The sequence below is a fragment of the Amphiprion ocellaris genome, chromosome 12 (genome assembly GCF_022539595.1).
Source record: "Amphiprion ocellaris isolate individual 3 ecotype Okinawa chromosome 12, ASM2253959v1, whole genome shotgun sequence".
Classification (NCBI taxonomy): domain Eukaryota; kingdom Metazoa; phylum Chordata; class Actinopteri; family Pomacentridae; genus Amphiprion; species Amphiprion ocellaris.
The window spans coordinates 26,562,529-26,634,617 of NC_072777.1; the positions used below are offsets into that span (position 1 = coordinate 26,562,529).

A 72,089-nucleotide genomic window follows, 5' to 3' on the forward strand; every position below is an offset into this window, starting at 1 on the left:
CATCCGGTTCGGTAGACAAACAAAGGTCCTAGAAATGTGGTCCTGAAACTGCAGCAGCCTCTGCTGAAGACACATGAAACTGGTTTAAATCATGGCTTTAGTTCGAGATGCCTTTAATTCTCCTCAACGCAACATATCTACATTGTCATTTTTGATCCCGGCATAAAGTTTGAACTGGTTAGAATGACGATGTAGAGCCTCAAACTGGAATTCTGCCTCATCCTAGTGTAATTTTAGATATTGTGAATTACAGTTCGGACTCAGTGCAGATAAATCTACAGGTAGAAGTGAACATTGAGGCCCAAAATTCGACTAAATTTCCACAACAAGGCGACATTTCCTTACCATTTTATCCACCACAGCAGACGCCATTACTTCTCAAATAATGACTACATTGTTTGAGATACCTGCAATTGTTATTCTGACTAAACTGAACTACAAATATCTCTAAATGCGGTTTTGACTGATCACAATAACATTACAGACATCTGGAATATATATTCAGACTAGTCACAATAGAATGGAAGTTTGTTAAGAAACAATAGTATATTTGCAAAGAAAACTGCACATCTTTTACTTGCAATAGCTTCTGACATAACTATAGAAGATATGGGTAAGAATTCCAGGTCAAGATATCCGACCAGCTCAAACTTAATTACAAATATCCAAAAAGAATAATGTAGAGATGTTGAATTAAGGAGAGTTAAAGGTAGCTTGAAGTATAACTAATCAGAATTAAACTGTAAATATCTGAAACTGGAATTAAAGCCATAATTCAGGTGCAGATATCTGAACTCACATTTTTAGGTATCTGCTGCAGTGTAAATATCTGAAATGTTCTTTTGAGCCAGGGAGAATTAAATTGCGGATATCTGCAGCACAGATCCAGTCTAGCTATTAAATGTTAAATCTGTTTGCCATGAGTACACTTCATGATATTGTATCTGTTTTTAAATTCTCCGGAAATCATTTCCAAATGCAAACAGACGGAGGAGATCCTTACGAGAGCACAGAGCCTCGTTGACCTACATGTCAACACGTTGTAGCAGCGGAGAGGCTGTAATTACCAGCCGGAGAGCGTTACAGTATCTGACGTCACACATCATCATATTCATTCAAGATCAAGTGCAGCAACAAGGAGGAAAGAGAGGACAAGAATATTTAAAAACACTAAATATACCTCCCCCGGCAGCCAATTCGTCCAATCACTGAGCCTGAAATGAGCTTTACCCTGCCTCAAAAGATTTATTTACATTTAAAAGCAGCAGGAGATGGAACAAAGTGCTGTATTGATAAAATGGTAAAACACAGCAATTCAAAACTAAAAAAAAAGTCAGTTGAAGTCAGAGTGTCAAGATCTACTTCAGTCTAATGCCAACAAAAAAAGGCCAGCCTTAAGCTGCCAAGACCATAGCATTTGATTGTTGTTTTTTTTTTACTTGATAATGGCCTAATTATGCTAATTATACAATTTTCCTAACATGCATCTCTCAGCAACTGAGCTAAACTGAAGGACAGAAACTAATATTTGGGCAGAATAAACACTTAAGATCATAAGTTGTCAGAAAGTAGCATTTTATGTGGAATGAACCTTTAATGCAATCAATATATGGAGAGAAAGTACTATTTGGGTGGAATAAACCTTTTAAACCCAAAGTACCTTCACAGGAAGTAGCATTTTATGTGGAATAAACCTTTAAATGCTATAAATACTTGGAGAGAAAGTACTATTTGGGTTGAATAAACCTTTAAAACCAAAAGCTGCTAAACAGAAACAGGTATTGTACATGCAAAAAACCTCAACAACTGTAAATACTTGGACAGAAAGTACTATTTGGGTGGAATAAACCTTTAAAACCATAAGCTGCTAAACAGAAACAGGTATTTTACGTACAAAAAACCTCAACAACTGTAAATACTTGGACAGAAAGTACTATTTGGGTGGAATAAACCTTTAAAACCATATGTTGCTTGACAGAACGAAGTATTTTATGTGCAACAAACCTTAATCACTATAAATACATGGACAGAAAGTAGTATTTGTGTGGAATAGACCTTTAAAAACAAAACCACTTTCACAGACACTGAAATACTGAAAATACCGCCTTCTGCAGCCAATTCGTCCAATCGCTGAGCCTGAAATGAGCCTTTCCCCGCCTCCATCGACTGTCAATCACACTCTGATCCATTCAAATGTTGTCATTTCTATTTAAAACAACTAATTCTCAGCTTTTTTCCCTTCCCCAAATCTCCCCTCCTCTCTCAGTTACACCCTCCCTTCAATTACTCAGCCACAGATGCTTACAATAACACAAAAAAAGTTTTGTAAATCCAATAATAATCCCATGTGGGCTTGTAAACGAGAAAAGCACTAGTCAACAATGTAAGGCTTTGTTTGTGCTCTCCTTCCTCTCCCACGCCGTCACACTGTATGTTTTCATGTGGATCCTGTAGGAATGTAAATACAGCAGCCGTCCCACCGCTCATATGAGCTTCAGCCCAACCAGCTGCTGATATGTTAAAGTTTTAAACATCTGCATTAGTTTCTGAGTCAAGATGAAGCTTTCAAGTGTCTTACAGGCTCCAGATGTCACCACAAAATCTGAGAAAGCTGCAAAGTGCTAATTTTAAGGACTGCAAAGGGTTATTTTTAATATTATGAGTGCTTGTGTGGGTGTGTGGTCAGAAAATAGTGCTGTAAGAAAAGTTATATCAAGTTTAAGGTCAAAAACGTCACCTACAGTCCTAATGACTGCATCTGAGTGAGTTTTATTGCGTGTATATTCAGCCGTCCTCAGGCTGTTTCATTTTATACTCATGAAGAAGAAAAGTTAATAGGTTTCTAATTGTAATCAGAGTAAGCTGCAGCAAGAGTGAAGGAGTTTAAGTATGTTGGGATCTTAGCCATGCTGTAAAAAATAAACAGTTTTTAACGGTAATTTTTTAAAATATTTATTGTTGTACAGATTTTCTCAATTTTCTTTAATTACTGATAATATTCTAAAAAGTATACATTACATAAAAAGTATACATTTTCACGGAAACCATACAGAAAATCAAGCAAAAACCATAAATAAGATCCACATTAAAAATCTCAGTTTTTATATATAGCGATTTATTTTTGACTGTAAAATCAAAGTTTTTATTGTATGTAATGCTGCAATTTTGACTAACTTAGTCCAATTTCAGGATTCTTGGAAAACGCTGTATTTGTTTGTTTTTTCTTTTATTTCCAAGACAAGACACAGCAACAGAGTTAGTTCCACATGTGCACAGCAAAAACAGCAGAGAAACACCGACAAGGATGATTTGGTTGCAATAAAAAATCAGTTGCATGAAAATATTTCAGCTGCAGAAAGAATGGCCATGAACTGGTTCTCAGTCTGCAGTGTCTTGTGACTTAAAAGAGGCAACACATTTGTTTGACCACTTAACTCAACAAAACAAAGCTCCACATGACAAGTGCAACAAACAGCTGGTGTTACACCGTATGGGAGTTTTTTTTTTTTTTTTTTTTACTCCGTCAAGGAGGTGGAGCCTCGGCAGAGTTATATGATAATCTGCGTTGGTTCGTCTGTTTGTCTGTCTGTCTGTCTGTCAGCAACATTACTCAAAAACGGAATAACGGATTTGGATGAAATTTTCCAGGAAGGTCAGAAATGACACAAGGACCAATTAGATATGATTAGATATTGGGAGTGATGCAGCTTATAGTCTGGATCCACAGATTTGTTAAAGATTTCTGTATCATTACAGCCACACTGTAACTATGACTACAAGTGAGGCAACTGACGATCACATGATTGAGATCCTACTACAAATCGACTGTTGCAGACTTATCTTGACTTATCTGTCGGAAATTATACAAGAAACAATTGATTAAATTCTGGGGGTGTTTCGAAGTCCCATCAATTCCCGCCTCCTGCTACACATTTAGGTCACGCGATTCGGTATCCGTACATAACGTACACATGCGTAACACACGCCTGCGCTGAGCACAAGGTCATTTTATTTGTGGGTACATCTGTATTAAATAGCCACATCCTATAGTGCCGTGATTTCTGCCACGACTTTTTTCAAGATTTCAGCTGTTGGAAATGATACGGCTGAGCAGCCTTGGCGGAGTACTGCGCTCTCTGAGTGCTTTTCTTGTTAGCAATGCAGACGCACCCTCTGACAAAATCATCTCAGCTGTTCTAGAATGATCGATTCTTTCCAAACTCAGCCATTCAAGTCACCTGTATTTTTTTCATATCATAATATATATATATAGATTGCAGAAAAACTAAATATGGCATCGTCAGTTTTTTCCATCTTTATCGTGTAGCCCGAGCTTAGATTATACCTCCCTGTGGTTGTGCCATGAACATGCTGTTGTACTAATACATGCATGGTAGCTTGTGTATCTATACATTGCGGGCATGCACACTATTGACATTGCAGTGTTTGGCCTTGCGGACGTACATTTTGCAGAAGGTCCTGTGTTGACTCTTGTAGACTTGGCAGAATAGTTAGATTTACATATTGTGGACCCAAGTGGACCCTCTAGGTTAAACACTGGGGATATGGCCCTTTCAGACAGCACAAAGTGTGGCTTTAGCGCACTGCTTGGATGGAGTTGTCAAAGCACAGATTTCTGAAGGCTTGCTGACTGGTGTATTGTGTGTGCACTTTGTAGCAGCAAACCATTGAAATTAACTGGTTTCGGAGTGCTTTTTGTGTGAAAGGAGTTTTACACTGAACGAAAAGGGCTCACAGAGGTACCATGAGGTAACATACAAGGGTATTTTAAAAAGTTCTCTATCTCACCAATGAATGTCACAGGAGAAAGATTGTTCTAGCACAACGTAGTCTCCTTTATCTTCACTGCTCTTGGTCTACCGATGTTCTAGCTTCACTAATGAAGGCCAAATCTCAAGCCTCCAGATTCTCTTCAACCACATGCACAACGTCTTCATCAATCTGAAAATGGCGGCCACACATTGAGTTTCAGTTTGGGAAACAGGGAGGTCAGGCAGGTTCATGGCTGATGCTGTGTGGACGGACGCATTGTCTTGGAACCACAGCAGCAGCAGCAGCAGCAGCAGCTCTAAGCGTTCCTCTAATTTTTTATTTGATTGTTTCAAATGTTTGAGCTTTCGTGGACAGTGATACAAGGCTGTATAGTATACTGTTATACCCCAAAATGGAAGTTAGGCTCCTTGAGTCTGGGTGAGGTTGAGAGCTTTAGGAAGTACCCTCGTATTGTCAGTGCTGGAAATATGAATGTTGTAGATTTTGTCATCTCTCCAAGTTCATGAGAGTCCAAGAAAACTCCATTGTGGACATCAGCTCAAAATTTGTGTCCGTGCAACAATGATGCTACAAGGGCAACAGCGTAGATGACAGATGGCACTTAGGGCTGGCCTGAATAGCAATTTCTGGACTCTGGATATTTGGCACGATTAATGATGAATATCCGAATATTCGGAGATCGTATTGTAACGTCTGACAGGAGGGGTGGGGGGACAAAGGGATGCTGAATAAATATTCGGATACCACCGCAATGACTGAATATTCGGATATTTGGATATTCGGGTCCAGCCGTACTGGCAGTAGTGTGTATGTGCAGAATATGTAGATATGAGCGACTGTGCATGTATGAAACTGACTCCTACAGGTAGAAGAGCAGCAACTACATGGTATCTGCAGCTGTCTGCGTGCATGTCTTCATTGGATTTTGATCAATGCTTTGACCAATGTTGAATTAAATTCATGCAACTCCCTCCTACACACACGAGCCAAGGTACCCTTCAAGAAGCATATGAAAAGTTCATATGTTCATGGTTTCTTCTTTGTTAATGCTCCATTACATGCTTTATATCTATGTCAGAGTGAATATTAAACTGAATGCACTCTGTCAGAGAATTCCGACATTTCCCCCCCAAACTGTTCAGTCCTACAAGCCATCTGAACAAATAAAGAGCTCCTTGTCTGTCTTTCACATTTTGAAGATTTTTGTTCCAAATATCTGCCCAAATGTCTGCATTCCATTCTCTCCACCTCTCCTCATGCAGCTGGTGGATTTCTACTGAACCATTTCCAGCATGTAAACACAGGAAATGACACACATGCCAACATCTGCAACGTTTTTGCTGCTGCCCTGCTCTCCCTGTTCTGCAGAGGACCTGGAAAAGTCGGGTGATAACCTCTGAACATCTGATGTTTATTTACAATGAAGGGAATCCAGACTTGCTTGTTGAAGGGGGACCAGACTTCCAAAGAAGCTATTTGTGCGGGAATGTTGCATCTCCTCAACTTTGAATATCACCAAAATGCTGCTTTTTGCTTGTTGTGTTTCCCCCCAAACATCCAGCTATTCCTCTTTATCATCAGCTGATGGCACCGCGCCTTGTTTCCTTCCATAAACACACGCATGCAAACACACAACTACACGCTTCCTAACGCAATCCATTCACTCCTGTGCTCTCTCTCCCTGCCTCTCTCTCTCTCTTCTGTTAAAGCTTCTCACATTCCCACAAGCGTAGAAGCGCTTTGGAAGAATTGGATGAAGCTGCTCGTCTCCACCTCACAGGACTAAAAACACTCATTTTAGCTGATTTGCTTATCATTAACAAGGTGTTAAAGGTATTTCCTAATCGGGCTTTTTATATTGTTCTGCTTTTTTTCAAGTTTTTGGACGCGGATTCCCGGATAACGAGAGTTTTACGCATTTCTCGGATCCAGCCAGGCAGCCACGCAGGAGGGACTTCTTCTCATCAGCTGCTTTCTCGCAATAAAACTAGGAATACGCTCTCTGCGGGGGGATTACAAGACGACTTTAAATAGGCACAGTGCGTTAAAAGGAATAATTAGTGGCCGCCTCCATTGTCTCCAGCGCGCACACGCTCCGTTCTCTCCATATGGCGTAAAACGCGCCGAATAAAGTCTCCAAAAGAGGCACTTTGGCAGCTTCAGGTTCCAGTTTGATCCGGACAAAGTGTACAAATGACAAACCCTCGTCTCCGTTGAGCAGCTCGGATGTTGGTTCCGACCCTGAACGGGAGCTGAACCGTCTCCTGTCAGCTTCATTTCCTCCTTCATGGCTTTTCTCTGGATGTAGAGCGGATCATGGCTCTTTTACTTTCCTCCAGGTCGCAGCATAATCTGTCTGCCTGATGGTGAAAACACTGCTTTTGTAAAGAAAAGGTAAGCACTCGGCTGTATTTGACCTCTCTGTCTTTTTATTTGCATGTATATTTAATGAGCTTTTGTTGAATATTTCATGGATAAGAAAGTTTAACATCACCCACAGGCTCCTGACACGATGATTAGTGGCTCCATTTGATATCTTTCTGCTGAAATCTTTAGTATTTTTTGTGTTTATCTAAGAGGTGATCCTGTGATCCCTCAGTGTGTCATCCTGCTGTTTCTATATTTTAATTGGCAAATAAGACATGGTGTCAGTATTTATGCCTTTAGAGGTCATTTTCAGTGTCCTTTTAGTCATAAACCCCCATACTCCACATTCTGTTTGATATTTTTTTCACATTTCTACAAAAACAAGTAAATGTACGCTTCCAGATTCCTTTCTATCTTTTTCTTCTCCTTCAATGGAAAATTTCTTTATCTGTGATTGTGTAACTACTTTCAATAGTGGAAGTGCTAGTTACAGTAGTTTCTTGTAAAATCCATCCTCAGGCAACAGTCGCACTGTCACATTTTAATTTTGAGGCAAGACAAATGCTTAGAAATAAACTCTGTGCGTAGCACACATGGAAAAAAACCTCTCCTGAACATTTACTGGACCTGCAGGTGTAAATGTGAAGCAGGAGGTTGTAGAAAATACTATAAAGGACAGTGGTGAAAAGTGAAACTAGAGATTTCTGTAACTGCACAACAGCTGCTAGCAGAGATACCAAAGAGTGTATTCCAGTATCCATACTTCCCGTAATGTATAGTATGCCCCTGTACTCAGCATATCAAATGCAGTATCCCAAATATACCAGTTTTTCCAACAGCGTCTGGTTGGATTTTGCAGCCAAAATGCTTCTCCGGTCATTCTGACCCACAATCCTCGGCTCAGCTACATCTCATGCAGCTATAAACAAGTTAGAACCACAAAGAGCACAAAGACAGACTGTATTTTAAACTACAGCCAGTAAAAGTTTATGTCCCTTTAGCACTTTGTGATGGCAGCAGCTGTTACATGTATTTAAAGTACAAAGAAAAAGTATATGGAAAGTAGCCAAGGTCAGCAATGCCTGCAATTTATTATCTATGTTGAATTAACCACTGGGAGTCAAGGCTGATGTTTTTGTTTTGTTACAGGAAATGGTCACTTGATAAGTGAATTAGGGAACTAATGTAATAAGAGTTAAGACCCAACAGAAAGTAAACATTGTTGTCTGCGTCATGGTTTCTGAAAGTTTCCATCCAACAACCCAAAAGTCGACATTTTAGGCTCCAAATAGTCCAGAATAGTGTAAACACTAATAGTAAACATACCAGAAGTTCTGTGTTTTAAAGATAAAATGAAGTAATGCGGCTGTAGCCCACATTTCTGGTCCATTACCAGTGTAGCGGATAAGTCAACATTTAGAGCCACTGAGGTGCTGCACATGGATCATCTTAATAATTGTAATTATTGAGTTCCATAAATCAGAGAGACTAAATTTGCTGTTGAACACTTTATCGATTTATTGCTTCAAACATGTTCCATAGTAAACAGCAAATAATTACCTACAGAAGCACAAGGAAATATTGCAGGAACTTGCTGTCTCAGTGGTCAAAAAAGTGTTTAACTTTCAAGCTTCAAAATCTCGGTCCATACTAATAAAGATATTGTCTTCCTCTGTTCAAAAAAAGAAAAATATAGATCTACATGGCCATTGTTTTACAAAATATCTGTACTTGTGCACAGGAGACTGCACAAACCACCTAAAATGACTGTTGTAAGCAAGTGGAGCCAGTTTACATCAATTAAATCAGTAATGCTGCTGCGTTTTTAAGTTCAGTTTAAAAAATGCTTAAATGTAGACGCAGGAGGCCATTTACAAAAACTAAAGTCAAGTTTTAAAAATTAGAGCTGATACAAAAATAACTTTTAGTCCAAGAGGGAAATCAAAAGCACAAAGAGCAGGCAAAAGTTAACCAAAAATCAAAAACGGAAAGTAAAGCACGAAGAAAAGCTCAAAAACTAAACAAACCAGGATCTTTATGAGGAACGCAGGCTGGTAAACACACCAACCGTCAACTACAGCATTCAATCAGGTGACAAGACACTAGTAAATAATATCAAGCAATATTAAACAAGAAATAAACTACAAGCAAAACAGAATTACCAAAAAGCAGACAAGAACTTTCTGTCACTTCATCACATCTGCAGACGTTTAACTACGATTGCTGAAGACACTGAAATACTGGAAACAGCAGAAGCAGAAGCTCTAGTTTCCTGGTGAAGTGTTGCAGCAAAGTCAAGTTAAGTGGAAAACTTGTAACTGCTAGTGCTAACCTGATCTCACAGGGTCAGACCATTCTCCTCAGCACTGTGTAGAATGGTCTGACTGCCCCTCATAGTCATTCTATAGGCAACGCAAAGAACAGGATTGTTTTGGTACAACATTTGCATGCAGGAAAGTGAAAACTGTAAAAACTAGCTTAGCAGCCTTCCAAACTTTAAGCAAAACTTTGAATTTTCAATGTGAAGTTGCTGCTTTGGGTTTGTTGTTGTTGTTGTTTCCATTAGGGGATAGTAATGCATAAATAGCGGAAGGGGAGGAGAACGCCTCTTGAAATGTTTGGACATGTTTGGCACATTTGTACTTAAAATCTACATCTGAGTGGTGCACTGTGAAGCAAGATTTATGCGTTTTCAGTGTCCTGAGGGAAGAACCCCATAACCTGCTTTGGAGGATTCATGAGCAATACAGATTCTTACCTGAGGAAAATAGCTTCATTTGCAATCCTGTTGAGCTGTACATTAGTAATCACACTGAATGAAGTCACGTAGTTACAGTAGACATGTTGCCTCAGGACCCTACATGTATTCAATTTGTGATGCAGAAAATGCATAAATATGTTTTTATGTTTGGCCCTAATATGCTGCCAAAAACCATTTTCCACTACTGGTACTGAATTAATTAGTCTTTTGGTATTTATCACAGAGAATACTCAATCAGTAACATTAAATTCCTTTTAAATTTCAAACCTAAATGTCAAATATAATGTTTAAATAAATAAAGTTTATGGTTTCAAAGGTCTAATGTGCAGCTGTCGTATTATTAATAAGCAGCTGCATTGAGAGATACTGAATGGGGAATTAAATATATTAACTTACATGATTGACAGTCTTTTATCAGCATTCCTCATTTGGTCTCAGTTGATACCATAATACATTTTTATATATGTTCATAGCTATTCACATGACGCATCAAGTGCCCTCTTTTATGGGAGCATGCACAGTGCCTGATGAAGAAAACCTGGTTAACAAAGAAAACTGCTAACCACTACTGATACATATTGATTGTTACAGTGACATCATGCCGCTATCTCACAGTGATACAGAAATCTTTAACAAATCCGTGGATCCAGACTATAAGCCGCATCACTGCCAAAATCTAATCAGGTGGTCCTTGTGTTATTTCTGACCTTCCCTGAAAATTTCATCCAAATCCATTAGTCCATTTTTCAGTAATGTTGCACACAGACAAACAGATGGACAACCGTACACCGATCGTCACATAACTCCACTGTTCCTTGACAGAGTAATAAAAGTCTAGCTATGTGAAACTACTACACTCCTCTGGTGTATCAGGTTCGTGCTGACCAAACCTTGCTATTGTTTCAGATACGGAGTCATAACACAAAGTTCACAAACCCTCAGTTTAACATGTCCACACAGATACAACAAAACTAAAGTTAAGAAGATATTTAACCCATTTACACTGATCGGCGTGAATTTGCTTCATACCACTTGCATTCAGACTACAGCCAAGACAGCATATCCATTCCCCTAATGCCGGTTTGTGCATATTCAAGAAGTACCTAGGAACCTTTGGCAAACACTGGTTTCTCGTAGGACAGGTCAGAATAGGATTTAGATTATTATATCGCTGTTATCATTATTATATACCTATTGTATGTGCTATAGACAAATTAACAATCTCCACTTAATTTAGCATCAGCTTGAAAGCAAGAACACAAATAATTAATATTTTTCTAGAATTCTAAATAACTCCAGGCGTCAAGGGTTTAAGTAGTTGAAATTCTGTTTGGGTGTAGATTAGAGGCCGAAACGTGCAGAAAATTTGCAGAATATGCAAATTACAATGCACAAGGCCTTAAACCCAGACGTGATGAATGTGAAAACGGCCTTCTAGTGTAAAAACTGCGAGGGTCAAACCTCCTAATGAAGGAACAGTTTGCAAGTGCAGAAGCTCTTCAACCAACAGATGCTCCGTCGCTGGTCTTATTGTGCCGAGTGAACAAAATGATGCTGAATTAGGAGTAACTCTCACCTTGAGGGCTGTTTGCAGGATGAGGGGAACCGACTGAGCCAAATGGATCATAATGAGACATCTTCAGCTGCCAAACATGTCGCCGAGAACCGATCTGTGAGCACTTTGAGCATCATTAGGAGGTTGGGCGACGTGTCGGCTAATCCTCCTTCACAGATATCACACTTAACAGCTGGATTATCCTATTGCGATGCCTCTCTGGTACCTCTGTCAGCCCGAAGATATCACAGACAGACTTGTTCGTGGAGGCTCCAGAACGGATCTGACAGTGGAAAAAAATTGCTGATGAAAACAAAATATTAGAATTTTATGATTGCTGTAGAATGTGGTTCCTGCAGAAGTCCCAGGAGTCCAGCTTTAGCAGCGCTGCAGGGCATGTGAGGTCAGCTCCTGCCTGAGGATCACTGTGGGGGACTGACTGATAATCAGGCAGAATGAGTAATTTAGCTGGAATCAACATGGGGCTTCCTCAAGAGCAAACACAAAAACACATGCACACGCACACACACACGCCTGGCACGAGCATCCCATGACTCAATTTAAAACTTTATTCAATTGATTCAGCGTGAAGGATGCGAGACGCTTTTTTTTCCTTTCTAAAAAAGCAGCATGTATCATCAAAATAATGAGGAAGGAGAAGATGCTGAGGGAGGTGCAGCATCTGACACCGCATCAGAAAATGTGCTACCGAAAGGTCAGCGGGAAAACACAAAGTGACATATTCTCCAGACAGATGAGTCACTCCTGACCGTGAGTCTGTAGGAGTGAAGCGCTGCACTAACACACATTTGTCATCTGTTTTTTTCCCCCTCCTCTGCTTGATCTTTTTTTTTCTTCTTCTGATACTCTATCTGGTCCCTTCAAAGAACATCAGATAAAACGGATGAAAAATGTTGTGAAGCAGCTCGACATTGGAAGACATGATGAGATGAAAGCGGGTTTCTTTCATGCACAATTGCTCAAGCTTCTGCTCAAAATCGACTGTACGTTTTGATACAAACTGACTCATTTGTTGGCGTTAAAAAAAACTCACTACATCTTTGTCATTTTTATTGCTAATAGACCTTTGTGACCTTGTGTAACTCCGAGCTCGCTTTCAATAAAAGCAAAGGTCAAAAGCTGCGTTAATCCTTATTCACACAGGACTAGAAATTCCTGGAGACCTTTAGTGACTTAGAATAATTGCAGAGGTCGTCTGTGGTCTTAATCCAGTGCAAATCTGACATGTAAGTTCAAATTCCTCTGCAAATTAGTCCTGTGCACATCAGAATCTCTGTATTTGGGGGCATTTTATTCAATTTTTTTTGCACATTTTATTGTTTTCCCTGCAATTTTCTTTTGCTTCTTTCATACCTGAGATTATTAATGAGAATTTGGAGCATGAAAACTCATTCACAGAAAGATCAAATTCATCAGATAAGCAAAATCTCAGTGGATGTTGAGATGGATGACATGGCACGAAACAGGAGTAATTATGTTTTCAGGTGTAATGTTTGTAAATATGAGTAAAACTTTATAAAGTGTGAAAGCGCTGGATGTGTGGTATCATTTTAAATCTTTAAAACTTGAATTTTTCTGAAAGCTACAAACTTAGCTTTCAGTATAATGTGAAAATGTTAGAAAAAGCCGAGCATGTCTGGTTCGATTCAGCCAAAATTGCACTCAAAATCTATTTTATGATATTGACCTTGTGCAGCCAGCCACTTTGTCTAATTTTTGTTTCGTGCTTTTTTCTTTTGTTTTTTAAATCTGCTCACTTTGGCCAGCTTTGGTAAGCCTTCTGTTCAGACTGCATGGCGGAGACCTTTTGATTTTAGTTTTCCGTTATGTAACAAGTCTTTCATTTGACAAAAGCAAGAAGTTCAGCAGAGTAACTCCTTTCATTCATTTAATCCTTATTGATTTTACCAAAGAAAATAAAATGAAAATCTTGGTCGACTGAAGTTGTGCCTCCTCGTGTTACATTTGAGCAGAATCAGACTCACTTCATCCTTCTGCCTTGAGTCTTTATTCCTCAAGTAGTTGTTGGCTTCAGGTTTAGTGCACAGACAGAGCATCAGTGTAGTCATTTGTCACATGTTCTGCAGGAGCTCGTAATTATTTTGCAAAATATCACATCTCTCTTCAACCGATGGGTTGCGGGGGGAAAAAATCAGCATGTTATTGTAGATGAACTAAATGTTCCTCAGAGTGACTCTACCTGCAGCCTAATTGGCCTAAATTATTTCTAGATCAACATTAAAAGCGTGCATTTGAAGCATATTAAACATTTAAACCTGGTTAACCTGAAAGGATAAGAAAAGACTCGGAGCAGCTGCGCATATTTATCTGATTTCTGAAAATATATCAACTGGTGATGCAGCACAGGAACTATTGAGTAATAAAACACAGAACAAAATACAGAATCACTTCTTTAACAATGTCAGTTTAGGACAGTTGATACTACTGTGTTTGCATCCGCAAGGGTGCACATGATGTAAATTTCGTCATCCAACCTGAATTTCAGCAATCCACGCCTTTACAATTCTTCATTAACAAAGTTGGAATAGTAGTAGTCATGGTCAGACTTTGTAGGAGCTTAGATTTGCACATGGTTTCCATCAGCAGAGCCCAAACACAGCAGGAAGTTCTAAAATCTCCAGATATCCTGTGCTATGTACGCTAACTGGGTTCAACGCACCTCAGGAATAATCGCATTAACACGGAGTTACAGGGTCATTCCAGAATTGGAGGACATTTGGGCTTCAATGTTTTATTTGTTGTTTACTAACCCTACTCTAATCGCAGTAACAGGGTTGCTAATCCATGCTAATGTTAGCTTTTCTCAGGAGTAGAAGCTAGTCATTTAGCTAGCTGTTACTGCTGACCAAGAGGACAAACTTATTGATGGATGAAAGTAAAAAGAATTAGTCTTATCCTGATTATATGCATAACAGGGTTGCATTAGATAGAGTGAGACATTCATACAATGTATGAAAATCTGAAAAATAGAAGAGAGGACATAGCTTTGCTCTACCCATTCTTTTGGAAAACTATTTGATGATGTCAATTCCAGCATATCATGCGATTCACTGGTTTCTTCTTCTTCTACCAGCTAAAAAGGTTATGCTAACAGGGTTGTTGTGGGACACACGTTCCATGCAAAATAATCGTTATTTAAAAAATTATGTTGATGAATTTTTTTCCCCCACAATTACAAGAGACTTGAATGAAAAAATAACATCAAACAAAGGAGATTTACATTTCATTCTGTTTTATTTGAGATTCAATTTGGTCATCAGTGGGGTGGGACAAGAGGAAAATGGAATTTTATGGGGAACTCTAGACTTATGTGGTATTAAAAGATATTTTTAAACATACCTTTCTCCTAGTTTTTTTTTAGATTTGGTCTCAGGACAAGTACACTTACATAGCAACTGCAGGTTTTAGTATTTTGTACATGGATTATTTGAAATTTAATGGGTGGGACGTAAAATGTCCTCCTCCTATTCTGGAATGACCCCACAGTCCAATCTGAAAGCAGCTGCTGTATCCTGTAAAACATGCAGTCACAGCTTTTTTTTTTTTTTTTTAAAATACACATCCTTATTTCTCTAGATATCCTGTGCTGTGTTCACCCACTATGCCCCGGCAAACATTAGGAATAATCACCGATGTTGTGCTACTGTGTAATCTGTAACCAGCTGCTGTTTTATGTGTTTTTGCATTCAATTTGAAGGGAAATGTAACCGTCCATGTCAAACAGACACATAAATCCTGAATTGGTCATTAGTTTGAAGTCGTCTTTGAGTAAAGTTTAGCAAAGTTGCAGTCTGTGTTAGGTTGAACCATTTCCAAGTTCTAAAAACTCGGGGATGTCCACAGATAGTTTGTTCCTTCTGCAGCCAAAAATAATAGATTAATCCTGGAAATCTGTTGTTGTAGAGCTATTTCCCTTATGAAAAAAACACCAGCAATGGTCCAAACAATGAGAGCATATCGACCAACCAATCAACCTCAACACAGCAGCCCCAGTAAGAATATTTGAGTTAGAACTTTGAAAGATTAATTCAATTCTTTTATTCAAACAAAATACAATAAATAAAACATCTAACAAAATGATTGATTGGGGTTTATTATCAAAAATCCCAAGAATGGTGTCCACAGGTGTTGCTGTGGTTATTATTTCTTGTCCTCATGTCGGGGATCTCTTGGTGGACGACGTTAACTTTTTGGTGCATTAGAGACTCTTGATGAAGCCGGAGGTGAAAAGAAAAAGCAGCAAACTGACACCGTGTGCGATGGGAACTGACCCACACTAAACAAATACCCTGCAAAACAAACAGCGGCTCATAAAGAATAAAGTAGCAGCTGGTTGAACAGCTGTGGGGTGTTTCTGTGCTGCTGAATCTGACCTCTGATCTTTGCAGAAAAGCAACCAGAGAATTCTACCTCAGGAAGTGTAAGAAGAAGTCGAAAAGAAACAGATCTGTTCCTGCTGCAGAGCTCATCGTGCATCAGTCACGTTGAAGCCTTGACACACATGTATTATCATCTCCAGTTTCCAAATTCCCCATCACAATCTGCCAGCTGACACAGAAAAAATACTAAATTATAAGATGTATTACAGTATACTGTTCTCTCTACTATACGTGATGAGCCAAAACTTTATGTAACATTGATTTATTCAGTGTGCAGGTTTAAAGATCTGAACAAATCTGACAAGAACCAAATTATGTCAAAGAACCTCCACAATGTGAGACAAACTACAAACCACAAACTGTGTACTGGAACAAGTTTATTATTTTTATCACCATGGTTTGAATATTTTAGTTGTTAAATCACTATCTGTGGTACATTGTGACACCTCTATACTGTACCGTACTATATTATATTATATTATATTATATTATATTATATTATACTATGCTATGCTATACTACACTATACGATACCACAGCACACTGTACTGTACTGTGCTATACTGCACTATACGATACTGTACTGTACCATACCATACTATACTATAGTGAACTGGAAAAACACTGCCATTTTTTCATCTCTTGAAGAAACAGAATCTTCCTACATAATCTGGTTGAAATTCATTTAAACTTTTAAGAGCTTGTGTCATGCATCATCATCTTGTATCAGTCATCATCAAAGTGTATGTAATGCAAGAGAGTCAATAAAAGCAATTGACATTTAAGGTGCAAAGCAAGAAAACATTCCACCTTAAAAAATGTTGAGCAGCACAGTGGAATAAATATATTTTTCTATGTAGCTAATGTTAACCAGTAAACATGGAAAGACAGCACACATCTGGCTTGACATTTAATTTTATATTAGACACCAGGTAATTTTACCACTAATGCTAATCAGGTATCTATTTGGGATTCTAAGTGCAGCTGGAAGGGAAGTCATTTCTTTAAAGTGGTTACAACCAGAAATACTAACAATGGATGAGTGGATTAACTTTATTTATGATGTCTGTCCAAATAAAACTAAAACTACTATTCGTCTACAACAAGACAAACTTTTTAAATAACTGGAGAGTTGGATTGTTTACATTCTAACTGCACTAGCATCATTTGTTTAATGTGAATTTCCTTTGTGCTCTGTTGGTGAGTTGATATCAGTATCAGGTTGTAGATAAGTTTGGTTTTCTACTTTGTTATCCTAGTTTATTTTAATAGTGCTTATATGCTTTTGTATTTATTTAAAGTGCATTTTCCAAAAATGTGATCATATGAGATGAAATACAGTGTGGCTCAGCTTGTGTTTGGGTGTTTATCCTAAAGATAAACCAGTTTTTGTCTCAGAATGGTGCAAGATCTGAAGCGCTCTGGGATGTTGTGTTTGGAAAAATCCTTTTTGAGTTTCTTAGACAGTCCAGCTACATATAGGATGATGTTCCGCCTGTTTTTCTTTTCTTCTCCGTTTGATGATTTGCTGACTTCAGGAGGGAACAGTTGCACAATTGCACTAAGTGCTTTCTGATATGTATTTCTTCATCATCTGCAGTAGCAGGGACTTTCTCAGCCCAGAGCTTTAAGGTTGGGTGGTGGGGGTCAGACATCAGGTTTTATTATCTCCATGGCATCATTTAATACCACTTAGCTAGATGCTATATCTAGTCATGTAATCAGCTATAGTTGATTAATGTATGCAGACTTGCCACCGTAGGAACAGTTGTTACATAACCTTCAGAACAGGCCATAGTGTATCCATGCATGCAAGCTCTGGTACTTAAACAAATAGTATTACATTTAATATATGAGAGGAAACTCTAATTTATTGGATGTAATTTGAAATTGCGGCTGTTCTACTGTTCTGTTAATTCACTTAAATGAAAGTAACGGTTAAACGTGATACTAAATCCTCTCGCTCACACTCTTTTTAACCAGCATGATTTGTAATGTTGCACCCGACAGTGGAAATAAAGCGCTTGACTTTGACCTGAGCGCTAAAAAGCTCTACAGCATCTTCATTTCAGTATTTCAAGCTGCGTGCAGTGTCAAGAACAGGTTGTAAACGGATCACATTGTTCCTCTTGACCCTGTGCAAAGTGGTTTTCCAGACAATAAAGCTGCCTTTTAATATTCTGAACCAAATGTAGCCTCAAAAACAAGGGACGCTTTTCACTATTTTCTGTTTGTTAAGGACAGTCCTGTTCGCATGACTCCCAGATCTGTGATGTTCTGGCAGGTGACCTTAACTCCAGCAGCAGGAGGGAGGAGGATGGTTTATCTGAGCCTCCATTAAATCCGGCTCAGGAAGAAAAACAAAAGAAGCTTTTGTCGACCTCATGTAACCTCAGAAGAGCAGTTTATGACAGAAACACAAACAAATGACCCGCAGTAACTATAATCAGAGACGTACACTGTCGAATGCCAGTTTTTCCCTCCCTGGTAAGCTCCAGTTTTATCCTGCAGCTCATTCCTCTCTCATTACATCCCTGCTTCCTTCTTTCTGCCTCCATCTGTGTCCACATTACATGACGTGCTGGGATGCAGTGCGCTGAAAGTGAGTCATTTGACACAAAACTTTTCTCAGCATGTTTCAAGATTCGAAAAGTAAAGTCTCTGGAGTTTGTTGCATCAAAGAACACCTCCTGTATTTTCTGTTTTTTCCCCCCTCCGGCTGCTTCTATTCCACCTGCCTGCTTCACTTTTCTCTGCATCTTGTAGCGCTTTAGCATACACAAGATGTAATTAACAGCCGAGTGCAAGAAAAAATCATCCCTGGAGTCTCCTTCTCACCATCCCCCTCTTCTTTCTCTCATATCATCCCACTTGCTGATTCCCTTCATGCCTCTTTTCTACTCAGCGTCCTTCCCCTTCTCAATCACACCTCTGTGAAAGTGACACTGCCACATGCTGTGACGACATAAATTCTTGTTTTTGCCCTTTAATCTCAATGTTACGCCAGGAAATGCCCCTTTTCCTCATAGGATACAGCCTTAATGATATACCTGTCATTCCTGTGCACACAGCTGGTGGTTGCTATAGTGACGTGTCGCCCTAGCAGCAGCGGATGTAGTTGCTATAGGGACAATGCATCACGTGCTGTCTCCTATAGATTACATGCTGTTATCATGCTCCTGCAGAAGAATTTCAGAGGAGGTGTTACAGCTCCGAGAGGCAGAATTATGCTTAAAATGACTCCACTTGAAATGTTGAGGAAGATTAAATTGCTTCAGTTCCTGTCTTGCCGTGAGCATGCACACATAAACATCAGTTTAGTCCTTCCTGAGGTGTTCACACGAGGGCCAATTCATTATTCATTAAACACTGATTTAGGAAAGTGCTGGTTAAAGCAGTGAAATGGAAAATGAGCAGTGCATTTTGCAGCATTTGTATGTTGTCTGATGATAGTTATGTGGTAGTTTTACACACCCAATAATGGAGCAGAAAACAAATGTGTCTTTGTCATCATCGTGGCTTTTCCTTGAGGTAAATGCTCAAGGTGTGTTTCTGAAAACATATTAGGTGAGAAATAAGTTGTGCAGTTTGCTGAATCTATCTTCATTTTAAGTTTCCTCAGAGGTTCTATGTTGTTCCCATTTTCTGCAAATTAATGAAAGTAACATTTCCAGAACACGTCTTTGAGTTGTTGGCTCAAAATAAGACAATAAGGGACCAAAAAGAGACAAAGAGCAACCATAAAAAAGCCACAAAGAAACTTACAAAACTACAAACATGACATTTGGCCACATATGACCACAAAAGATTAAAAATGACTACAAATAGACACGAAACAGCTGCAAAGCAACACAAAAAAGACAGAAAGGACTATAGAGAAAAACAATAATTACAGACACAAAACTGTCACAAAAGTCACAAAGAAACTCAAAAAACTACAAAAAAGGTTTAAAAATTTACTTCAAAAGACAAAAAGGACTACAGACACACACACACAAAAAAAAAAAAAATTTCTAAATGAATGTGTTACTGCCTCATTTCCCCAGAATGTGTGTCAAAATGAGACGATGAAAGACCAGGAAGAGACACAAAATGACCTGAGACACACAAAATGACTCCAGAAAAGCCGTAACAACCACAAAAAGGCCAAAACAACCCCTAAAACATCATTAGGACAACAAAGAGACACAACAGAACCACAAAGAGACACAAAACAGCTATAAAGAGACTTAGAAACTATCATAAAGACATAAAGGGACTATAAAGAGACACAAAATGACCACCAAGAATAAAAAAATGACTCCAAATAAAGACAAACCCACATGTCCCAAGAATGTACTTTGATTTTTACTTAAAATAATACCATAAAAGCCCACAAAGGACACAAAACAACCACAAACAGACACAAAACAGCTACAATGAGACTCAAGAAGGACAAAAAGGTCTACAGAGAACACAAAAAGGCCACAGACACCACGTGGCCACAAAGAGATGGGGAAAACTACAAAAACAACATAAAATTACCAATAAAAGACCAAAAAAGAACTAAAAAGAGACATAAAATAACCGCAAAGAAACAGGAAATGACTACAAATAGACAAAGCTACAGACACAAAAAACTACAAAGAAGTTTCACATGTTCTGTTCTAAAGAGGTTGTTTAAATTTTCACTAAAATCAGTTTCTGAAAACATCTGGTGAGAAATAAGCAAAGCAGCTGCTGAATTTCTCTTTAATTTAGATCGAAAACAGCTTGAAACTTTCCCAGGAGTTTCCAGAGTCGCATTTAGAAGCCCCTTATTTGCATAAAGTTGCTTAGACCTCAACTTTATGCAAAAGAGGAGTTGTTAAGGTGCAAACGCATCTACTGAAATAATTTGCTACTGGAACGCTAACAGAATTCAAGGCACAGCTGCTTGCATAGACAATGAATTGGAGGCGTTGAGGTGACTGAGTTTATACACGCCACAAGAAACACAGCAACACACAAAAGTTAGAAAAGCCACCCCAGGTCAATGTTAACTGTGACAAATATAGATAATATCAAGGTTCAAACTGTATATTCATATGCATACTAAGAGCCACAGTTTTATAATTATGAGTCTGCTGGGTTTCAAACAGAGATTAGGAAAAATAAACATTACCTGCAAGAAATTCATTCTGATTTTTAAGAGTGATGCACAAAGAAACTGCTTTTTCACCTGGTTGTATGCTGTTTCATCTAATGGAAAACATGAAGTCATGCTGAATTTTTATTTATCATTCATCATTTGGTTAGGAACTCAATGTGCATATTGCTCTTAAAGACTGACAGATAAGGAAAGTGGTCCAAGGTTGTTTCGCAAGGCTGAATTAATGTCTCAGTTGGTGAAGGTCGGTAGGTAATCTGGGTCGTCTTGGAGTTGATGGAGAGTTCATGTTTCTTCATGCACAGCACAGAAAGTAGTTATGGTTTAAGAGATGTAAAAGGAGCAGAAAGAGAAACAAAAGGACTGAAAATAGACACAAAAGGACTAAAAAGAGAATAGGAACCACAAAGAGTCACGAAATAGCTACAAAGAGACATAAAAATGACAAAGAGACAAAAACTACCACTAAGTGACACATAATAACCACAAAGACACAAAATGACCACAGAGATTAAAAAAAATAAACTTAAAAAAGACATTACTACAAAAAATCTGAAAAAGGGACACAAATTGTCACAAAATCACTGACACAAAAGCATAAAAAATGAAAGTGTCACATATCCCCAGAGTGTGTCTGCAAATGTTTACCTCACAATAAGACAATAAAAGGACAACAGGAGCCATAATACTACCACAGATGCACAAAATGACCAAAAAAGGGCAAAAAGACCACAAAGTGACGTAAAATGGCCACAGAAAGACTTAAAAAAAAAAAAAAATACGAGGCAAAAAATGACCACAAAAACACAAAAAAAAAAATTTCAAACAGACATTTCAAGGGAAAAAAATCTAGCTAAAGGTAGCCAAGATTTGAGAGATGCAAGTCAAAACTTAGCATGCAATCAGTTCCAATGTGCAGATTTGATATCATGTAGAGTTTTGATCTCGATTCCTACATATGAACTTTGCATTTTAGTTGATCAATGCAGAAATCCTTGTAGCACAGGTTTTATTTTTTCTGCTCCACTTGTTAAAAACACTCAGCTTGTTTTCCCTTTTAACACTGGCACTGAAAAGCTTTTCCCTTTCACTGTCGGGCCTTTTCTATCCTCCGTCACTCATCACCTCCACACAAAACCTGCACAAAACATGACTGCAAACAGACACAGAAACTACAAAATGAAAGTCTCACGTGTCCCCAGAAAGTGTCTTTAAATAAGACAATGAGGGGATGACAAAGACACAAAATGACTAAAGACACAAAAAGCAATCGCGAAAGGCTGAAAAGACCACAGAGTGACACAAATGCCCAAAAAGATATACAAAAGCACAACAAACAGGCAGGAAACAGCTACAGATACATACAAAACTACTACAAGAGAAAAAAAATAATTACGAAGAGACACAAAAGGACCACAGACACAAACCAGCTAACAAAGAAAATCACAACAACCACAATGACACAAAGTGGCCACAGTTTCAAAAAGCTACAAAAAAGGCACAAAACTATCACAAAGACAAAAAATGGACTAAAAAGAGACATAAATCTACCACAAAGAGACACAAAATCAAAAAAGACACAAAACAACAGCAAACAGACCCAGAAAAGCCACAAAGAGAAACACAACAACTACAAAGACACAGAAAAATTGAAAATTAAAGTCTCACGTGTCCCCAGAATGTGTCTTTTACCTCAAACTAAGATAATAAAGGACCACAAACAGACACAAAATGACCAGACACAAAAAATGATCACAAAAGGACCATATAGAAACACAAAGGACTACAAACCAATACAAAACATCTACGAAGAGACACAAAAACTACAAAAAGGACTGCAAAGAGACAGAAAACAACCACAAAGAGACACACTGTGACCACATAGATATAAACCAACTGACTCATGTTTTTATCTGTACTGTCATGATTCAGAGTTGCACCTTTCTTCTTCTTCTCTTCTTGTTGCCATCTAAATTCTCCTAAACGGAGGAAATCTCTCTTGAACACTGTGTGGGTTCCTGTTTGACGCACAAAAAGTAGAGAATGGAGCAGAGGGAGCTCAGAAAATTTGAGGAAAGTGGCTGCATGTGTTTGTCCTTGTGTGAGTCACCATCTGCGGTGAAGCACTTTTCCTGCAGCAGAATCACCAATAAAATGATTGACACGAAAAACACATTAACATGTGAGAAGGAGAACCGAGGGTGGAGGTGGAAAGAGAACGTCTGGCGTTTGAACTCTAAAAGCTTTTGTCTGATTCTGGGTCTTGAAGCTTCGAGATACCTAGAAGGAAACGGGAGGGAGAAGGAGCAGGAACGTGACCAAAGAGAATTAAATTAAAATTAGAGCCGATTAAAAATAGATGGACAGAGGCTGAGTGGGGAGGAGAGGAGGAAGACAAACAAAGAGGAAGAAGATGAGAAAGTAAGCTGAGGGTGGAGAGAAAAGGAAAAATTATTCAGGGTCACAAACAGAATGCATTAGCACACATTTAGAGGGAGGGTGGATGGGAGAGATTTACAGATAGAGCTTCCTAGAAGATAAGACAAGACGAGGATGTGGAAGCAAAAAAATAAATAAATGAAAGGGAGATGAATTAAAATAATAGACAGATGAAGGTCACAGCTCTGTTTTCATTCCCATGTTAAATCTGCTTGATCCTTTGTAAACACGGAGGAACTGAAAAATCTGAAAGCAAACTGGCAACCGGTGACTTTCCAAGAGATAACTAATGTCATTTAAATGTGTCTTTACATTTTTATCTCAAAGTGAGACGATGAAGGACCACAAGGAGACACAAAATGACCTGAGACAGACAAAATGACTACAAAAAAGCCATAACAACCACAAAAAGGCCAAAACAACCCCTAAAGTATCATTAGGACCATAAAGAGATACAAAAGAACCACAAAGATACACAAAACAGCTATAAAGAGACTTAGAAAACTACCAAAAAGACAAAGGGACTACAAAGGGACACAAAATAACCACCATGAACCAAAAATGACTACAAAAAAACACAAATCCACATGTCCCCAGAATGTTCTTTGATATTTTTTTAGCTAAAATAAGACCATAAAAGCCCACAAAGGACACAAAACAACCACAAATAGACACAAAACAGCTACAATGAGACTCTAGGACAAAAATAAAAGGACACAAAAACACCACAGACACCACGTGGCCACAAAACTACAAAAACAATATAAAATTGACAAACAATAAAAGACAAAAAAAGAACTAAAAAGAGACACAAAACTACACACAAAAAACTACAAAATAAAAGTTCCACATGTCCTATTCTCAACGGGCTGTTTCAGTGTCTGTAGCTCTAAATACAGTTGAAGCCAAAGCTCTAAGGACAAGGAAAACATCTGGCAAGACATAAGCAAAGCAGCTGCTGAATTTATCTTTACTTTAGATCGACAACAGCTTGAAACTTTCCCACGAGTTTCCAGAGTCGCATTTGGAAGCCCCTTATTTGCATAAAGTAGCTTAGACCTGAAGTTTATGTAAAAGAAAACTGGCAACCGGTGACTTTGCAAGAGATAACTACATCATGGAGCGTGTAATTTTGCATATTTTAAATCATTGCATGGAAAAAAAGTTTGTGGAAATAGCAAACTTTGCAAGACTTTATATGCACTCTTGTTCTTGACTTCACCCAAAGAGTTACTGAGCTTAATGGGAGATGAAAACAGCTTTTTTTGATCATGGTATGACGTCGCGAACATTTAGCTAGCCTTCATCTACGCACAGAACGAAACATGTCCAATACCAGCTGACATTCAAGAATTATTTCAATTTTCCCATCTGAAAACTCAGTTTTTGTCTTGTAGATGGATTCCATTTTGTTTCTGTCTTTTTTGTCAAGGTTTTTAGCAGATGGTAAAGGAAAAGTATCGTTTTCAGCTTCTTCTACTCTACTCTTTTCCAGCCATGTAGCCTACAGTGCCCTGTTCTGACTACACGATGCAGATTAGTTTATTCACTCTAAAGCAGCAGATGGAAACAAGCATATTTGCAAGCAATCTCCTTATGGCTTTGGCTCCTTATGCATCACCTATCATCAGTCCAGGGCCAGTCACCTGCAGGCAGGATGCTTGGTTAACCAATCACAGCCTGGCAATGGCACATCTCAAACTCACATTTCAGACCACACTGACCAGGGACACATTGTCTGCTTCAGGCTGGAAGAATATAGTATATAGTTATAGTTAGATCAGTTCCTCCTTTGCCACAACGATGTCCATTTCCCCATCACTGGTGAACAAATGAGGCCACAGTGAGGAAAACAAATGTTAAAAAAAAAAAAAAAAAAAAAAAACACATCTAAAAACTGCTGCTTGGAGTGCAGATAGCTCGAAAGCAACCACTTGTGGGAGTCTAGCTGATGATTACCAGAGCTGGGAAAAGTTCCGTTTACCCAGAATCGCTTCATATATGCAAATCTACTGGTGCTATCGCAGCTTTATAATATGAGTGAGAGCAAGAAATTATTGCAAAAAGGTATGAATTTCCACCTACCAGTCAAATTTCGTTTCAGCATGCAGCATTTTGCTCAAAGCTGAGGTTGTCTTTCCACTTTTAGTGATTCAGCAGCTCAGTCTTATTGCAGAGCAACTGACATAGAAGCTAAATAGCTTTTTCCAGAATCTGACCTACTGTACCAGAAGAGCGCTTCAAAGTTCCCTTCAAACTCACCTCCTAGTTTATAGCAGTATTAAATATATTCCCTTTAATCCTCTTAGAGCTGAACAGGACAATGCTAATGTTCATGTGAGCCACAGATTAACAGGCATTTAGACCCAAATGTACTCAGTTTGTTCTTTAAACACGCTTCTTTTAAAAACTATTAATAGACGTGAGCAGCTGGTGACACACTGTGATTCATATGAGTGTTGTGACAGAGTCATGGCGCTACATTTTCAAACATAAATAAGGACAGAAACAGCACCGCTCAAAATGCAAATGCAGGAAATACACAACATGATTTAAAATATGTTAAAGACTAAAATTCAAGAGAAGCCGTGTTTATCTGTCTGATCGTCCTGTTTCCTGCTGAGCTGCTTTATCAAACACAGTAAACAAACATCCCGCAGCAGTTGATGTATAACTGCAAACACTCCCGAACACTGACAACCAACAACAACAACATGAGCAAACACAGGAGACCGTCGCACCGACTGTGTGCTCACATCTGTAACTACAGCATCTCTAGAACTTTAAACAATGTGACACAGTTTCCCTGTTTTTAAAAAGACCAAACTGTCACCTGCAGCTCTGAGTGAGTCTCTGCTGTACATGAGGCGACACGGCGGCTTTAAATTCTACAAACTGAGCTGTGATCCTCGGAGCTGCTTCAAGCTGAATATTAAGTGTTTTTACGACTCATATAGTGTCTCAGAGAACCTGGGAGGAATATAAATGTGCATCCCTGCATGTATATTCTTATGTTGATATTGGGAGAACTGCAGTGATATATCAAATATTCAATGAAGTGTCAACTGTTAAGTTAATTGCAAACATTTTTTTCATAATTAATTAACTGGTTTGAGGTTTTTTTTTAATTAAAAAAGTCTAAAATTATCTGATTACAGCTCCTTAAATTTCAATATTTTCAATTTTTTCCTCCTCAGTGACAGTACGTCTTGTCATCTTGGGCTTTGGGAAACACTGACCTACAATTTTCACCATTTTTTGACATTTTAGAGACAAAACAATTAGTCTAGTAATGCAGAAAGTAATGAACAGCAGTGAAATATATAGTATATATAATAGAGGTTAAAACTGGAATAGCTGCATCACACAACACAAAACTGCAACATCCCTTGTTAATTTAGCCAAGGACCTCAGTTGAATGTCTGATCTCTTTCTTTTGTCTCATATTTTCTGTTTCCTCTTCAATATACACTCTCCAGTAATATTTAAAATACCCTAAACCTCGTTACCTCCTGCTGTGTGTGTGCAGGTGAAGCATGACTGCAGCAGCAGGTGTCCTAACAGGCTTGGCCAAGCTAAAGCGCCAAGACTCGGCCCGCTCTCAGCATCGACCCATATCAGCAGCATCGGGTCTGGGGAACGGCGGTGCTGATGGAGCACCGAGGTGATCAACAGTCACTTCATTAATTCAGTGCAATCATGTTGAATATTAAAACACATTACAGAGACTGAGAGACATGAGCAACACTTAACATACCATGTGCCTAGTTGTACCATCAATAAAGATCCAGAAACTCAATGACTGTTTTCTTTTCATTCAGAAAGCGGAAGCGGCGCACCGATGTCGTGGTGGTCAGAGGAAGACTCCGTCTGTACTCGGCCTCTGGGTTTTTCCTCCTCCTGGGACTGGTGATCTTGGCCATAGGGATTGGCATGGCAACGCTGGGTTACTGGCCTCACAGTAAAAGTGTTCCAACCGGAGGAGAACGTGGAGTTGAAACTGAGAAGGACGTGGCCAACATGAGTCACAGTGTACAAGGTGAAGATGGAACAAGGATGAGCTGCAGTCCAAACTAGACTAACCGAAGCTGTTATCAGTCCTGGTCAGCTGAAATTGCAATCAGTTAGCAGGTTAAGTGTAGATGGACTAAATGTTCCATGGTGCACGGAAGGCAGTTCACCTTCTAGCATTAATAGCGTAAATGAGTTACAGTATAGCAAAGAAAACAAAGGAAATGTAAGAAAAATATGTTTTGTCATGTATTAAATTTCCCTCAGGATTAATAAAGTATCTATCTATCTATCTATCTATCTATCTATCCATCTATCCATCTATCTATCTATCTATCTATTTATTTATTTATTTAAGCATATAATTGTCCAGAATTTATGCTGTAACAGTTTAAACAAGAAAAGCACTCAGAGAGCACAATACTCTGCCAAGGCTACTCAGTCATTTAACGGATAAGTCGCGATAAGTCCGCTTAGGGTTAGAGTTAGCATATTGAATCATTTGAATCTGTTTTTCTCATACTGAAGTGATACAAACAGACTGGGAGCAGCTGCCCACATTCATATGATTACTGAAAATATCTTATATCATGTATTTTTGTGGTGTGTTTGGGGTGATTTTGTATCATGTAGACCTATTAGCCTCTAAATCAACATAAGAAAACAGCATTTGCAGCATATTAAATATTTGAACCTGGTTATTTTCTACTGCAATGGTAAGGACAGATTGGAAGAGACCAGCTGCATATATTTATATGATTATTATATGAAAACATATCTACTGGTGATCCAGCACAAGAACTATTGTGTAATAAAACAGATACGTTAGCTGCTGTTTTTAGATGATCTGCATGTTGGTTGTTGAGCTGTGATACACAAATTGCTGTTTGCAAAGTTTAGACTTGACATTTTGTCCATCTGTTTTAACAAAACAGAGCCAAGTTGATAAATGTTACATAAGATTGACCCACCAGTCTCCTTTTAGGTTGGACCAGTGCAAAGTTGTGAGAATACAGGGATGTTCACGGGTAGTCTGTTGCTTCTGCTGCCAAAAATGACGGATTAGTCTTTGGAAAGCTGATGATGCAGTGAATTTAACACCTGAGAATGCCCAGCCAATGAGAATTTGGTTGCATGAGGGTATATCAACCAACCAGTCCATCTGGAGACTACAGACTGAAGAAGCAAGACTAAACGAAAAGTGAATATTGGACTTTTTATTGGTTCGGTGGCCAGAAACATGCCTCCCAATAAACGCTAATGTTGGCTAATGGTTTGATGTGTAGTTAAAAGGTGATTGTATGTTAATATTGGGTTTATAGCTTCTTTCATTGCTCCAAATGACTCTAAAATAATGATAAATGAAGGTCTAAATTCTTATGAAAGTAACACCAGCAATAATCTGACCAATAAGACTTTGGTTAAATGAAAGCATATCAACCGATCAATCGAAATTCCAGATTAGAAACTGGCTGCTACTGTTGATTATCTTCTCCTTGTTTTCTAATTCCAGATTCACCCTCCAAGCCGCCTGAGGGCGTCCTGATGCGTTTCCTCGATCAGCACCTTCACTCCGAGAGGATGAAGATGCTCGGGCCCTTCACCATGGGCATTGGGATTTTTATCTTCATCTGTGCTAATGCCATCCTTCACGAAAACAGAGACAGAGAAACGAAGGTAGGGCTGAATTTATCAGATCCAAACATCAAAGACCAACTGATTTTGTGGGTCACATAACTCTGGTTCCTGCAGAATCTGGTTCAAGGAAAGGAAAATTTCTAACAGATAACTCAATTCTAAAAGCCGGTGGAGTATGTAGCTAATATTCCTTCCCTGTTCCACATTCTTTTTTCTGTTCTTTCTTCTCTCTGTACACTGCAGTCATCCATATTTATCACCTCCACAGAACTATCATGCAGATCAGATTTCTCCCAACCTCCTTCCACCTTATCTCTGCAATTTTCCCCTGATCTCATTTCCTCTGCTCTTCTTATGGCCTCTCCTGCCCCTCCCTGATTCGATTGAACCTCTCCCCCTACAGCGCACCCTTTCTTCCAGGTGATTCATGTGTCGAACATGAAGTCCAAGGTCACAAGCATCCAAAAATTTCAAACTGCATAACTGCATAGTACAGTGTTATGGGGGGAAAAAAAAAACAAATATACAGTGTACAACTGAAGTGAATCTACCTGAAATGATGCTAAATTGCATCACTTTACACTGACTGCATTACTCCTAAATTGAACAGTATTTTCTTCTGTCAAATTAATAACTAACACTTTAGATTTACTTTATAAACAATAAAGGTGCACAATAGGCACTCAGTGCTAGAAAAGATTCAAAACTTTGACCTTCCTTGGCATGGAGATTTTCTGTAGATATATTCTGACGTTGCTTTTTGCTGAAAGGGTTGTGTTTTTCTACCTTTCTCTACTTTTCTTTTTACAATACCCCAAATATGTGCTATTAGATTCAAGTCAGGACCATCCAGGTCATAGTTTATACTTTCTTCTTTTGCAAAAAGTGTTATTTTGTGTTTTGGATGGTTCTCCTGCTGGAATATTCCTCTTCTTCAACCTTCTACAGACTGGCAGTCATCTTGTCCACTGGTATTTTAGTTTATTCACAGACATTGATGGTGCATCTATAAATGTCATCAACACCTTTTGCACTCATGCAGCCTCATATCATCACACTCCCACCTCCGTGCTTCACTGTCAGTAATATGCATTCACTGGATATGTTTACACTAAACATGCTCTTCTGACCTAAGAATGTTCTCCAACATTCATCAGGCTTCTTTACATGTGATTTAGCACACAGTTTTGGGTCAAAGACCAAGCAAGGGTGTTTTTTAAGGATGCCGTTAATCACTGTCTGAACTTGAAACTCCAGAAAACTCCAATTTCCCCCGATAACATCTGTGCCAAATCTGAAGCAGTTGCCGTCTTTTTTTCACAGCTAGATTGTGAAAGTAGTTCACTGTCTATGGAGTCATTTTAGGAGGATAACCTCTGCAGCCCTCATTACTGGTTGTATGACCTTCTCATTACTGTGGTTCGTGGATTTGTAGTTGATCTTATTGGATCTTTTTTCATTCTTATGAAGTCTCACGATCAGATTTTTAGTTCTTAAGACAATTCCTCTCCATGTGGAGCCATGATGTAGGCATAGATGCAGTCCATAGGTCTAAAACTGAGAAAGCTCTACTGTTCACTGCTTATTTTTGAAGCATTTTCATGCAGTTAGGCTGACTGGAAATCACAGGTGGGCTCATAAGTTTCAGTGATCACAGATTTTTTTCACTTGTGTGTCAGTGATCACACATGGACTTATTTTGTTGCACAGAGTTTCCCCCACTTTTGGGCCTGAATTTTCAATATAGTCTTTCAAAAATTTTTGTGTTTTTATTGTTTATAAGAGGAAGAATGCTGATGTTTCACAAAGAAACATCCAGTTATTGACAGGTGATACAATTTTGAATCATTTAACATTTACAAGTGATATTGCACGGGGATGTGCTCATTTTAGTTCCATACTGTATATGCCAATATGTTTACAGGTGATTGCTACGACTGCTAACACAATTCTCTTCTGCTCTAGATTATCCACATGAGAGACATGTACTCCACTGTCATCGACATCCATCGTCTCAGGCAGAAGGAGCTAAAACAAAACCATCATCGTAGCAGCACCTGTGCAAGAGAAGCCATAGATATTCGAGCTTTTGGAGCCGATACAGCAGCTCGGTTAGCTAGCAACTCCCTGCTAGCGTTCTCCACCCGGCCTGGAGGCATTAGTGGGTCTACAGAGGAGGAAGAGGTGCTGCTAGGGGATGAGGAACTTCACAGATGCAAAGAGCAAGTTAAGTTGGATTGTAGCTTTGCAGGGCTGCTGGCGCCGCTCTATAAGGATCGGTCATATTGTGGCGCTGGACTCGGTTTGACTCACTCGGATTCGATGCGACATCAGTGGTCAGTGGATGGAGATGGGGAGAAGGGAGGACACCATGCACGATCTATTGTCTCCTCCTCTATCTCGGCATTTACTCTCCCTGTTATTAAACTCAACAACTGTGTGATCGATGAGCCAGAGATGGAGGCAATAACTGAGGAGGACAGAGGAGCAGAGAGGCGAGACGGCGAGAGGCCACCGCCGCTGAGCTCCATGGAGTCTCTGGTGGTTCCTGTAGCAACTGTCGCCAAGGCGTCCAAACCGCCAGGTTTACACCGGAGCAACTCTGCCTCCTCTTCCTCCCGATGCTCCTCTTTCTCCTCTTCCTCCCTCTCCCCGGCTCCCTCCTCTACCTCAGGATGCTGGCTTTCTCCTGGAGCAGCGAGGAACGACTTTGGCTCCAACTCCTCTCTACACATGCTCAACAGCCATTCCAAATCTCTGGACCTGGAGCGTGGACCGAGCATGCTCAGTGTGCACCCGGAGCAGCATAAGCACCCCAGCTGGCCCAGACTGGACCGTAGCAACAGCAGCCGGATTAACAGTGGAAACCGAGGTAGCAGTAAAGGCTACGTTCGGCTGGAGGACAGGGAAGAGCAGGGGGATCGACTCCTGGATGCTTCCCAGTCGGCGACAGCCAGACGCGACTACAGCAAACGAGAGAAGCTGCTCATGATATCCAGGTCACATAATAATCTGAGCTTTGAGCATGACGAGTTCAATAGCAGCACACTGAGGAGAGGCAGCTCCGAGACTCGATTCTGACAGTTCTGTCCTGTTCTGTAAATTGCTCTCCACACAGTGGGGGTGTACAGCTTGGACCGGAGGGAGCTGACGAGTTCAACAGCTTCACTCCTCCAGAGAGAGGAAACTCAAATGTGGCTTAAAAGACATCCTTTTTGAGCAACAGGTTGGAGTGATATGGACCAGCTGGCACAGTTACAGGTTCAGGCCTCGTGTTAGCGAGATGCCACCTGCCCACCCAGTCAGAGGTGTTCTTGGCTGTAGGTGACTTATGACCTCTGTGGAGGGAAGCAAGCGCCCTCCAGGGATCAGTAATCAATTAAACACATCATGTTCCATCATCAGTCTACTTTATACAAAAATAGTTCTGATCAATAGGATTTGAACCCTAAGACAAGGCTTTATGAATACTGCTACAAGAGGTTTTAAAATGTTCTTCTTTTAAAGAGCCCATATACTGCAGATTTACAGGTTTAGAGTTTCATTTTTGGCTTTTCAGCCGTTTCCACTGCACTGCACCAGAACAATAACAAATAATAGTTACCAGGCGTAACTCAAGTTCTGTGACCATGTAGAAGATAGGATAATAGAGGTCTATTGTTGCCCATGTGCTGAATTTAACTAGTAGAAGACTGCTAACCAACAACGACATTAAGAGGGCAGAAAAAATTCTGCTAGTTGTCATTTCTGTGTTTCACCAGTAAGTGTGTACATCCTCACAGTGGTGTTTCAGAGGCACTTTGAAGTACCTACTCTGGAGTGGGTACTATTTTCTCCTTCGAAAATGACCCTGAAAGTGATTCTACAGAGGCAGAACATGAATCAAGGTTCAGACCACACTAATATGTTCTTAGAGTGGTAAACAGCCTTTTATTCACATGCTTTAATGTTCAAAAAACTTGTTTTTCTCATTCTGTACAGGGCTGCAGCTTATCTTCTGTCAGAAACAATGTTTTAGCTTCTGTCTCGTTAAGGCTCACCTCCTCTAAAGCCCAATTTGCTCTGATTGGTCAAAAACGAGGTAATGTTGGTTATGTACCTCAAATCTAGATCATTATATTACAGGAATTAATGTATAAAGATAGATGAAGGTTTTTCCTGCAGAGTGATTTTGAAGCTCAGTGTGGTGCCATACTGCTAATTATGCATAATTATGAACCTTAGTCCAGTTTAAACAGGTGAGCTATGTAAACGTCACATAAAGGAAAGTTGTCAAAAACAGGAAAAATAGCTAGAGAGACCAAAACAGTGCTTTGTTTCAGGCTGTAAACACGTTTATTTTGTCTGTAAAGTTGGACATTTTAACATGGGGGTCTATGAGGACTGGATCCAGCCTCCAGTGGATGTTAGAGGAACTGCAGCTTGCCCCAGATTTCTGAGTATCATCATGTAGCTCTAGCAAAAGCAGCTCTAGTGACAAAATCTGCTCATTCTTTCTTTGAAGGCCAAACTAGCCACCAGGCAGACGTTATATAAATGCATTACATGGTGACAGAAGAAAAGATTGAGCTTCAAACGAGGTGTTTCAGGCAGGTTAGGACCAGCATTTTCTGTGGGAGAGAGTAACTCGGTAAGTCCCTTTGGAGTGGATTTTGGGCTTTGTGAATGTGCAGATCTGTTACATGCTCACAAAGAAGCAGCTATATAACACACTGAAGGACAGGAGGAACATGAAAAGCAGAATATGGGCTCTTTAAAGTGAAATCAAGGACACACAGGAAGCTTTTTGAGCCAATTTCTTCCTCAGTAAAATGACACGAAGGCAAATGTCCAAGTCTCCAAGATGATAATAATAGTTATAATAATATATTTAACTGTATAGCACATTTGAAACAGTTACAAAGTGCTTAATGTGGTTGTATAGAAGACATGAAAACTGATCCAGAACCTGTTTGTAAGTTATAGCCTGGATGATGCTACAATGAGGCACTAGCATCCAAAAGATATAGATATTAGTGGTACTTGTTTTAATGGTGGTTACTGTATGTTTGTATCATGTCGAGGTAGGTCCACACAGACAGCAAAGTCAGACAAAGCCAGTTAATGTCAGTTACTACAAGATGGAAGCCTACAGAATACAAACTCTCAGTGTTACTGCCCTTTCCCAGGAGCTATAGTAGGAACATTTGGCTCCGATATCTGTCCAACAACACATGGCCCCAACTGCAAACTAGAAATAACAACCCTCTCTGTACGGCTCTGCTGCAGGCACTTTAAGGTTCTCTTTTACAAGATTAAACTGTAATTAAATTTCGCTCAGGATATGCAATCTGTTGCTCACACACAGGGTTTTTTTTTTCCAGCATAGAGGAATTTTAGACGCCTCCCCAAAAGAGGTCTGAGCCTGAGCCAAAGGAAACTCACCAGCGCCAAAATGATAAGAGTTTAGCATAAACATTTTTTTCAAGCGGTTTTGTTAATTGGAGATTCATTTACTGAAAGACATAAAAACAGACGTCTTGTTTATCAAATGGTCAGAAATAGCAAGGAAAAATGCAGATTTCTGCCAAATAATGTCACTCAGAGTCATGAATAGTTACCACACAAAGGCCAAGTCTGAGCCAGAAATACCCAAATCTGTTTACTGTATGAGAAAACCCTGGTGTATTCTGATCAGTCGACTGTAAACATATTAGCTATTGAAAATTTGAAATTTATCACATTCATAAATCAGACCTCTCCAACAATCAAATATAGCAACAAAACTTACTCAATATACAAATCAAAAAACCTCTAATCAGAAAATCATCTTCATAAATGACCATTTTCATGAAACTTAAACATCTTTTTTTGTTGCTGTAACTGAGATATTATTGAATTATTTTATGTTTTAACAACAAATGTTACACTGAGCCCAGAATAAATCACCATGTCCACATGTATCTTGTGCTGCGACAATAAATTGTTGCTTCCTGTTCTTTTCCTACATATGATGATGGTTTCAGGACAAAATTCAGGAACTCGTGTAACAAACCCGATGCCTCCGTAAGGTTCAGTATCTCTGTTTCAGGTTCTGTTTGGTTTGTCAGCTACCTTAACACTTGTGTAAATGTCCTTAGAAATATGTGAAGAGTAACGCGTCATTATTTTGGCTTTAACATGATGTTTGGTGGCAGGAGAACCCTTTCTAATAGAGCAGGACACTTGTGAGAGAGTTTGACTTGTCACTGTCCGATTTTAAGCTCTCTCAGAATAAATTGTAATTTCACTGAAACATGTTTTTTCGTCATGTATGTATCTACCCAATACTGATCACACTCAGATTCGCATGCGTGACGTTCGATCAAAAAGTTCCAGGACTGTTTACGCTGCACAGACAGAAAACAGCAACACATTCTCCCATTGTGTCGTCTTCAAGTTTGTACAACCTCCGATTACTTTCCTCAACCCAGGAGGCAACTGATATTTCACAAAATGAAGCATCCTCATTTTGGAGCTGGTTTAAAACAAAGTTAAAAAAGTAATGCATGATACTACTGCATCACCTGTGCATTGTTTTATAACTTATCACTGCATTTTCTGATCTCTGTCAGATGAGCAGAACAGTGTTCATGACAACTGATAGCATGTATTTACTTAGAATTCAGTTCTCAACGTTAGAGAATGTGACAAGCTCGCTGTTGTTGTGCACTATGAATTCACTCCCCAGCATGATCCAGATACCGAAGCCAACCCTAATTAAGTAGATTGGTAGGTGATATTTGGAAACGATACACAATCGGGGTCCATAAATATTTAGACATTGACACAATTTTCTGCTCCTTGTAATCTTATTTGTAAACTTGTAATCTGCCTTTTGTAAATGAAAAACAAGGGAATAAAACACCCCTGGCCACGGAAGAGCAGGGCAACCAACTGTCCAATTACTTTTGGTCCCATAACCCTTTGATGTGCAGTTTGGGTCAAGAGATGCCCATGTTCCATTGGATTTGGGTCATTTTGGACCATTTTGTGCATCAAAGGGTTAAAAGGTGGACTGCATATCTCAAATGTGGTGTAATTTGTACACCATCTACCTGATTTGGATGTAAAAACCCTCAAATAATTAAAGCTGAAAGTCTGCACTTAAAGCACATCTTGACTGGTACTTTTCAAATGCTGAAGATTGTGTCAGTGTCCAAATATTTATGGACCTGACTGTGTATTTATCATTAAAAATGAAAATCTTGCTGTCAACATTTACAATAGCAAAAACCTCAACGCAAAACGTTGTTGAAATACCTTTGTGTATTTATATTTAACATATGTTTAACTGAAAGAGACCTTTTGGCTATTTAAAAGGGACTAGAGATGAATTCCTCCACACGTTAGAGATGTCTTTCACACTTCCAAGAACTATCGATTCCCTCTGAGTTTCTGAAAACACTTTTCAAAATGTCTCTTTAATGTATTCTGGGGCTGCTGCGGTGGGGAAAGCTTTATTTAGGTATTCCAAGTTGATGTCTTTAAATTTTTTTTGGAGTTTACATTGGCCTTAAGTGTTGGGATTGTGACAGAATTTCAATGTAGCGCAGTCATACTAAGTGTTATTGTAAATTCTGCAGTATTTTTGCAAAGTTGCGAGCTCATAACTGGAGATTATTTGTAAGAAACATGCAGTTTTAAAGCTTTGTGCATCAGACAATATGATATATTGTTGGAAGAAAAGATGCTTGAGGCGGGAGCTATCTTTCAGCGCAAGCAAAGTTGACAAAAAGATAATCTGTCATTGATGTTTGACTTGTAACCAGTTAGATAGTACCGTTGGTGGGACTCTATGTTCGAGGCAGCAAAGAAGCCTATTTTTAGATAGTTTTATTATATTGGGATACTAATAATCGAAAAAATGTTGCATTTTAGATCCAGTAATTGGTCAAACCTTAGTTCTAAGATATTTAAGAGAAAATTTGGGCTGCAAACAACCTGCCTGGACTGTTCTGCACTGGCATGTGGGTCCTCCAACTTCACAGTGATTACTCAAGTTTTTTGGCCAAAATAACCCAATTGCAGCTCCCAACCTGCCCAACTTTCCTAATTTGGTTCACTGTGACTTCTTCCTCTTCCCGAAAATTAAATTCAAGTTGAAGAGTTGCTATTTTGACACAGTTTTGGAAATCAAGTTTATCACAGATGCCACAGTTACATAACAGGACATTAAGAGATTTGGAAGCGTTGCAGGAGCACTGGGAGCAGAGTATCGCTGCGCAACGACACTACTTTAAGGTAGATGATGGCCAGATTTAAATCATGAACAGTTCTTGATTTTGTTCATATTGGTTTTGGCATTTTTGCAGTGAAGACAGACTAGAAATGTGGAAAGAGAGCAAGTGAAATGACATGCAGTAAGAATCTGTGCCGGCTAGGAATCGAACCGTGGATTTGCTGCTTAAAGGCAGATATGCCCATGTGTTATGCACCCAAACCACTGCGCTATTAAAACTTGATTGCATCTCATAAGAGCTCTCCAAGTTCATGTTTGCACACACATATCAACCAAATACATTCCCAATTCCTTTTTTCTCTCCTCCCTCTGTCTTCTGCATGTAAACTAATAAAGGTCTGGGTGAGTCATCAGCATTTATCATGTGCTCTGCAGCAACACAAACACAAGGATCAAGAGATTTCATTTACATAAAAACGTGCACACAAGTTCCACCTTGGATGCAAATCCGCGCACAAACAACAGGAGAAAATGCACACAAAACACACATTTAGAATGCGATTGAGAAGCAGCAGGCTGGTGGTGATGCTCCCTCATCACTGTCTGTGACTGAGGGAACAGATGATAATCCTAACCCCTTCTGAAGGCAGCAGAGATGGATGATGTCGCATCCAGTTAACATTTAAGCAACTAAACTAAAATTAACTCGCCCTGTTGAGACTCTCTTACTCCCTCAGTGGAGGATTTCAGCCTGAAAATGGAGCTGAAGGGCTTTTTTTTTTCTTTTTTAAATAACAGTTTTGCCTGCAGTGTGTTGTAATTTTAATCACATAATGGAGGAGAATGTTGTTGCTGGAAAATATAAGGACACAACATTCATCTTTCTGGTTCAAATGTCTCATAAAAAGTCATGACTGTACAGATCTTACAGTTTCAATCAAAGATGAGTCTCTTTTTGAAAGCTGCATCAAAGTCAAACCAGTAAAGGTACAAAGGAACAGAACTTCCTCTAACATCACTCAGCTTAACCCAGATGGCCGACTGATGAAAGCGACTGAAAAAAAGTCGCTTTCACCGAGACACACTTAGAAATAAATCCAGAAAAATCCAAGTGCCTTTTTCCGCTTTTCCTATTAATCGTTGGTGCACGGACAGGTGGTGAGGATGAATCTCAATTTTCTCTCACAGTGGGTCACTGTGACAAACACATTTTCACCCTTCATCATCTGTGCAGTCCAATGTGCTACAGAGATTCAGCTGTTTCACACACTTCTAGCTGAGAAAGTCTGTTTTAAAGAGACTCTCAGTCCTTTCTGACTTTGTTTAATAAATTTATGGACTGTTCATAAAACTATTGCTGCATATTTTCCAGTTTATCAAAGGTGACATGACTCTATTGAAGATTAAATGTGGTGAAATTGCACTCTAAAAAACAAATGCTTGAGCTTAACAACAAAAAACCTAACACAGTTTGCATCAGTCTTTTTGAGCTATGACAACTTCTAATTAAACTATATTCAATGATTACTATATTGAAATTGAGGAATTAGTTTTTCCTCTACAAATTACTTTTACTCAATTATTAATAGCATGAACCCAAGTTTTTAGAGACTTGAATGCCTGAAGTCAAGGTGAAAACAAGATTAAAGATTTCAATATTCAAGCGTTTTCATTTGTCAGCATATGTGCAGTAAAATACAAAGTGATAGTTCTTGTTTTTCGCTGTGCAACAACAGACATAGAAACACAATAAAAAAAACTATAGAAAATTTGAAAAAAGTCACAATGTCATAAATAATGAGGTGCGATTTAAGTTATCAAGCCAAATAATTACATTTACTGCAACCTGAATAGAATTTTACATCAACTAATGCAGAAAAGACACTTTACACACAATTTGGCGTAAAGTTGGTGCAATTACCAACATTATTATGTCAATACAACCCTTCAGAACAATGTGTACAACTTAAAAAGTTTATCTAAATCAGTTGTTTAGAATTTTTATCTTGCAGTCATGCATTTTTATTAAATAGTGGGATCAGGTCTACTGCAGGTCTACAGGTCTAGTTTGATGGAACTAGATGAAAACTAAGTTAATACAAATTATTACAGAAGTTATACAGTTCAGGGTAATTTGAATAATTGTGCCAGATTTTCTGACAATCTGTGCAAGCTGTTGTCCTCGAGATATTTGCTGTGCATGAGAACCTTAAAGCAGAAGGGCAGTCATTAGATTCATCATCTGAGGACCATGAATATTTGTACAAAACAATGATCCAATCCATCAAGCAGATGTTGAGCTGTTTCAGGCTGGATAAACATAACGGACATAAAGCTCCAATCTAACTATTGACATTTAATTTTTCATTTACGTTCACCTTAATATTTTTAGAATGCCCTTTGGTGCTAAATATTACATTTCAGTTGGTTTTTTTTGGTCAGTTTTCGTGGACATTAGTGTTTTCTAAACGGATAATTTACCAGTGTTGGTGGGTGGTATGATGTGACTGATGTATGAGCAGAGAGTCGTGGAGTTTGGAGAGGAAGAGTTTAACCCAGTTTAGTTTCTGAAGCTACTGACGTGGAAAAACTTCTCCTCTAAAATGGAAAAGTCTTCCACAACACTAAGTCTAATATAAGCATTTTCTGTAGTCAGACTTAGTGCAACAAAGAGTCAGGTAGAGCCAGGTGCAAGTTTTAGATTTACTGTAATTTCAGCAAAAATAAAGCAAAACAATCGTGCTTCATGAACACACTGATTCTGAATTTAAAACCCACATGAATCTTATAAACCTGAACTCAAATCCGGCCAACTGGGGTCTATATTCCAGGTAAACACCCTCATCTGTGTCTGAGAATTTTACATGACTATCTTTTTGCTTTGTTGTTGCATAAGCACAACTTCATTATCATATCCAGCATTACTTTCTACTGTTCTATTCTGGTCTGTTTTAGTTTATTATTTTATTGCAGTAACATATCATACTTATATCTTATTGCTTTTCAATTTCTTAGACACTGCATGTCACTTTGTTTTTTATTAGCAATATCTGGCACAAAGATTTTATTTCGGATGAATAATAAATTAATAATGGTTAATGACAGTAATAAACATTTGAAAACTGAACTGTGACAAGTTCTGACTTATTTATTGAATAGAAATAAGGACATTTATGCCTTAAAAAGCTACTTTTACAACACATTTGTTTTTTGATCATATATGTCAATCCTCATTTTTATCATTACGTTTTCTGCTGACAAGTCATTACATAAGCACAGTTCTATATCTCCTACACAGCTTGTATTCAGCATTTTATTCTATTTTTGCACTGTGTTTGGTGAATGTTGAACTAGGAGAGCTCTTAGAAACACAATTTCGCTTTGCCTGCACTACATCTGCATGTCTGGCAGAATGACCATAAACTGTGATCTGATTTGATTCGCCCAGGATAGAGTCATTAATCCTGACCTCGAACGTGAGTTTGTTTTAGATTAGATGTCCTACAAATTACACATACCATTTACCGATATCCCCCAAAGGCCTCACATGCATTGGTCAATGCTAGCTAGCTGGCTAGCTGTGCACAGTCTCCACACAGTTACTGCAGCACAGACAGGACAAAAATTAGTTTGAAAAGAGTGAAATTGAGATGGTCTAATGTCAGATTTGTCTCAGTTGAAAGTGTAATTTTAATTTCTTGAGCAGGCAGACCAGAGAAACATGAATAGACCTGCTAAATGTCAGACGCACCAGTGCAACAAATGCAAATGTTTAGTTCCAGATGACAGAATTTTGGTTGAACTGAAAGATTAATCAAAACACCAACTATTACTATTCTATGTTCCAAGCATGGCTGAAAATTAATCGATATATTTGTGTCCATTTTTAAAGATTCTGAAGATTAAAGTCTCCGGTAGGAAGGACTGAGGTTATGTATGGTAATGGAGGTCGAACAGCATCGACTTTTCATTGGATTTGTTGGTAGCATGAAAAACGTAGAAAGGCAGAAGGCCGTACCCTTCAGCTTGCAGAACAACATTTGCTTTTCAATTTGTCCTCCTGTCATGAAACCGCTTACATTAGCTCTTCCAGACGGCTGTTTTTAGTCGCCGTCTGCAGGAAAGCTGCGACAGCGAATGGCACTTTTCATGTTTCTCAGGGCAGCAACAGCATTTTGGAATAAACGCAAACCAAAACCGAGGCTGCACAGACAAATGAAAGAGAGCCAACAACAGAAACTCTGTCAGTCAGTCTGGACACACAGTTCAGAAAGGATCCGCTTGAAAGTAAAAATCATTGTGTTGTGCTGGATTTATTTCACCACTGGGAGTGAAGGAAGGAATGTAGATTACATATTCAAACCCGCATCATTGGATTCTCTGCGTTTTATTTTTCTCCTGGTAGTAACAGGATGTGCTGTTTTTGTGCGTTTGAAAAACAGATAAGCGTGTGTGCTGTGTGCCCTCAGTAATAACAGCAGGGATGTGGGCAGTTTACCGACATAATCAGCTAATAAACAGACTAATTACTACGACACATCTGGAGGGTAAACTGAATGGTTTGCAGATTAGCCGAGCTGAGCGGCTGCCAGGAGGACGAACTGCATTAGCACAGCTGTCACGGATAATAGCAATGCATCGTGGTTCGGGATGAGCAATGCTGAATTAGTAATGGCAGTGAGTCATGCAGTCAGAAACATATTGGTTTGTAGGGCACAACACGAGCAAAGCGTGTTAAAAACAGAACTGAAAGTTGTAGATTTGTCCGAGCAAACCTCTGCTATCAAAGGTCACCTCCTTCCAGCTGAGTTTCACCTCCTGCCCTGGTGTTTTATTGACCCTCTCCTAGTTGTACTTCGTCCCTTTCGCACCAAATCTGGTGCAATTAAGCAGAAAACGGAGAGTTCCCCCGCCGTGTTCGTGTCACTGAAAAAGCCTTGTGGTGTTAGTGTGTGCTCGTGTGTCTATCTGTGGGTTTGTGCGCTCGCCATGAGGCAGCAGTGGGGGTGCCAGCCTAGTTGCCATAGCAGCCCGAGATGTGCTCTGGACCCCTGCCTGAGGAGTAAACTCACTCACACACAAGCAGAGCATTTAAAAAAAAAAAAAAAAAAAAACAATAATAAACTCCCAATAGGTGGCCGTTAAATGGAATAAAATGAAAATCGAGCCGTAATCATGGGTTTAATCCAATATTCTCCTGCGCCGTTTGTCTGACCTGGATGCTTCCAGGCACAGGAAGCACAGAAATGTTGTAGTAGACTGTATAAATATATTAAAGAAATGCTTTCTGTTCTAAATATAGGCAAAGAGGAGCCCCCTATTCCCAGACCTGCTCCACTTGGTGGGCCAAAAGTCTCCAGAGGAGCGGCTCTGAAAAGCTGCACCAGCAAAGCAGGGTACAGTAATAACTGAGGACTCCTTGGACTTCAGCGGAGGCAGAACAGATCAACATGTCCTTTAAAATGATGCAAATAATCCCGTCAAAGGAATCACAGCTTCCTTGTTTTAAACTGGCACTGACCTTTTCAGCTTCATTCTCAGAGCTTTTAGTGTCTAAACTTCAAACAACTCTCAACGTGTTTGTTTTAGATCTTTTTTGATCAGTTTTGTGAGTAAAAAAAAGCACAGAATCAAAATCTTGACAGCATGTAGCGCTCTTAATGTTGCTCTGTATCGAATAGTAGGAGTATAGAAAAACCAAGGAAACTACTGTAGTTAGATTCAGAGTTAATGTACATATCTGGCATGCTGATCCTAAAATTAGCTGTTTGAGACATTTTGAACATGGCAGGGATTCTATTTGGGATTTCTTTGACAATGCCATGATTTTTTGTATTCTCGTGGGGGTCACATGTACCACATTTTATTCTAATATCCTGTAAATTTACCAAGTTATTGGTTCAATAAAGATTTTTCTAATCTTAGCTCAATTTAGCCTAGCATAGCTTAGCTTAATCTATTTTAAAATGCTGCATCCTAGTGGCTTAATCAGCGCCTCAGACTGACGTTTTACAGTAAGTGCACCAGCAAGTTTTCCATTTGGATGCTCCCAAAATGTTCAATGTGCTTTTTGGGAACACAAAAATAATCATTTATGTTGTTAGTAGTCTCACATAGCCAGACCATTCTATGCCATTGACAAAATGCTATGTAGAATGGTCTGACTGAACCTTATTATTGTCATGCTATAAGGGGGGAAAAGCGTGTTTTTTGTTATTTGGCTAATTTAGATTTTTCAAAATGAATCATAGTCATCTTGGAAGGAGCTAAGAGCAGCATGGATTTATGGTATTCATATTTTTGATGGAATATTTACACGCAGGGGGTTGAGAACTGTCATTAAAACTGATAATTTACTGAAAAACTAGCTTTATTGTTTCATCCAAACCTTTGGGAAAGATTGAAATTTTTAGCGTATAGGCAGCTGCCCAGAGGTTGTTACCCATAATGGAGGGACAATTGCTAACACATATAGTATATTGCAGAAGGGGAGGAGAAAGCCATTTAAAACACACAATCAATGGCAGGCTTATTCCCACAAATTACATCCAGTGAGTCAGACAGTGCCAAATAATAAAGTAAAACCCATCATGTAGCTGCCCACTGCAGCTCCTCTAACACAGGAAAACAATACAAAAGGGCTGATAATGTCCCAAATGAAACGATCAGCTGACCTTTCCACAAACCAAAGTGATCTGGTGCCCCACATGGTTTTGGTCAGACAAAAACATTTGCATTAACACTGTTTATAATGTTTAGAGATGAAATGATACTGTTAGGCAGCAGTAAACAGCCAGAGCACCGCAAATGGCAAAAAAAGGAAACACCATTAACAGAATGTATTAACACCAATAACGCTCATAAACACTAAAAAAGATAGATTTTATAATTCACTACTGCCTTTAACAGAGATAATAGTGTAAAAATTATTCAGCTAAACCTGCGTAAGCAAATGTCTATATGTTATGTCACCCACTCTAGCTGAACAAAAACTCTCCATTTTACACATAAATGGTAAAACAGACATAATTTGTCTCAGATTAATGATGACAAGATCTTAAATATTCTTCCAGCTTTGGCACACTTGAAAATTAGGATTTATGGCCTTTTTTTCTCCACCTATACAACCTTGTATGTATGTAAAACCCAAAATTATAGTCCGAACTCTTATAATAATAATAATAATAATAATTTCATGAAAAAGGAGTCCTTAAGGTAATAAGGTTTAAAGCCTCTTTAAACAAAAAGGTCTTAAAGTGTTTTTGTTCCGTGTTTTATCTCTTTTTTTCAGCTCTGTAACTAAAACACAAGTGAAGAAGGCAAACAAAGAACAGTTTACTGATTAGACATACTATAGTAAACTCTCCACTTTACAAAAATTCATGTAACTTAAACAGCAGCTGCATACAAGCCATAAAAGACATCAAAATACAGATTTAGAAGGATAACATTTAAAGCTCTGTGATCCATTTAAACTTTGAATGAAGTTTCTACTATATAATCTGCCAGAGCTACAGTGTTCCAAAGGTTGCTGGTTTTGGCAGCAGTCTGGCCGACTTTGTTGTAACAAATTTCTTTTTAAAAAAAAACAAAAAAAAAAAACGTTTGACAAATCACTCACAAAAGTCATAGTACGCCATTCCCGATCAAGTCATGTGTTGTGAAATATAATTTATACAGATTTTCTCAAAGCCGTGGGATGAGTTAGGTGCCGAAAACTGTGTTGGAAGAATCTATCATGAGAATAAGTGTGCTTCAGTGCTTATGAATTGGCACATTTAATAATAAATCATACAATAACAGCTAACTTTTTTTTTTTTTAGTGTTCCTGGACCACCCACCCAACATGTTTTGAAGGTAAGCCACAGCACCCATCCTGCATAAAAATGCGTCAATTAACCCCCCAATGCAGGACACCCCAACCCTAACTGTAACTGTCCAAAAGACAGTAAATTTGGAATTTCTGGTTTCAGGTTGATTGTTGTTTTTTGTCGTCATTTCATAAATGTTTGAGTTCATAAGGTTAATTAAAACTCATTTAAAATGCAATAAATAAGATGTTAAGAAAGGTAAATGTACACCTTTAAAAACTGATGTTTGGCTTAAAATCTAACACTGTTTTACAATCTTGATTTCATGTAGTATGAAACAAGTGACCGCGGTTTAGTTTAGTGTGACGTGTGGGATTGTGACCTGTAAGTTTGCTTTCATTTCATATTTGTTGCCATTATTTGTTGAAGTGCATTGTAAGGATGGTTTAATACAGTGTTGTCGCAAGCTAGCATGTGGGACCCGTCTAACAACAGATAACTAAACTGAAAGACTTTTTTAGAATCTGTCTAGAGACATTTTTGTGAAACTTCGTGTATTTCTGAAATGTTTATATGTCATTTATTTTCATAGTTTTCATGGTGTCAGCTGACCAAAGAGCAAATAAATGTTAAAAGATATCTGTATGATGCACGGCCTTCTATACATCAGACTGGAGTAGTTACAGTAACTCTGACATTTCTAATTCTACTTTTCCACAATATTCAGTTATCTTCATTCTCAGTTTATTAGCAGTGCATAAGGTCATAAGAAGACCTGTACTCTGCAGTGCTACAAGTGTTCAAAGGGCTGGAACACTGGGAGGCCTCAGGCTGTTCTTATTTTTGTTTGCTTTTTGTAGTAACTGTGGGTTTAAGTGAGTGTGACATTTGTTGTTTTGACATATTTCAGACTAAGTGCAGATTTGGAAGCTACTAGTAGTCAGTTTGAGAGTAGTTCGACATACCGTATATTTTAAAGTTCAGCCAAGTACTTTTAATATTTAAACAGCCTGTATTTTAAAGTTATTATTTGTTTGCTGCTCTTGTCGTAGGACCATTTCCATTGAGCTGGTAGCAAGCAAAAACATCTTAGCATTGCATTTTGTGGGACTCTAGTTTTCTTTTCTATATATTGTTTGTTTCTCACTCCTAATCGACAATCACTAATTCACTCCACTTTACTTCCAGACAAACATTTGCATACAGACAGCATAGCGTGTTGCTAATGCTACTAGCAGAAGTGGGTGGGAGCTGTGTTTATCCTGTATGGTATGAACTGAACCTGAACCAGTTTAACTTCCTGTGTGTCTAATAAAACACTGGATAAATGAGGTTCACCTGTAGTTATTCACGTATACAGTGACTCATCAACATGAACTAAAATACTGTAAGCAACGTTTAATAGCTCATTTTTGCTATCTAGAACTACATTACACATATTGTCATTTTGACTGGATTCAATTTTTATTTTAGACAACTGTAATGTCATTTTGAGCTGCCAAAACCACAATTAGAGATCTCTGTAATTCAGTTTCGTCAAAATATCAGCTGCAGATATCTTAAACATCATTAGAGCTAATCAGAATTGTTTTGGCTTCTCATTGGATGTTGGTCCAGTGGCGCATTTAAACAATGTCAGCTGCAGAAACGGAGGCTAAGATGGTTAGAAAAAGTTGTTAAATAGGAAGAAGGCATCAGCAAAGAGTTTGTGCAAAGCAATCGCTTCGTTCACAAGAGATTCGAGGTGGAAAGTTCTAACATTTTGTGTTAAAGGTGCTTTGACATGGAGGTAAATTCTTTTGTCATATGGAGTTGCAGCATCATATGTTTGAAAATCACTTCTAACTTGCTGTATTTCCTGTTTTTACTACAAATATCTACAATGTAATTTTACCAAGTCAAAGTTGTATTTCAAGATATCTGCAATTACATTTTGGTTGAGATTTTACAATATAATTTAATTTAGGAAATATCATCTTCAAAAGACAATGTAGATTTGGTGAACTGAAGAGAATAAAAGACATCTTGGAGCAGAACTATAATTATTTTGTAAGAAATGATCAAACTGGTTGGTTGGTTGCAGAAATAAACTGTAAATATCTGAAACTGGAATTGCAACTAACTAGAATTTAGCAGCAGATATCTGGAATTCATATCATACATATCTGTAATGATAGACCAGGAATGATTTAAAAAAGACATAATTTGTCTGGATTAATGACTATATAAATATCTTAAATGTTCTTCTAGCATTACCACACTAAAACATTTGCACTTTATGTAGTTTTTTTCTGTTAGTACAACCCTTTATGTATGAAAAATCCAAACTTTAAAGTCCTTTGCTGCTCTGTAACTAAAACACCAGAGAAGAAGGCAAACAAAAGAAGTTTACTGATGAGTCATACTATAGGAACTCGTCAAACAGAACTGTTTGCTTTACAGTGAAGGATTTCTGACCTTTAAAGATAAATTTGGACACACAGAGAACTCCTTTACACAAAGCAAGCATATAAAAAGCAGAACTTTAAACGTAGCCAAGTAAAATTAGAACTAGATTGATTTCCTGTGTTGAGTCCATTTTCTCTCAGTAATCTAAAGGAGCCTCTCACGGCAGAATAAATCGGCTGTACTAATGGCAGCTGAAGTGAAAGTATAAATAAGATGTGGTTCTTCTCATCAATGTGACAGCAGGGAAACGGCCTCCAGCTGTTTTAGCACAAAATGGAAAACACTGCCGTACTTTTTATCAGATCTCTGACCAGCGCGGCCAGTAAATGACTCGGATGGTCAGTGATGCGTAGTCGGATGATTCACCAGAGACTCAGTATGACACTTAAATGTGAAATTATTCAGTCCGACACAAACTGAACCAGAAAAACATCCTAATTTACAGAGTCATGGGCAGATAACTTAAATCACAAACTACAGTCAAAGAGCTTAAAGGACCAAGCAAAAATGTTTCAGTATGAAATCAATCACAAGGGACTAAAAATCAGCATTACTGGTTAAACTGCTTCTGTCTGATTACTAAACAGCACAAAGGAACTTTAAATGTGACTTTAACATCAATTAAAAAAAAAAAAAAAAAAAAAAGAAAGCGTTTCCCGACTCCTGAGCTGCAGTTTTCTTCTGTGATTATGCCTGCCTGCCCTCTATTGCTATATTGGGATTTTAAATCCAAATAGTTAATGACATTTCAGAAAAGTGTTGTGATTTACGATGCATGGGTGTGTAGCAGCGCAAGAGCTCCTATGTTGTGTTTTTTCACGGTTTTTCATTAAAAATTCAGATGCATGGTTTTATGGCAGCAAAGTGGAAGGAGAGAAAGTCAAAGTTTACGAGGATGGCAGATGATGAATTGAATGAAAAGAAAAACCTCTAATCAATACCAGTGTGTTTGTCCTTTTTAGTAAAAACATTTGTTTTTATCTGCTTTACAAAAGAAAATTGCCAAAATGACATGATTTTAACATATAGAGAAGATATTTAGATTAAGAAAGTTTTTTCCCATAAGGATATTTGGATTAAGAAAGTTTTTTTTTTCCATAAATGTGACTTTAACTCACAATTGCAACCCTTCCATCCAATATAATTCTAAAGTTTTATTTGATAATACTAATACAAGTCAAAGTTTTGATTTTTCTCACTTTTGTTCAGTAAACAGATGAGCAAGTTGTTGGAAGATACATCCAGCATGGTGAAACATCTTTGTAGAGGTGATGTACAGAGTAGAGAGAAAGAGTGTTTTAGAGGCTGGAAATGGAAATGGTTCAATACCTGTAGCATGTGGAGACAAAACGACCACAAAGAGACACAAAACGACAAAAATGAGACACAAAAGGACATGAACAAGACACAATATGACAACAAAAAAAACTTGACCAGAGCAAAAAGAAAGAAAAAAAAACAAAACCGGCTCAGAGTTCAGAGGGTTAACTATGTATTCACAACCACTTAATGAGGTAAAGAGCTGCTTATTGGTCTTTATTTTTGCAGCAGTTTGGCCAGAGCATTAAATAAATTGCAGTCTGAGATAACGACGTCTGAAAGCTGCCTTCCTCTGCGGAGACGCTCATTAAACCGAGTTCAGCGGCAGGTGAGTCACCGCTGGGCTTCTGCATCTGCTCCACATTATTCTCCATATACAGTCTCTGGCTTTTTATTTCCATCTGTTTCTTTTCTCTCTTGTGGCTTTCCTTCTCATCTCCCCCACAGCTCAGTCACCACCTCCATGCTTCCTTGTCTATTCGCTGTATCCTCCCATATTTTTCTATCTTCTGCCTCTACTGTACATCTCCGAAACCTCCCCCTCTCCCGGCAGAACTCTCTGTACTCCGTCCTTTGTGTGGACATGACAGAAGAAACTAGAGCTTCAACATAACTGCCAACAAAGGGGGTCGGCCGTATTAATATTTCACACTGAGTGCTTCTCAGACACGAAGGTGGTGGAAGCCGCTAATGAGAGAAAAGCTTTGGATCTGTATTGAAGTTAAATCTGCCCGGGCTGCAACGTCTTGTTCCTGACAAATTAGATCATCAATATCATCCAATATAAATGAATGAAAACGTACAGCTTCCAACAACTTAATGTTGGATTTTAGTTCATATCAGGTCTTTAGCCAGTTTTTTAAAGGAAAATGATAATGTTGTAATGGGGAATTCACTTAGCCTTCCAATGGAGTCAAAGACTTTTATATTTTAAAAGCAGCAATAAACAAGTTATCAACGCAATTCTTAGTTCTTATTGTGTCTCCGCCCTGTGCTTCTTGATGAGAAGATTCAACTTGCAGCAATTATAAAGTTTCTGCCAGTTCAGGGCTCCACAGTGCAACTATGTTGTTGTTTTTTAAATTATTGCTTCGTTGCATTCCAGGCTTCTTTCCATTGTTGTAAAAAATAAATAAATAAATAATATTTCAAGTTTATATTTTTCATACTATACATTTCTTAGTTCTGTCTCCTTCTTCATTCTATTTCCATAGAGGGGCAGGATTTTATATTGCAGAGAAAAAAGAACTCACAATGAAGCAAAATGTGATAGACGCAGCGCTAAACTTAGCTTAGCATAAAACCTGCAAACTGCCTGGCTTTTTGACTTCCAGCACCTGGGGTAAAAACAACATTTTGACATTTTACAGCCATCCAGGTACTGTACACAAAGTATTGTTTTAGTTATGTTTAAAATCTTCTTGCTGCCTTTAATTATAATGACAGTTTAATTCATTCTTTATGCATTTTCCCTGTTTACTATGCATTTAAAACACATAAGAAGACATTTAGTGCCCTTTTCATATACAGTCATGGAAAAAATGATTAGACCACCCTTGTTTTCTTCAATTTCTTGTTCATTTTAATGCCTGCTACAACTAAAGGCACATTTGTTTGGACAGATATAATGATAACGACAAAAATAGCTCAAAAGAGTTTAATTTAAGAGCTGACATCTAGACATTTTCCATGGTTTTCTTGATAATAACCAAAATCACTTAAGTTCTTCCATCAATAGCCATGGCATTGTTCTGTCAAAAACAGCTTTTAGGATTCCATATTTTCTTGTCGGTCTGTTTTAGTGATGATCCACACAGGAGATAGTACTTGATTCATAACCATTGTTTTTGATGACTGCAACCATGCATCTTGTCATGCTCTCCACCAGCTTCTGACATTGTTCTGCTGTCACAGCAGCCCATTCCTGTTGCACTAATTCAAACTAATTTGCTTTGTTTTGGGGCTTGTGGTTCTCCATTTTGGGTTTGATTATTTTCCACAGGTTTTCAGCTGGATTTAGATCTGGTGATTGAGCAGCCAAGACATGGTTCCAATGTTCTGGTTCTCCATCCAGGCTCTAACTGACCTTACCGTGTGGCAAGGGGCATTGTCTTGTTGGAAAATCCAGTCATTGGAGGCAGGAAAGAGTTTTCTAGCTGATGTAAGAAGACTGTTTTCAAGAGTAGTCCTGTATATGACCTGGTTCATTCGCCCTTCACACATTTGCATTCCAGGTCTTTGCATGTGCAGTGCTGCTTATGACATGAAATGGCCTCTTATACCCTGGGAATACAATGAAGCTTAAGCATGTCAAAGAGTACATGAAGTATTTTGTAATCAGCTGCATTTTTTGTCGCGTTCATTGTATTCTTCAGGTAATATACCTTTAGTGGTACCAGGCATTGAAATGAACAAGAAATTGAAGAAAACAAGGGGGGTCTAATAATTTTTTCCATGAGTGTATATATTAAAAACTAAATTTGAAACATTTGTTTCAATTTGAATTGCTCTACTTCAATAACTGCATTAAAAGTTTAATTTAAATCTCTCCTCTTGAATAATTGTAAGAAAAGCTTGAATTTGAATCTCATAATTTTAAGTCAAGATGAGTAATTGTAGTTGCAGTTCAATTTGAATTTTTCAATTTCAATAATTGTGATAAAACGTTAAATTCATAGATTATGGATCTCATTAGTTGAAGTTGAATTTCATAACTTGAATAATTTATTTTTTTTTTTTAATTATTAGATTGACACTGCATTCAGATAAACCTGAAACTTAATGTAATATTTCTAAATTTAATTCATTTGTACTGAAATTGTATTTGATGAAAATTTCACATTCGGGTTTCATGATTCAGATTGAGTTCTTGAAATTCAGATTCGGCATTAATTTCGGATATATTAGGTGATTCAAATTCAGCTTCCAGCGCCACATTTTTCTTGTTGTTCAAGACCATATTTATGTTTCGATACAATGCATTTCTTGTATAAGGTTTCCCAGAAGCAGTTAGCCTACATGAGGGCACAGTGCAGAGCGATTCAAGGATTTGATTAGATCTTGAAGTGTTGGCAGTCGATGAAAAGTGGAGGACAGAAGCAGCAGAGAGGCTCGGAGAAAGACACTCATGGGAAATTAAGACGTTGTGGAGGTTTGTGGACGGACGTAGTCAGCGTGGGCAGGTTGACAGGGAGGTCGCACAACTGGCTGCTTTGTGCAATTTGTGCTTTGTGTGTGTCTTCGTGGTCTCCAATCGGGATTTGTGCGACTCTGAAGAGTCAGCAAACTAAAAGCTTTTTCACTACATATACTGTACACAAGCAATGCAAAAAACACACACACACACACACACACACACACACACACACACACACACACACACACACACACACAAAGACTTGCAGCTGTTGCAGGAAGATGTTCTCATTAATAAACTACAGTTCGTGCATGAATGAGCTGATGTGTGTCTGGGAATGAGAGCATTAAATGTATAATATGTGTTTGCATACATTGTTTTTTATGCATTCATACATCCATCCATGTGGAAATGGATGTGTGTTAAAAGTTTAAACTGTATTTCCGGCCATCATTTGCCTAATCAACCAATCAAGAGGAAGCAGCCTAAGGAGGCAATTAAATTAGTGCTACTGGAAGCAATCAACCTCCCACACTCAAAAATATGGATTTTTGATGCAGACATTATTTATAATTCTTTACAGTTTTTGCCTACTTTGTTTTTGTTTTTTTTTAAGTTTTTTTAAAAAATTTTTTTTCAGGCAAGCTGTAAATAAATATTTTCTAATTTTATTAGATACTATCTTTAATTTAACAAGACAAGGTAAATCTGTAAAATAATAAAAAAACTGAATTTTTTTACAATCTAAATTTTACTAGTTACTAAAATTATTATATTTTTTGCTGAGGTAATTACGATTAAAAAAAATAGTGTAATTTTACAATCACATTTTGTAAAAGAATGAATTACTATTTGTATAAATACAGATTTTTGTTAAGGACATGATGTACAATTTTGAATTATTTTTATTTTTTATTAACGTACATTTTTTTTTCTATGATTTTACTAGATATTATTTGTAGTTTAACAAAACAGGAAAAAAACTGTAAAATAGAATAATAGCTATAACAATTAACAATACATATTAAATGACAAATAAATAATATATATTTACCATTTTCAATCCTTATTATGCATAATTTTTATTTTACAATTACCAATATTTTTTCCTGACACAAATACAGCAAAACAGTGTAATTTGACAGTGTAACATTGCAAAAGAATGAATTACCGTTGCAATAATATAGATTTTGATGTGTGTCTAGGAATGACAGTGTTAAATGTACAATATGTGCTTGTATACATTGTTTTTTATACATTCATATGTTCATCCATGTGGAAATGGATTTGTGTGTAAAAGTTTAAACTGTCTCCTGTATTTCCATCATTTGCCTAATCAACCAATCAGGAGAAAGCTGCCCACGACTCTGCTAATGAGGCAATTAAATTAGTGCTACTGGAAGGAATCCAGCTCGGGGCTTCAACACTCCTCCTCCAGCATCTTCCAGTCATCTCTTTCTGCTCTCAATGCTCCTTCATGCACTCTGTTCCTCACCAGATGTTCCTTCTTTTTCATTATTCTGCCCTCGTGTCCCTTCGTGGGCTTAATTTTCACTCATGGATCAAATACATTTTTCCAACACGCTGTTTGCACTCATGCAAATTGATAGAAAACAGACTTGAAGGCTGAAAAATGTGCTTCAGGCGGTTAAAAGATGAGTGAAAAATGCAACACCTCCTGCAGAGACTCGCTGTTAGGAGTCAGTGGAGATCAAAATAAAGCTGCAAGGGGTGTGCACATTATTTACATATGTCAGAACTATGATGCCAAGTTAAAGTTGATGCTTCTCCATGTCTGCAGGATGAATTATGAATAAACAGCATGTTTGCCCCCATTAGGTCTGATTCAGCTTAACTGGCCAGGTGTAATTTAATGATTTACGTACTCGTAGTTTCATAAATTGGCAACTGCAATGCTCTGTTGTATGAAAATGCAGTAGAGTGTCATATAACAGACAGCAATGACCACCTTAGGAGCTTCAGTAGAAAGCAAATGGACTTCTGTTTTTGTTTCTCGAAGATGTTTCGACTTCATCCATGAGATTTGTTCAGTTCTCTGAACAACTCAGAGAACTGAAAAGCTCTTGAATGAAGATGAAACATCCTGAAGAGCCAAAAAAAAGATATCCAGTTGCTTTTTACGGAATATCCTAGAACTACACAGAGAACAGATCTGAATTCAGTTCAGTTCCCTTAAGTTTCATTTATATAACGCTAATTCACAACATATGTCATCTTAAAGCACTTAAAACTCCCTGGAAGTTCTGCTGAGCACCTGGGAGCTGAATCTTCTAACTTGTGCCAAAATGCACACACAAACTTCAAGAACTTATGAGGTGTAATCCAAAGTTTTAGTAGCACAGTATTTAAGATACGTACCACATGGACACAGATGTTTTCTGAATTCCCAGCAAGCCCAGGTGGCACACATCTATGTGAACTTCTGCAACAGAGATTGGAAGAACTTTCTGAAGAATATTTGATTTCCACTGTGGAAAGAATGCCACGAGGGTGTTCAGCTGTTAGATCTACCAAAGGTGGCTACTTTGATGAGTCAAAAGTTAGGAATACATTTTGGTTTCTAAACAGATTTTTTTAAACTTTATTTATTTGTTCTATGCTTTCATTTCAGAGTATAATGAGACATTAGCATGCATAACTTCTAGTATAAAACTAAAAATATTGAGTTGTTCTAAAACCTTTGACCAGTAGTATAAACACAGTAAAAAAAATATATATATACTGTAATTTTATCATCACAAATTTTGTGGACATTATCTTGGACTTGTTTTTTAAAAGTCAACATGTAAATTTTATATTTTTTTCCTGTGATTTTACCATTTATCTGTAATTTATCCATAAAAACAACAACTGGTCTCAAACACTGCAGCTTTCCATTCCTAAACTGTTGTTTCTCCTCTTAACGCTAGCTGCAAAGCATCCTCTGGTCAACATGATGATCCTCCATATGAAGGTTGATCATGCAGCTGCTGACTGACGAACAAGGTAGTGTTAGAAATCACTCATTCACACCTATTAATGGTCACAAAAATATCCGTAACTCTGGTCCTGATATTGATAGTGCAAAGTCATAAAGCATCCTGACAGTTTCCACTAGCACATGTTGCTCACACACAACCATGACATCAGTGTGTTTTATTATAATTCAACTTCTGCATGTGTAAACACTGCACGTGCAGCACATTATTTGCCATACATTACTGTCCACATCCTCCCTTTTGGTCAAGATCTTCTCCTCAGCTTCAATTTCAGCCAAGTTAAAAAAAAAAAAGGGGGGGGGGGTTATGTATGAAATACGTATACGGCAGATGGATGCCAAATGAAAGGAAGAAAATGCTGTCAGAAGAGCTTCAAGGCTTGCTGCCACCGTTTGTAGAATTCGCTGAAACCCTGCTGCAGAGATGAAACACCGTGGCTCAAAAAGACGCTGCCTGACAAAGCTGGTGTTTCTCCCATGAGCCTGACTGGGTTCGGATCTGTTGGTCGTATGAGTCATGAGATTTTTATTAAGGATGCACAATATTGGATTTTTGACTATCTGCTATATGCCCCCAGTTTCCCACTCCTTCTACCAATTTATACACATTTATTTTTTCCGCCTAATTGCAGAGAACATGACGTTTCTCTTGCAGTGTAATTAAAAGATAACAATTCCAACATGGAGGATTCTCATTAAAGCGTCGAGCCGTCTCGATGAGTCGTGTTAACTTCACCTCAGAGCGACGGGTCACGCAAGGCAGTTTGAGAACGGATTGTACGAAACGTGTGTTTACTTTCCTTTCTATTTACTTTCAAAACAAACGTGTAAATGGCTAAAATAAAAGTAGATGTGGTGTGTGGAGCTGCAGGAATCTGTGCAAATCTCCTGCTAAATGATGCTCACAAGCTGTTTTATGAGACTTCGTTTTCCTGAATTTCTGTAGCAGAGGTGAAGATACAAAGCTAGTGTGACATTTAGAGTCACTATACACTCATTATAATGGAAATAATACAGCAGGTAGAAATACATAGGAATATTCTTTCTTAACATTTTATTATTCCTACTCTTCTCATGTTAGTCTACTGTCAGTTGCAGACTAGATGTCGACGGATTTTCAGCCAATTATTGCATCAAATATTCAGCTTTTTTGTACTAGCTGTTGTTGTTCAAGTGACTCCTGATTAAATGGGTCAATATATAATTGAGGGACTTTTGAAGTCCATGGGATATATCTTGCATACATTCTTATTCAAATTTAAAAAAAAAAAAAAAAAGTCATGGTCATGTCTTTACAAATTCCATAAATATTATGGAAACAATCACTTATTAAAAATGACTGGATATCACTAAAATGTCAATTAAATAACCATCCAAATTTAATAACAACCACCTTCTAATTAGCTAAACAATAATAAAATGAGCTTATTCAAAAATTGTTTTGATTGTGTCCTTTTTATTAAGTTGAGATAATCATGTCAGATATTTATTTTTTGGCAGTATATCAAATTTTATATGGAAATTAACAAATTGTAGCTGTGTCTGAGAAATCACTTTAAACTAAGTTAATTTAACAAAACAGGAAAAGTCTGTAAAATAAACATTAAAAGACTTCTTTTATTATTTTTCCAGTTTTTTCTTTTTTTAATAAATTTTCTTTCCAATAATAGCAAGTAACTCTAAAATTATTGTATTTTTTGCTGAGGCAAATACAACAGAAATAGTGTAATTTTACAGTGACATAATGTGAAAGAAAGAATTGCTCTTTGTATAAATACAGATTTTTGTTATAGATTTTGATAGATATTATCTGTAATTTAAAGGGAAAATCTGTGAGGTAACAGTTATATGTATATATATAAAATTTACCAGTTTTTAATCCTTAAAATGCATATATTTTGTTTCAAATAATGACAACAGGCTGAAATGCCATTTATAGAAATACAGATTTTTGATGAGGTTATTTGCAGTTTGGACTGTTTTATTGGGTTTAAAATGTAAATTAGTACTTTTTTCTATGATTTTACCAGATATGATCTCTAATGTAACTGGAAAATAACAGTAAATTGTTCTTAAAAACTACTGTCATGTCAAACATTCCTGTTTACAGTCTCTTCCCACACACATGCACCTGTACAGTTTTTTTTGCCCCCCCAACATGTTAAATTCTCACATTTTATCGCAGTCACTGTCAGATTTATCCTTTCCATCATGTGAGAAACATCTGATCTGAATCATCCCGACTGCACTCCCTGGTGTTCATCAGCAGCCGTATGATCATCCATTTAGCTGCCATCACAGGGCCCAAAATACCCACTAATGAAGAAGATCAGGGGAGAATAGCAGGAATTCTTCCACCTGACAGGTGGATGAACACGTCTCGGCAGCATCATGAACAAACAAGTCTTCACATGCGGCAGCAGATGGACGACAGCAGAAGAATGAACTCAGAATATAAGACAACAACCGTTGAACTCACTGATGAATCCTGGTTTCTGAGCTCACATCCTGACGGTGGGTTGACAAACTGGCAGAAATAACATGAATCTATGACTCTGCCGTGACTTATGTGAACAGAACCAACTGTGAGAGATGCTGCGGGGTTTTACTGAAGCTCTAACTTGCTTTAAAAGAGGTCAAAAGATGAGCAGCATTTGAAAAGACAGATTTAATGTTAGGATTGAAATGAAATCACCAAACAAATCGACGGTAAATTAGTCTCCTTTGAACGCACAAGAAAGCATTTGTAGCATTTCTTGGGAACTCAAACTACAACATCTTTTCTTGTTTCTAGCATCCAGATCAAGCGCTGAGCTGCAGATCTGAGCAGCTCCATTATATATAATTAACCAGGGCCCAGTGGGAACAATTAGAGGCTGCGCTGCTCCTTTCTTTACTTAAAGAGCAAATTACAGGTTGAATTTTCCACTAAATTTACACATAATTGTTGCCAGAAAAGGTTGTTGGAAAAGTTCATGCACAATTTTAATGTGTTTTATAAGACATAAAGGCAGAATTTCAAAAGTAGAAGTGACATTTTGAGCATTTTAAGGACATTATGTGAGAAATGATGGCTCCGTCTCTGCTTCTGTGCAGTCGTGAGTCTGAATGGATTTTACATTTGCATTTTACAATTTGTCTTCATGGTGGATTATTGTGTTTGTGCAGCCTTTCAGAACATCCAAGCCACAGTTTTTCCTACTACAAAGCTGCTTTCATGAAGGTGAGGGGTTCACTGCTGCGTCTGTAATGAATAACGTGGTTGTAAGCAGCGTTCATTTTAAACGGAAGGATCACAGTATGTTCCTGGAGATATGACTGAGTCGTAGATGGAACTTTTAAATCAGAATAAGTGGGATTAAAGCATTTTTCTGCAGCTTGAATCTTTGTGAGTTTTGCTTCCCTGTAGAACCTTTTTCAACTAAAAAAATTAATTATTTAAAATAAATAAATAAATAAATAAATAGTAGAGCAACAAATGCCATTTTTCTGTCCTTGTCCAGTAGCAGTCTTTTCCTCGCAAGCATCACCAACAACAACATAAAGTACGTATAATTTAGTTCAATTCAGCTCCATATTGTTTATATGCCGCCAGTTTACAACATATGTCATCTAACAGCACGTCACATAGTAAGGTGAAGGCCAATTTTAAACAGAGAAACCCAACAATTATGAAGTTTGTTTGGATTTCCTACAAGCAAACAGTTGGTGGTAACGGGAAGGAATCAAAAAAGCCTCCAGCAGAACCAGGCTTAGGGAAGGCGACCATCTGCCTCGACCTGCTGGGGTGAGGGTGGGGATGAGGGGGTTGGGAGTGGCTTCAGGTGTTTATAGAACAAGATTTACATCCAGTAAATACTATTTATCATTGTTTTGTTGCACTCAGACTTGGCATTGTGGTCAAAGCTGTCAGATCCTAAGGCTCAATAGAAACCAAAAGGCTGAAAAGTCCAAATATGAAGCATCGCCAAAAGGCACCGAAATCCGAAACTCAGCTCCAAGAAAACCCAAACTGTGCACTGCAAGTCTTCTTTTATGTTTGCAACGTTCTAAATTACTCTAAAACCTTTATCATAGTGCCAGTTTATGTTCGACAATCCAGATCTAACTGACTACAGCTGATCCTCGTACATTTGTTTCTGATACAGCAGGTATCAAGAGAATATAGAATAGAATAGAAATACTTTATTGATCCACAATGGGAAATCCTGTTCTTACAGGAGAAGCAAAAAAAGTAAAGTGACCACCACCACAATAGAAAAATACCACATAAATATAGACATTTTCTGCTGCACAATGTTTCAGTGGTTAGCACTGTTGCCTATAGTATAGACTGGCGACCTGTCCTGGATGGATGGATGGATGGATGGATGGATGGATGGATGGATATTTTCTTTCAAATAACAGCAAATAACTGGATAATAACTATATTTTTGCAGATGTAACAACAGTAAAAATTATTTTAAAAATCTAAAAATACATTTCATGGTCAAAGGATGAACTATAATTTGTTAGAAAATAAATTTTTTGGAGGTGGTTATTTACAGTTTGGCCTGTTTTGGGGGATTAGCTTGTAAATTAATGTTTTTTTTCTGTGACTTTAACTATAAATTAACAGTAAATTGTTCAAAAACTGTAGGTATCAATAAAATGGAAATACTTTATTGATCCCCATGGTGAATTTCTGTTGTTGCAGTGGCAAGCAGAAACAGTAAAGTGACCACCACAATAGTAAAATATAAAATGTGATCTAAATATAGAAATGGAAAAACATACCAAGATACAAAATGCACAATAAGTGTGAAATATACTATGAATAAAAATGTACTAGATTTAAAAAATGCACCAGAGTGTCAAATGCTAACAATTAAACTATACAGTTGTCAAGGCTCCCTCCTCAGTCCCTGCCTCAGCTCCCTCCTGATCACCTCCTCCTCCTCACCGGTCCTCCACTCACTCTCTGCAGCAGCTGGCGGCAATAACCCATCACCGTCATCAGAACTCTGGGCAGCCGTGATGCAGCACACCTGTTCTCCATCTCCCTCCATAAAAGCCAGCTCCACACTCAACACCCTGCCAGATAGTTGCTTCAGCTCCAAGCTGTTAGGTTGGCCTCTGCACATTTTGTTTGTGTTCACCTGCAAACCGTGAACTAATCTTTTTTCTCCTGTTCCTGCAGTCTCCGCTGGTCACGCTGCCCGGGCTCCCCTGTCACTCCTGTCCACCACCAAACTCTGAACTGGCATTCACCTCTGGAGGAGGAGGTGTCTCATCCCTGCCTGCCTCAGCCCGTTTCCCCGGCCCCTGCCTCTGGATATCCAGGACTGCCACAACCACTCTCTGCCGCTCACCCACTCCAGCAGAGAACTAACCTGGACCGCCGATCTCCGGTAGCCTGTCGGCCCCACTTCCAGTCCGTAGTGAGTTCCTTAGTTAGAGTTTTTCCCTGGCTTTAGTTTCACGTTGATTTAGTCTTTAGTTTCAGTCACTCACTCCCCCTTAGTTCTTTTGCACACCTAATTTGTAGCCAAAATAAATTAATTTCTGCCTGATCCCACTGTGAGTCTGTGTGTTCTCTGCCTGGGTTCACCACTGACCGTGACAACAGTATGTCAATATTAAACTAAACTTTCATATTAAACTGCTAAATAATTGTTGTGTTACATCCTAATATATGATAGCGAACTTTACGATACTGAGGCAACATCGCTAATTAATGTCAGTGGTGGCTGTTACTCATTCTGATCCTTGTCTGTTTCTGATCTCTATAACCCCCAACAGGCTCATAATTATAGAGCTACAGTCCTTCATATGTGTATAAATGCACATTTTTGACCTCTTTGGTGTTCGAGTACAGTTAGGATCCTTATTTCTTCTTGGCTGCTCGTCATTTTGTGGCATTCTGACCGACTTTTGTTGATTGAGTTAGGTATAAAACTATTCTAAATGTTATTTCTGCTTCATTTTCATGCACATTAATTCACTGGAGTTGCCAAACTACAAACTCAGCGATGACCTAAACATGTTTTTTGCTGCACTAAAGCTAAATTACAATTATAAAATGTTGTTTTCGCAATTAAGAAAACTGCAATGCAATAGTGTTTTTTTTTCTGTGAGAGTTTGTCACCTACTTTTGACCAGAGTTAGAAGTTTAGAGGTGATCGAGCTGCGTCCCCAAACAAACTGAATTTCTTCAAAAGATCAGAGGGAAATTAAATCTAACTTGATTACAGCGTGACCGTAATGACTGTGTTCTGTGTGCGAGTATGAATAATTAAAGGGTGACATGATTTTCATGGCTGTAAAACCAAAGCAAAGTTTGTTTGTGTCCTGAATAAAGGAAAGGAGGAAGAATTAGATAAGGAGATTGGACCAAGTTTGTCCCGAAATTATCAGACGGATGATGTTTCCAGATGTCGGTTATAATCGCATCACTTGGGATGATGACTGAGTCACACACACATTATAGAGAAAACCACAACTGCTAACAGAGATGTTGAAAGCAACGACTACATTTTTGAGATTTCCCTGAAAAACGCACCAACAGCACAGACTGAATCCTGTACGTTCACCAGGGTTTAGCTATTGCAGATAACAAACGACTGAAGGAACTTTAAGATACTGGACCAGTTCAAGAATACTCTAGCTTACATTTATCTTTAGGTAAAGTATTGATTTTATGACCACTACATTTGCACAAACTTGGCATTTATTCACAGATGGGCAGTTTACTACTGCAAGAACACAAAGCAGTTTACAAGAATCACCTCGTAATCAGTCATTCTGCTTCCTTTTGGTGTAAGATCCAGCAGTTTTGACCCCATTTCCAACTCTAAATGGACCAAAACAACAACAAATAGTATTTACTAGACCTAACGTCTGAAATGAACTGCTTCGTCTGCTGCCTCTGCGACCTGGCCCCAGATAAGTGGAAGACAATGGACGGATGGACGGACGGACGTAACTCCACTTGTGTAACTTGAAATGGTTCAATGAAGGGTTTTTTTATGTTGGCATGTGAAGTGGATTTGACATTTTTCATGGTGATGTTAGAGGAAAACCTATTTTTCTGTCCAAGTTTAACAGTCTTCTAAAATTTTTGCCAACCAGCATTGAGAATCGTACAGCAGTGTTTTTTTTATGATCTACCTGAGAGTGGGTACTTTTTCCTCCCTCTTAAATATGTGCAAATGTTCCAAACACTTCAGAACAGCTTACAAGTTCCTAAAATTAACACAATCTGTGATAAATACACGCCGACATACCAATATACTGTACATACTTTGCTTTAAAACACACAGACTTGGGAAAATGTGAGACTTTTGTCTGGAATATTTTAAATACTAACCTTATCTGTTGGGAAAATTACCACATTCACATTTTTGTTCAGAATCTCCAGAAATAAAACTCCCACAGCCTTGAAATTTGGCAGAATTGCTGCCAGTAGATAAAAAATGATTAAATGACTCCAGCTGAAGCCAAATGTTTAAGTAATGGCCTGTTATAAGCATATTTATATGTAAATATGTGGGTAAGGCACAGGTTTTAGTGCAGCCAGAGCATGAAAAACCTAGAAAAATGTTTTTTATCAGTAGTAAATGTTGTGTCTCTGGGTGAACCTGACCTCTTTGTCCTTCAAGCTCAGATGAAATACAGACTCGCATTTAGACACAAACACCTTCTGCAGAGTTCAGGGTTTACCTTCACTCTGAGCAGATATATGAAACTAAAGATTACTTTGATGTAAAATGTGGAAACCACAACATCCTGCTGCTGGAAATAAGAGCAACACATCAGAAAATAGTCAGTTTTGTGACTCATACAGTCCAAATCACAACATTGCAGCCTTAATTTGGATTGTTTATTCTCATTTTAACCCTTTTTAAACCCCAAAGCATGACGGCAGGTTTGAAAGGCATGTTTTCTCTTTTAACACATGACCAAAATTCCACCATTTATCACTGAGAGATTGTAAAAACTCAAACTATTCCAACTGTCCGACAGTCCTTGAACATATCAAATATGACATGTGGTTTTATCACTGAAAATCCCCTTTAAAACCATCCTTAAAATTGTGATATTTCATTAAATCACTCAATTGTGCATGTCTTATTTTAATGATCTGCAAAATCCCCCCAAAGAATTTTTGCATTCTTTTTTGTAAAAAAAAAAAAAAAAACCTAAAAATGTTGTGCTCTTCAGCACAACCTTGAAAAGTGTGAGGGTTTTAGGTTGAACTGCAGGCAGTGCTTCCGCATAATTCTGATCCAAGTCAAATTTTGGTTTTCTGTCAAAATTATTGACTTTTATGTTCAAATTTTGACTTTTTGCCTTATAATTTTAAATGACTACTTCATAATTATGTCTTTTAATAACAGATTTTTTTAATGTTTATCTAAATTTTGACCCTTTAAATGTTGCAGTTTTCCATTGAACTGCAGGCAGTGTTTCCGTAGAGCAGAGAAAAGACAACAGGAAAACAGTCTTCAAATAAATGTAGTATATAGTACAAATCATAACTCTGCACGATTTAGTCTTAGTTTAACCCCAGAACCAGCAGCAGGTCTGAAAAGCATGTTTTCATTTTAATAAACTGACAAAAAAGACCTTTTTTTTAGCCAGAAACGGTAAAATCCCAAAGCATTTCAGATGTCCAACGGTCCTTGCACATATCAAATGTTACATGTGGTTCCATCAGTAAAATTGATCAAATCTAGGTTTAAAATTGTGATATTTCATCAAAAAACACTTAACTCTACATGTCTCATTTTAGAAATCTGCCAAAATTAAACCCTTTGCAGCTTAATGTAACCAGTATAAGAGGAATAAGAAAACAGATAGGTAATAAGAAATAGGACCAGATTCAGAAGATTTAAAGGTACGACACGAGCCCAGATTCTGAATAACTATAGTGAAATATGGCAGACAATGCAACTAGAAAACGCTGTTTGTATTGAAATTAAAAGAAATAAAATTTGCAGCTGCTTCTTGTACAAAATCCCCCTTACAGGAAACACAATTAATGAATTATAGCCAATCTTAAGTTTTAGTCCTTTGTCCTAGACTTCAGTCCAAACAGTTCAATTGTTCGTTTAGACGGGTTGTGTGACACACAACCACAGCACAGTTCAATCTTACCGCACGTCACGCCTGTAGGTAGGTTCTTTTGGGCAGCGGCTCGCCATCCATTAATAGAGTTCTTCAAATTTCTTCCAGTAATCCCCAGTGGAGTTTAGGAGACTTCAGTTCTCACACCATTGCAATCTGGTATTGGAATCCAACTCAAAATCCTGACCTATGGGCAAGGTCAGAATTCAATTACATTTGTGTTTGAACAAAGTAATTGCAAATTATCTCTCATCTCGTTTCTCATCTTGTCAAACATAGTACTATTTCACACATTCAATTCAAAAATATCATTACCAGTTTTAACTAGTTTTTCAAGTTAAAGGTTGACATTGAACTTACACGCTTCAGGAAAGTCAATTAACCTTGTGCAACATTACACAACACACAAACGCACAATAATAATTGTTCACCTTAATATATGAACCTATAAAACATGAATACACCGCGTTTCATCATCTTTTCACTATCAAATGAACATGCGTCAGAATGCTAGCATGTTTAGCATAAGCGAATGTAATGTACAATGGTAAAAAATTAGCATAACGGCTAGCGCAATTATATGCCGATTTCAACTCACCAAAGCAAAGCGTCACACAATAACCGAATAAAAAGCGTCCCCCGGCTCTTATGTTTCACTCTGGAACATGGACATCTTACTTTTTTATTTGAAACATTTGTACCAAACATGAACAGAGTATCTCCCCACGGTTGTGTCTCTACCTCTTGCCGCGTGCTGTTTTTTTTTTGTTGTTGTTTTTTTTTTGTGTGTGTGTGCAACAGAACTTTATTTCAGAGCAACCAAACTCGGGCGGGACAAACAATCTGATTGGCTAATGTGAAGTACGTTCATATCAACAGTTGATTGTGCACTCAAAGCACACACTCCTGGCAAATGAAATGTACCATGTATTTTAATGCAATTTTAACTTCACTGTAAGTAGTTCTCACTATTTAAAGATTTTAACTATTTTTGTATATAATAACTATTTATTTATTTTGCTAGAGTTTCAAGTGTCAGATTTTATCTACTCTAGTTTATTTCTTTGTCTAGTAGTCTACTGTGGGCTACATTAATCTGTAAAAAAAAACACAAATTCTGAGCTCCATCAGTGAAGAATTTTCGGTCGAACTGCAGGCAGTGTTCCCACATTGAAAGCTTTTATTTCATAATGCTGTCCAATTTTGACTCTTATGTCATAATTTAGACTTCTTATAATTTTGAATGACTGTTTCAGAATTATGACTTTTAATATCAGAATTGTGATATTTATCTATATTTTGATGCTTTAATTTCGCAGCTGAGAAAGTTTTCAGGGGAACTGCAGGCAGTGTTTTCACAGAGTAGAATGGATAAAACGGGAAAATCAAACCTACTGGATCAATTTAAATAAATGCAGCATGGCAAAAACAGTAAACAAAGGAGGAAGTTGTTGGAAGATACATTCAGGATGGTGAAACATCTTTCCACAGCTGATGAGCAGAGTAAAAAATGCAGTTTGTAGGTTTTACAGCCATAAATTTGTTATTTGTATTTTGTTTTACCTTAAGCATATTTTTTGTGTCACTAGGATGTTTATTTTGAAAGATGTCTCAGGTAGGACCTATTGTTCAGGTACTTGGTTCCGCCCGTGCGCTAATTAGTGATGTACGTCTTCAGCTCAGAGAAGCATGACATTTTTTACAGCCAGAAAAATAAGCTGTTAAGAAAGGTTAAGACCCCATTTCTACCTCAAGTTGTGGTCAACCAGCGAGGTATGTTTTCTATACTGTGTTTGTGCAGTTTTATGTTTATTTGCCTTGCCTTATTGTTTCTTTATGTTGCTTTTAGTTCGACGGTGGTTCAACGTGGTTCAATGTAGCAGATGGTGGTCAAAGGTGCCTCAAGTGTCCCATTGTGGCATCTGCAACGCCGTGGTGTCATTAAAAGAATGAATCCATCAATGAAAGAACTCTTTATTGACTTTTAAGACTTTAAGAAGAGGTAGAAGTGATAGTAGGGCTGTAAAAATATAAATATCTATAGTATGAGAAGCCACTTGGAAAAATGTTGTAAATTCCCGGTTTGTTGTAATTTGTTGAGACATTTCTGAGCTTTCTCTCTGTTCCCACGATTGTTCTGTTTCCATAGAGGGTCAAGAGGAAATATGTGTGCACACCATTTTCCCAGTCTGACCAATTACTGAGTCTTGGCAGTTGACAGCAGGCGTACTATGTTACCTTCAAGTGTGAATGAACATATGAACATTTTTTGCCTTTTTACACTGTCAAGCACTTGTATCTAACTGGCTTAATTCAAATACATCCTGGCCTTCAGCAGCCTAACGTCTGTGTTCCGCTTGAGGCTGGAATCTCCAATGTTTTTTTAGCAGATAAATTATTAAAATATGTGTGTGGCTGTGCAGTGCATGTATCTCATCCACATACTGCGCTGCAGAGAAATGTAGACCATCGTGTCACAGCGTACTGAAAAAGTCAAACTGAAGTGTAGCCCTTTTTCACCTTCCAGTTTGTGTTATTATGAATTCCTATAAGGTCACTATGAAACAGGAGGAAAAAATACAACAGTGTTTTAACCTTTGTGGACACAAACGTGCTATTTTTCCCATGTTTTTTCCTTCCTCTGCCTCCGTTTTACATCCCTTCTCTCTAATGCACACCGCTATAATAATGCATATTTGATTTGAAGTTACAGAGCTATGAATTATACACAGAGCAGCCTACACAGAGCTTAAAAGCTGCACTGAGTGTGTGTTGGAGGGGAGAATAAAGAGAAAGCTGACATCTACTCACAACAGGATCAGGTCTTTGATTCCAATGACTGAGAGTGTAGAAGTCCTGTTGGCTCAGCCGTGCAGGTGAGTCCAGCTTTAAATCCCAGCAGGTTATCCAGCCTCTGGAAAATTCTGTTCAACCAACAAGATAGATTCAGAGGAATGAGATTTTGAGATGAGACATACTCAGTAACCATAATTAGCAACACAAGTCATTAAGTTGACAAACGTTTAACATTTACATTGTGAAACTGCAATTATGTATATTTTTTAATTATTTTTTTATTGTTGTTATTGCCATTGCATTTGTTATTATTGTGGCTATCATCTTCACTGTCAGCATTATAATAAACATATAAATGGCCAGATAAGGCTGCACAGTGTCACAGTGGTTAGCACTGTCACCTCACAGCTAGAAGATCCCTGTTCACATCCCGGCCTGGGATCTTTCTGCATAGACTTTGCTACTCTCCCTGCGCATGCGTGGGTTTTTCAGCTTCCTCCCACAGTCTAAAAACATGCTGAGGTTGACTGGTGACTCTAAATTACCTGTAGGTGTGAATGTGATTTGTCCCTTGTTTGTCCCTATATGTAGCCCTGTGATAGACTGGTGACCACTGTTCCCTCTAAGCTGCGCAATTGCACACTGCTGACACGGTCTCCGCGCACAGAAAATCTGCACTGCGCACACACAAAAAAAATCCAACCTAAATTGAAAATAAAATACACATGTAAAAATTCATTCTGTGCTATTTTTCAATGTGAGTCAGTGAGTGACCGGTGACTGGCTGCTGCAGCCAATGATGCGATTCACATACATATTTACCATAGACTGTATATAATGGTATTTACGCAGCTAATCAACGTCAGGAGTCCTTATGTGCAGCTACTGTTGTTGTCATAGATATGAATGAATAGATAGGACACGCCCCTTTGAGCTGCGTGCTACAGCGAGGCTAAGCTAGTGGGGGAAAAGTTTCAGTGCATTCCGTTGATGTAGACGGTGTGAAAACGGAAACAAGAAGTATGCCGGCTCACTGTGCTGCATACAGCACACTACGTCGTACGATTGAGACAAGGGAACAAGGGAACTTGGAATGACTTTTCATAGGTAAGAATAGTTTTTGGCTCTTTTTTCATTATGAAATCTTGTTGAGAGCTTCCAGTCTATGAGAGCTAACTAGTTAGCCACTAGCAAAACGCTAAGGCGAGCTAGCAGCTTGACAACCAAATACCAGACGATTAATAGTAGCTGTAGTATAGTTGTACAAGCAGTAGTAGTAATACTAAAAGTACAAGCAGCAGTAGTATAAAATAGCTGTTAGAGTCACAGAAGTAGTATCAGTATTTGTAATAATATTACAATTTGTAGTAGCAGTGCCAGTATCAGCAGCAGTAGTGTACCACCACTACTACTAGTAGTAGTTATAAAGCCTAACTCATATATATCCAGATTACCATCTATGTTCTTCCTCCAAACCCATTTTATGATTGGGATTACAGGCAAATCTTTAGGACTGCTCTCAAATAATTGAAATGTTACTAAACAAGGTTATACTTATCAAATTAAATAGCTCTGGTCTCCAATATATTGGCGAATTCGGTTATTTGTACTTAATTTATTAGCATGATTTCTTTTTTAATATGTTGTGTACAGACTTACTTACTTCTCTGTCTACTTTTCTTACTCCATGTAGGTTTCCCAGAGACTATGGGTTGAGGAGGAAGTGGAAGTTTGTCGGCTTAGACCTGGTGTCATTCCATCAGTGTTAAACTTCCCGGCTCATCTTGGAAGAGTATGTGCCAGAAAGACCACGACCAAGCAGCCTTGAGATCTTAGGCAGCGTCTCCCTGAGGTGGGTGTCAACGGTCTTCACGGTCAGGTGTGTGGTAATCCCATCAAAAAACAAAACAGAAAAAAATCTAGATTATAAATCAACATGTAACCAAAGCACTCTGTGTATAACGCCATAGTATAGGATGTAGTTCAGAAAATGTCAAAGTATAGTATGCTTTACTCAAGAATAACATAGTATGGTCTGTAGTTCATAGTACAGCATGTCGGCAAAAAAAACCCATAGATTATTATGTGGTTCAAAAAGCGCAAAATGATAGGATGTTGCCTAAAATTGTCATGTATGATATGTGGTTCAAAAAATGTCATAGTGCAGTATATTGTCAAAATAGTATGTTATTCAAGAAAACAGAGTATAATATGTCATCTAAAAAATGCCATAGAATAATATTTCATTGCACAAGTAAAAGTATAGTAAGTTTTAAAACTGTTCAAGTTCTTATAATACATTGCTAAAAAAACAACAAAAAAAACCAAAAAAAGGTCAGTAATATGTCAATTAAAAAAGCCTATAGCATAGCGTGTCGCCCAACAAACATCATAGTATAGCATGTCGCTCTAAAAACGTCACAGTATAGCCTTTAGTCCACAGCTGTCAGTAGGTGAGGAGCAACAGAAAAACAGTCCAAACGCTGGTTCCCAGAGGGTTAGACGAGAATTTATTTGAAAGAGTAAGTTTACAACAACACAACATGTGAGGGGGTTAAAAACAAATGGGTGTTAGTAAAATAAAAATAAATCAACAGAACTAAAAGTGAACTTCATGTTGACATTGATGGGCATTCCAACCAGGAACAAAGTAAAAGATAATCAATACGGAAAAAAAATTCCTGTTCACCTTTTCAAGCCCAAAAACACACCGCAGTAGCACCCTAAACTAAAACTACCAATGGGTTCCCTGTTTTCCTTTGTGAACAATTCAAAGGTCTCTCTCTATCTCCCCACACATCCACCAACCACAGGAACACATCTCCAAAGTTCTGCCGGGCCAGCTCAGCTTCCCCTCAGAAGAAGTGCCGCCACCTGCCAGATGAAGGAGCCTTTTGAGAGGCAGCTGGCATCGTGATTGGACTGTACTTTGGTCTGTTCCAATCCAGCTTCAGCTCCAGAGACGGCAGGCGGGACGAGTCAACGGAGGCCGGGTGGACGAAGGCATGCAGCTGAGTACAATCCAGAAAACAAAAGAGGAAGAGTGCAGGACCAGAACAAACAGAGTAGCATGGTATGTCTCTTAGAAAACATCATAGTACAGCCTTTGGGATGAAAAAACAGCATAATATACATCGTATATTGTACAAATAACAAGTCAAAGGAAAGAGACATCAGAAGACAGTAGAATTGTAGTAATTGTGGGCTGACTGATTATCAGTATTTTATTTTTTACTGATTTACGGTAATAAATACATTTAAAAATGGTGCTACTTTGGCTCTGAACCTTTATCTACCTGTGGTCGCTCTGTCTTCTGGAGTGATTTGATTGGTTATACGTCACGAATAAAACTCCTTTAACATCTGTAAACAAAACAAAAACGTATCAACAAAGTTTTCTGTTAGAGTTTGTGTTCTTCTAAGTTTAACTCCAAGATTTTAAATACTTTCATTTACTGCAAGTGAATATCTACTCCAAATGTCTCACTAATAATCATTATCAGCCTTAAAAACCCACAAAACACCCCTTTATACTCGACCACACTTAGTACAGTCCGGTTCCCCCTTCTATAAATCTGCTTGGAATCGTCCACTTCCTGTTTGTCAAAGTGGCCTTCTACCTGGACAGGTTTTGTTGGAGCTCATGCAACAAACATTTTGGGTAACTGCAGTTTAATATGGATGGATTACACTGAATTAGAGTCTGTTTTAATGAGACTGAGTTAAGATGTGTAGCTCTGTCATTAAATAGTAAATTATTTCTCAGAATTCACAGAGAAAAGTCTGAAATGTTTGCTAGGTTAGCGTCCCACATGTTCTTTGGCTCAGCTAAAGCTAACTCTCCAACTTCTGGATTTCTTGAGTTGCTTGTTGTTAAATTATCTTGCTAGAGGTGCTGAAGCTCAGAAAGTCTGAGATGTTTGTTCAAAATAAGCTCATTCTCAAATTTTATCTGAACTGTCCTCTTTTGTTTGAACTTTGCCTAAACTTAGGAGTTAATGACAGAGCAGCACATCCAGACTCAGTCTCATTTATGTAGAGATTAAACTTCAGTGTCATTCATTGATGTTAAAGTGCAGTTTTTCAAATGTTTGTTGCACATGCTCCAGACCAAACCAGTCCAGGTGGAAGACGATGTGAAGAGAAAGCTCCAGAGGATGAATATCACACATTTACGTTGGAAATAAATGTCCTTTAATTAGACATTGTCATACAAAAGTTGGATTTCCCTTTAATGATGTTCAAATCTTTGTTGAGTGTTTTCTTGATGTTGGTTTCTAAATGTTTTTTGACACTCGGCCCCAAAGATTAAAACCTTCTATGGCTCACAAGCTGCAACAATTCACACATTATCAACTATCTTTCTGACTAAACTAAAATAAAAAGTGAAAAACTGTCTGATTCCTGCATCATGAATGTAAATCTTTTTGGTTTTTATGACAGTAAACTGAATATATTTGGGCTTGACATTTTATAAACCAAAACAAGAAATGAATTACTGGAGAAAACAATCAACAGATTAATGGACAAAGAAAATGTATTTTCCAACATATATGGCTGAATTACTCCAACATTACAAGATACATACAATTTTAATTCAATTTTATTTATATAACGCCAATTACAGGTCAAATTGTCTCAAGACTTTATTTTTATATTTTTTGTCATATTTAAAATATGACAAAGTAAGAAATTTAAACCTCTTGACTAATCCAATTAATTATTTAGTTTTTAAGAGACTAATTGACAATTAAAACCTTCTCCACTAAAACTAATAAACATGAGGTCAAATAGAAGGAACAGTTTTAAATACTGCAGTCCCACGACGACAAGAATAAAGTTTGTCAACAAAAAGAAAATCTGCTGGTGGATTCCATTAAAGTCCTAATAAATGATAAAAAAAAGTGTCATACTAAAGGTTTGTGGTGCTAAAAATGTCTAAAGATATCAAGTTGAACATCTGGATGGAGGTTGATAAAAGTTGACCTCCCTTCATTTTTCTGGAGCCGACTCCATGGATTTTATGGATGGTGGTTAAAGACCTGCTCTTCTAGTCATCTTCCTTCTAGTTGCTGTAAAAAGTCACTCCATCCTCACCGACTTCAACACCTCTTCATGAAAACTTGTCCTGCCTCCGACCTGGTGGAAACTCAAGAAA

General features: G+C 38.0%; 1 protein-coding gene and 1 long non-coding RNA gene across 2 annotated transcripts in view; both read left to right on the forward strand.

Moving 5' to 3' along the window:
- Positions 1-6,205: 6,205 nt before the first annotated feature.
- On the forward strand, positions 6,206-35,388 carry tmem200a (transmembrane protein 200A). Its single transcript, XM_023278800.3, has 5 exons — positions 6,206-7,188; positions 26,995-27,129; positions 27,287-27,504; positions 28,990-29,153; positions 31,080-35,388. The coding sequence occupies exons 2-5, from the start codon at positions 27,002-27,004 to the stop codon at positions 32,193-32,195; spliced, it is 1,626 nt and encodes a 541-aa protein (XP_023134568.1). The 5' UTR covers positions 6,206-7,188; positions 26,995-27,001; the 3' UTR covers positions 32,196-35,388.
- Positions 35,389-68,501: 33,113 nt separating this feature from the next.
- Positions 68,502-72,089, forward strand: part of LOC129350230 (uncharacterized) — a 3,668-nt gene continuing 80 nt past the window's right edge. The window contains exons 1-3 of the long non-coding RNA XR_008603579.1: positions 68,502-68,783; positions 69,708-70,004; positions 72,001-72,089. The exon at positions 72,001-72,089 is cut by the window's right edge and continues 80 nt beyond it. This is a non-coding gene — a long non-coding RNA (uncharacterized LOC129350230). The remainder of the gene's footprint in view (positions 68,784-69,707; positions 70,005-72,000) is intronic.

Bases quoted from the DNA above. Each gene is read 5' to 3' on its own strand.
- tmem200a (XM_023278800.3), top strand. From the start codon at position 27,002: ATGACTGCAGCAGCAGGTGTCCTAACAGGCTTGGCCAAGCTAAAGCGC. The intron at 27,130-27,286 runs GTGATCAACAGT...CTTTTCATTCAG, and splicing joins GGTGCTGATGGAGCACCGAG to AAAGCGGAAGCGGCGCACCG. The intron at 27,505-28,989 runs GTGAAGATGGAA...TTCTAATTCCAG, and splicing joins CATGAGTCACAGTGTACAAG to ATTCACCCTCCAAGCCGCCT.